The sequence below is a fragment of the Hyperoodon ampullatus genome (genome assembly GCF_949752795.1).
Source record: "Hyperoodon ampullatus genome assembly, chromosome: 9".
NCBI classification, from domain to species: domain Eukaryota; kingdom Metazoa; phylum Chordata; class Mammalia; order Artiodactyla; family Ziphiidae; genus Hyperoodon; species Hyperoodon ampullatus.
In genome coordinates, this window is record NC_136922.1 from 94,550,292 (window position 1) to 94,608,656 (window position 58,365).

Below are 58,365 nucleotides of genomic sequence, written 5' to 3' on the forward strand. Positions count from 1 at the left end.
GATTTCCTAAAGCATATATCCCCCTGGCAGAAATGTGATGGCATTGAGCCCTGCCAGTGACCAAGATTCTGTGCTTGTATAATGAGGGAAGGTAGGGTTGTGGCAGGGGTGGAATAGAGCCCTTGGAATGTAGCTACTTCAGTATTTCTTTCTGCACATTTCCTTCACCATTCTGTTAGCTCTTAAAGACCCTGAGTAAGCTTTTTGTCCTGTTACCAAGGCTGTTTCCCAGTCTCATTCCTTATAATTTTTTTATATGGATTTTCATAGACAAGTAGGCTGATAGATTTAAAAAATTATTTTAGCATTATTAATCTTTGGTCATATTCAGCAAGAATGAACTTGTTTTGGAAATTTCTTCTGCAGTGGGCATTGCATTTTTAAAATGTCGGGCTTGTCATGGCGATTATGGTGGGGGTGATATTGGTACCTGTTTGTAATGATAAACCTGTAGGACCATATGAAAGAATTAAGAGGGATGGCCTTTCAGTACCCTTATTTTTTGCATTTTCTGGGGGAAAGGAAAGCCTCTACTAATACTCAGTATGATTTTATAAGTTCTGTTAGAAAGAATGACTTGATATTACATTTGGAAGGGAGAATGCCTTAATTAGTTTTTCCCGCTGCCATCTTTGGCTGAGTATTTTTTCTTTCCTAATGTAATAAATGTATTTCTGAAAAGTTTGACATGTATCAAGTCCTATTAAATGTTTTCAAAGCATCCGTAATCATATAATGTTAAGACATGGTAGTGAATCTTTTCATAAAATAAACCCTATACTTTGTACTATATAAATATACAATGAATTAAATTGAGTGTATTAACAAGGTAACATGGAGTAATAAGAGTTTTTTCTTTTAAGGTTATTATAAAAGGGTTCTTATAGGTGAGCTTTAGGCTAAATTCTAAAGGAACAACAAAGGTAGGTGGGAGATGTTGGTGGATTTGGTGAGACTGTTGGAGGAGTGTGTAAAAATGATCAAATTTGTTCTTTACTATAATAGTTACGGTGAAGCAGTAGCTTTTATCTTGGTTCCATGTGAAGACATAGGGGTTTACTTGTCCATATGAAGACATGTGTTTACTGTACAGGACAGGTCTCTTCCTGCTCTGTTACTAGACTAGAAATTGTCTTTATATAGTTCCCACATTATTATGTGGAGTCCTAGCTTATGTTGTAAGAAATGGTAATAAGAAGGTGGAACATTTGAAGATTTGAGGGCACAGGGAGATGAGAAACTTTAAGCTTATACACCTCTCTTTCTAGCTCTGGCTTTCCTTTCACTGAAAGGGTATGGAATTTATTTCAGAGGGAATGTGCCTGCCCTGTCCCAAGCCAACAGTGACACGTGGCCCCTAACAAGTATGCCTGTGGGGAGGGCTTTGGTTGTCACATTGGAGAATGTGGGAGAGCTTTTCCTCTTCTGGCCCCATTTATAAACTAGGATGCTTCCATTTGCTTTGTGTGCTGTTGAGTTTTCTCTTCTCTGTTTTCTCTAAGCTAAGCTCTTAGCTGATTCTGTACAAAAGAAATACTAATTAGTTGTTTTTATAAATTGCTTGCCATTAATGCCTGATAAAATGCGGTAAAATAAGGATTCTGCATACCATTATATATGTCAAATATTACAAAGTTTAAGGTTCTTTTGAAATTACAATACTAAACTCAGTTCACTTTTGCTTAGCCTTCACAGTTGTTGATCACATAGCATGGTCATCCACTCACAGCTTAAAAAAATACAGGGAGCATCGGAGAGAATGGGTAAAGTAAAATTTTGATGTTTTTAAAATAGCACCTAAATCTATGAAAGTTGATTTGATTGATTGTTTGTATGGGAGGGAGAGGGTGGTTGGCGCTGGAAGGGAGGGGGTGGATATTGGGAAAATAGCATGCACCATGTAAAATGATGTCAGATACCGTCTAGGCTAAGATTTTTAAGTGTTGCTACTACAGTTCAAGTCTGTTTCAGAAAGGGCAGGACCATAAAATGGCAGTGTTGGGATTTACAGTGGGTTTATCTTTCCCTCCCTACAGATTGAAGGGGATTTTGAGAATAGCAATATTTGAGTAGTTTGGACAGAAGCCTTCTTTTTAGAGTGGGTTGTCCATATTCCCCGAGCGAAACTGCCTCAGTAGCACCTCGGGCTCTGTTAACGTGACTGAAAGACCTTAAGAGGAATAATATTTATTCCAGTTTTTATTGTATACCTATGACTCAGGTGTTCTCAAATATAGGTTATGATTCATGAAACTCATGAAGGGGTTGGACAACAGAGGTTAAGAGAGTTGTTACTCTGAAGGTACTTGCTTGGTAGAAAAAGCATTAATAGAAATTTTGATGCTTCCATTCAGATGAAGAACACTTTTCCTTTCAAAGTTCTAAATCAAGTTTTTAATCTCAAATCTCATCATTATAGTTATGTACAAAGCCTAATTAATTAGTATTACGGAGGTCATAGAGAAGAGAGCCTGCCATGTTTTTATGGATAGGGCATTTTGTTGTGAACTCAAATAACTTGGTCTTATCTCCGCCCCATTATTTTTAAACTTTTTTCTTTGTTTACACATTTAAAATCTGGATGCAGAAAAAATTAAATCAGATTTTACCCTAAAAATATTATTCTTGCCCCAGCTTTGCTATTCCCCTACATGAAGCCATTTGCCAAAGCCAGATACGACTTACTTATTGTTTCCCAAACCTTACTGCCTCTATAAGCTTTGTCAAAGGTATTACCGCCAGTTTGGAATGCTCTTCTTTCCCCTTTCCTTTGGTCTAAGTCCTGTCTTTCCTTCAAATAATGGCTTCTACTCATTGCATGAAGCCTTCTCTAACCTCTTCAGTCCTTGGTGGTCATTCTAGTCTTAGAATTCTTGAAGTACTACTATTTGGTAGTATTTCATCCATTACAAACATTCATCTGGCACTTGGATCATGCTTCCTTTTGTTATTACTTGTTACTGCATTTAAATATCCTGTTTCTCTAGGAAAACGAGGGGCTCCTTGAGGGTAGAGAGCTTGTCTTAAATGCCTCTTTGTAATCCCATTGCCTAGCACAGAGGATATGTTCAGTATTGGGCTTGATTCTATTATTTGGATCCAATATTAGTGTAACAGAGCAATTGTTCTTTTAACTTAGGTTATTTTTATAATGAATATATACCCAGAAAACCCAAAGATAAAGTACTTTGAATTAATAAAGTAATTCCTTGTATTATAAGGAGATTTGGTTCATTATTTGTTCCTTATTACTTATAGTTCCCCCCCTCCTTTGTTTTTTAGTGGGTGCTGTTTTACCTAGTTTCTTTTGAAAAACATGGTTTGGGCCAGATATATTGACAGTTTATATTACTAGTATTTTTATTTTAAAATTCTTTGTTGGTTTAGCCAGATGATACTTAAATGGCTTAAGCCCAAATAAAATACATTTATTAAATACTGTATGGTAATATAGGCAAATTATTTTTAAATGTTAACCTTAAAAGTCTCTCAAGTAAAATTTAAAGAATATCAATAAGCATATTCAGTTGCTAGTCCCTCTCAGGGTATTTCTGTATCTCAAATTATTAGGAATTTTATTACTTCATTGTTACAAAGATTACTGTACAGGCTGATATTTGATAGCTGTATTTATTGTGTTTGCTGCAGTTATCAAATGTTTGTAGAGCAACCATTCGTATGTAGTGAGGAGTTATTTAAAAATACTTTTTAGCATTTATAGAAACTGACACTTAAAGGTCCTCAGGGATAATTTTGCTTAATTCATATTTGGAATTGTTCTCATTTTATCTGATAGCAGTGTCTTCAAGACACATATGTCTTAATATTAGATTTATGTCATGATTTCAGAGGAAATGTTTGACTAGTAAAACTTCTGAGAACCTTGATTGTAGTCTAAGGCCTGGCTTGTCATATTCTTGAGCCATTAGTTTGACAAAGCACTGAAACAATACTGCTGTTGCATTACTGAAAAACTTAGAAACTTGTAGCAGGGAGACTTCTAGATATGTAAGGTTTTTTTTCTTCAAAAATTTATATTATCTTTAAATTTCTTAGCATAATTTGGGTACATGCGAGAAAGCAAAAAACCTCTAATATAGCATTGCCATTCTGGTGTGAGCTCATCAGAGTACCATTCTGACATGAGCTTAAGGCCCTCACCAAAGTCTTGATGAAATATACTTTATAAAAAAACATTTTTCAAAACCCCAGTTTGCCCAAGGACCACTTTACAGAGCTCCAGCCTTGGACTTTTACCTGTGATCAGTCATATTCTTCTCTAGGGTTACACTTGTTAAGTCAGTATTTTAAAATAAAACAAAACAAAAAACCCTGATTTTGTTCACTTTTGTTTTCATATACAAGAATCTTTACAGTCAACATGTACTTCTAGATGCTATATTGAAATTGCTGGCAGAGTCTATTCTATACAGACTGAACAATCTGGCCCCTTGTTTTATTTGTAAAGGTTCAATGTATCTATGCCTGCCTACTTCAGTCTGCAAGGGAGTGTCAGAAAGGCCCCGCATTCGCCGAGCCGTGAGTTATCACTAACTTTTCAGATGTGTTAATGAATGTGGAACAAAAGCAGTTGTGTTTAAAAGGAAAAAAGGACCATTAAAATAACCTTTATTATAGTGGCAGGCGTGAACACTAAATTAATTATTCCAAATTGTGGTGTCAAAAATAACCTACTTTAACTAGAGACTAGCCTCTAGAAAACCTATTGTTGAACTGCTCTGAAGCAATCATTTTAGCTATAAATTCCTATTCTTAAAATTTTATAAACCTGGTTATAAATTAATATGTTCTTTAAGTCTTTTTAACCAAGTTAAAACAATTTGAACAAAATCTTACCCCGCCTAAAAATGATAGTATTTAGTTTGAGTTAAGCTCTTCAAAATAAGACCATGTGAAAGGGGTAAAGTTTTAACCTTTTTTGTTATTCACATGTAAAAAACAAATTAATTTAGATAATTGAATCACTTCCTAGATGAAAGTTTTTAGTTCAGTGGTGTTTAAAATCTATTTTGGTACCAACAGTTCTCGCTTCAGTAATTCACCAGTAGGTTTTCATTCATCAATGATGATATCAGTTTAAGGCTAAAAATAAAACACTTTCATTTCCTAGGGCTTATCATTTTACTTAGAGGAAATGTCCTTAAGAGTCCCCCCCCGCAAAGAGATTCTAAGCAAAAAAATTGTAACTAACATCTATATTGTTAATATAGTTACCTTTCTTTTTCTTAGATTCTTTAAAGTTTTGAGTAGATAGGCATATTTGATTAGCACGTTGGATGCTTCTGTTGCTTAGGAGGTGTATTATGTTAAATGAAGACAGAATGAATTTAACTATACCCAGTTTGGCCATATATAGCACAGACTACATAAAACTTGGAGGTGTGGGACCTTTGGAGGCATTAAAGTTAACATTTCATTTAGGCAGTATGCCTTTGTTTGACTGGTGTGTAAGTCCTTCTTCCAGGTTTGTACGCTCTTAAACACGTTATTCTACCCTCTCTAACTCCTCCCAGCAGCAAAAGGGAGACACTTCAGCTGGAACAAAATAGTGGAAGAAATGGCGTCTGGGGTTCAGTGGGGATTCGCAGTGTGTATGCAATGTTTGCAAGATTACTTTTTATGTTTTTCAATTAATGTAAATAATTAAAATATAAATCAGTGCTTAGTGTCAAGTAGGGAACATTGTATACCAGTAGAAATTCTCCTAGTGGGTCTGCTGCAAGTCATTTAACCTCTTGGGGCCTCAGTTTCCTCATCTGCAGTATGAAGGAGTTGGACTCGATAATCTTTAAGGTCCATTCCTGCTCTACATGCTATGCTTTTCTGAAGTACTCTGTTTAACAGAATGCATTGCTTTCCCACTTTGACTATTTGAATTACATGTGCAGTACACATACTGCAACTGCATGTTGTCTAAAATAGTTTTTCTGTAGGATATTATATAAAAACTAACCCCTCTTGAGCTGATTTATAAATGTGTGTGTGTGTATAGCCACACATAAAAAGCTAGTGATGGTAGGGCTCTCAGAAAATAAATATTTTCCAGTTGTCTAACCTTGAATGTTATTAACTTTCCTCTATTACAGGAGATACTACTCGTCAAAGAATCAAATTCAGTGATGACAGAGTATGCAAGAGTCACCTTCTGAATTGTTGCCCCCATGATGTCCTGTCTGGAACTGTACGTGTTTATTAAATCTATTGTTTTGTTATTGGTATACTACGAAAACAAACTACTTGATAAAGTCTTAATTTTGTGTCACATTATCATGCAGTGATTTTTTTAAAAACACTTGTTAGCGCAGCAATTTGCATCCCTTATATTCAGGTTGATAATTTAGATCTGCAATAATTGGATTCCTCACAAAAATGATTGCTGTGTTTTACTTTACAATTTTTTCCATTCTTCAGAGCAAGCTTTTAAAAAGCATTTCTTATTTGGAACATAGAGGCAGTTATTATACAGCAGTTGCACTTTTAGTTTAGAAATAATATAAATGATTTCTCACTGTTGTGGCCTCTCCCATTGCGGAGCACAGGCTCTGGACGCGCAGGCTCAGTGGCCACGGCTCACGGGCCCAGCCGCTTCGCGGCACGTGGGATCTTCCCGGACCGGGGCACGAACCCATGTCCCCTGCATCGGCAGGCGGACTCAACCACTGCGCCACCAGGGAAGCCCTATAAATGCTTTTTTAAATTGTTTACTTCACTGTTGAGCAGAGTAGACTTTCATCCAAAACAGTATACATTTTTATTAAGGTTTGTGCACATTTGAATGTGGAAATCATTGTGGGGAAAATATACTGGTAAATACTTAAATTTACACAACTTAATTTGCGAGTAGTGTTGTCGGTTAAAATCCACTTATATTGCTTACTCCTAATGATGTAAAGCTCACTTAATTTAAGTTCTATATCTAGTGATGTTGGTTAATCTTAGAGCATCATTTTAATTTGGTAGATAAATCACATGATGATGGACCTATTTAAATGGGACAGAGGATTTGATTCCCTGGCTTTTGGATTTGATTGAAATAACTCACTTTCAAGAGCTTCCATTCACAAGGATAGCAGAGGAGGGCTGGTAGGGCCTAAACATTTAGCTGACTTTGTTATTTGTCTGAAATGAAGAAAAGATTTCAAACTTGCATTTGCAGAAGCAATGAGTTCCCTTAATTAAAGATGTCTAGCGGGCTTCCCTGGTGGCGCAGTGGTTGAGAGTCCGCCTGCCAATGCAGGGGACACGGGTTCGTGCCCCGGTCCGGGAAGATCCCACATGCCGCAGAGCGGCTGGGCCCGTGAGCCATGGGAACTGAGCCTGCGCGTCCAGAGCCTGTGCTCCGCAGCGGGAGAGGCCACAACAGTGAGAGGCCCGCATACCGCAAAAAGATGTCTAAATTAGTGGTTTCTTCTTCTTTTTTTTTTTTTGGCCGTACCACGTGGCATGCGGGATCTTAGTTCCCTGACCAGGCATGGAACCCGTGCACCCTGCAGTGGAAGCTCAGAGTCTTAAAGCGTGGTTTCTTCCTGATAGGAGGAGTTAAATACCCCAAATACATAAGTATCAAGGCATTTTTGATAGAAAACACCACTTTTTCCAATAGGAAAGACCATCGAAACTATATTATGTTAAAAGGAATAGAAGAGCTAACATTAAAAAAATATGGGGCTTGGGCTTCCCTAGTGGTGCAGTGGTTGAGAGTCCGCCTGCTGATGCAGGGGACGCGGGTTCATGCCCCGGTCCGGGAAGATCCCACATGCCGCGGAGCGGCTAGGCCTGTGAGCTGTGGCCGCTGAGCCTGCGCGTCCGGAGCCTGTGCTCCACAACGGGAGAGGCCACAACAGTGAGAGGCCCGCGTACCGCCCAAAAAAAAAAAAAAAAAAAAAAATATATATATATATATATATATATGTAATACCTAAAATTTTTAAAGTATAATATTAAAAGGGAAGACATCCAGTTTCTGAGCACTTGAATTAGGACTGTGACAGATAATTAACCCTCATATCTGCTCTTTAGAATTTCCATAATTAAAGTATTTTCTACTCTGCTATAATACAGTTGAAATCTATAATATTAGTAATTATCCGTAGTATTATTTGATTCTTCACATTTATTATTAAATTTAACATTTAATGATACTTAAGGCTAAATTATCACATCAAATGAATTTTGAGGATAAGATTAATTGATAAAATGTCAGAATTTAAATTTTTAATACTTTAAAACCAGCCATAGCAAGACTTTGACATATTATTATATTCTTCTGGTATGGCATTAATAATAATGAAAAAAATCTGACATCACAATTGTGCTTTTACATTTTATAATGTATACAATGCAGTCACATTCACTTATTTCTCAAAATAATTCTGTTGGGTATATGTTCCATAGTTAGCCTTAATGACAGTAAAGTGATTTATTCAGAATCATTTAGTTGTATTGATTTAAGGTAAAACTGGAACCAAACCCAAATTTTCTGAGCTGTAGTTTTATTCAACATGTTTTTTACTCTGTAGGTAATACTTAATCCTTCATCATGTTAAATAAAAAGGATTAGTGTTGGTCTTGGACTTTCCTTCTTAGAAAATTCTTGCTGGTGGATTTGTAAGAAGCACATTTTTTCAAATTTTAATATCTCTGAAATATGCATCTTAAAATTGATGATAGAAAAACACTATTTTAATTTGTAACATTTTTCTTATAGTACAGAATTTAATGATGAGGCTTAAAATCGATGGTGTCTTGGATCACATGAAAAACAGTTAAGGAAAGCCCTTGGAAAGGCACTTGCCAGGGAAACTCTGTATGAGAAATATCTCGTTTTTGTCAGCTTAATAGGCAAGAGATTGTCATATGTAAGGATGGGGTTAAGTGGTTGTGAACCTCTTAAGCAGAGTTTTAAGGGCTGGCTCTAGGACTTTGTAAAAGTCCAAGGTTGTCACAGAGTGATGTCCTTGAGAACTTGAAATCATCCACAGAGTGACTTTCTCATGACCCTTATTACTAAAAAGGGCTATTTATAACAGTTTATCCTATGTACAAATGGTTTGTAATTACAGAGCTCAGACTTCTTCAGCATCCAATCTCTGTAGAACACACGCTGTTCTGGCACAGAATCTAATAGTTCACACTTCTGTGTGTTGAAGATGCTTTTTTTTTTTGACCTTAGATCAAGGATGAAAAGAACTAAATTGGAACTGTTTTTATAATGCTTTTTCTTTGTTGTGTAACTGAAGGTTGCCCTTTAGTTTTCTAGACCTTGTTCCTCAGATCTGTCATTTCCATCAGAATATGACTCATCAATATTCTAGATTATTTAGCAGAATAATACACGGAAATATATTCTTTAGCTTATTATTATTATTATAAAAAGGTTGAACTTTATACCAAGCACTTGGAGATGAATAGTATCGTTTCTAAAAATATACTCATAACTGACAGTATGGAATATTTTTGGAATTCAGCTTTTTTAAAAAATAAATTTATTTATTTTTATTTATTTATGTTTGGCTACGTTGGGTCTTCATTGCTGCTTGCAGGCTTTCTCTAGTTGTGGTGAGTGGGGGCTTCTCTTCATTGTGGTGTGCAGGCTTCTCATTGTGGTGGCTTCTCTTGTTGCAGAGCATGGGCTGTAGGCGTGCAGGCTTCAATAGTTGTGGCTCATGGGCTCAGTAGTTGTGGCGCACGGGCTTAGTTGCTCCGTGGCATGTGGGATCTTCCCGGACCAGGGATAGAACCCTTGTCCCCTGCATTGGCAGGTGGATTCCCAACCACTGTGCCACTAGGGAAGTTCCTGGAATTCAGCTTGATGAAAATGCCCCTGTAACATTTTACCATTCTTTAGTCTAGTACTCTGGTATAACTTTTTTTAAAAAAATTTTATATTGGAGTATAGTTGATTTACAATGTTGTGTTAGTTTCAGGTATACAGCAAAATGATTCAGTTATATGTATATCCATTCTTTTCCCATGTAGGTTATTCTGCTATAACTGACTCTTAAGCTAACAAATTAATTAGAGGAGGTAAAATGTAGAACAGAGAATCAAAATAATTGTGTGTACATGTATCTTTAGATTATGGTTTTTATAAGAAGCATGAATATTTCTATAATTAGGAAGTTTTTGTATTTCAAAGGCATGGATTATTTTCCTGTTCATCTAGAATTTTTTGTTTTAGTCTCACTCTTCTCCTTTGGAACAATTAGTTTTCTCCCTCTTCTATTTACCACGCAGAAAGTAGACAGCATCCCCTTTCAGATTTAGACAAAACAAAAAACCTAAGTACAGGTGTCCTCCCCTCCCCCCCCAAAAAAATGAACCACATTATTTCTGGCACATATATTCCGTAAGGAAAGATAAGTATATTGAAGTGCTTAAAAAAAAATCTTTCCATCTAGTTCGTAGTGATCTAGGAAAAGGATATGTGATTGTAATAATTTACAGAAGGCATTAAATCTAAAGCAGAAACTTGAGATTAAGATCTGCAGAGATGGAAATGTATATTCTCATAATGCATCTATCCTAAATTCAGAAGTGGCCGCTACTAAATCTTTTTTTTTTTTTTTTTTTTTGCGGTACGCGGGCCTCTCACTGTTATGGCTTCTCCCGTTGCGGAGCACAGGCTCCAGACTCGCAGGCTCAGCGGCCATGGCTCACGGGCCTAGCCGCTCCGCAGCATGTGGGATCTTCCCGGACCGGGGCACGAACCTGTGACCCCTGCATCAGCAGGCGGACTCTCAACCACTGCGCCACCAGGGAAGCCCGCCACTACTAATTCTTATAGCCTTCATCATAGTATAATTTTAGTGTTGACAGGCCATCATGTCTTCTAGTGTAAGGCCATCATTTTTTTTTTAACATCTTTATTGGAGTGTAATTGCTTTACAATGGTGTGTTAGTTTCTGCTTTATAATAAAGTGAATCAGCTATACATATACATACATCCCCATATCTCCTCCCTCTTGTGTCTCCCTCCCACCCTCCCTGTCCCATCCCTCTAGGTGGTCACAAAGCACTGAGCCGATCTCCCTGTGCTATGCAGCTGCTTCCCACTAGCTATCTGTTTTACATTTGGTAGTATATTTAAGTCCATGCCACTCTCGCACTTCGTCCCAGCTTACCCTTCCCCCTCCCTGTGTTCTCAAGTCCATTCTCTGTGTCTGCGTCTTTATTCCTGTCCTACCCCTACGTTCTTCAGAACCATTTTTTTTTTTTTTTTTTTTAGATTTCATATGTATATGTGTTAGCATACAGTATTTATTTTTCTCTTTCTGACTTACTTTACTCTGTGACAGTCTCTGGGTCCATCCACGTTACTATGGCCATCATTTTTATTTTTATTTTTTGCGGTACACAGGCCTCTTACTGTTGTGGCCTCTCCCGTTGCGGAGCACAGGCTCCGGACACGCAGGCTCAGCGGCCATGGCTCACGGGCCTAGCCGCTTTGCGGCACGTGGGATCTTCCCAGACCAGGGCACAAACCTGTGTCCCCTGCATTGGCAGGCGGACTCTCAACCACTGCACCACCAGGGAAGCCCTGGCCATCATTTTATATAGATAGAAAAATTAAGGTTCAGAGAAATTGTCTTTGTCAGATGTCTCACAAAGAATCACAGTATATTATAGCACACAGGAATCTTAGGGTTATTTTAATCTGAATACTTCTTTAAATGTTTTTTGTTGTGTTGTTAGTTTTTTTAGATAACACAGTTACCTAAGACAGTGACTTTAAGATGCTTCTGAAATGTCCTTAGAGGTACCTCATTCACTGAGGACCTGGGGACAGGCCAGTCTTTGCTATTTTGATGGTAATTTTTACACATTTTAAATACAGGGATTTTTCCATGACATTTTGTTTTTATAAAGAGAGTCTGCACCTCTGAAATAGAATTTAAGAAAAGCTGATCTTGAGAAATACTTAGGGACAGGAATATAGTAAAATTTTATCTGCCTTTTGAAGTGATTGGATGGGAGGTTTTTTTTGTTTTGTTTTGTTTTTGCGGTACGCGGGCCTCTCACCACTGTGGCCTCTCCCGTTGCGGAGCACAGGCTCCGGACATGCAGGCTCAGCGGCCATGGCTCACGGGTCCAGCCACTCCGCGGCATGTGGGATCTTCCCGGACTGGGGCACGAACCCGTGTCCCCTGCATCGGCAGGCGGACTCTCAACCACGGCGTCACCAGGGAAGCCCTGGATGGGAGTATTTATTGGTTGTCAAAAATCCTAACTGAGTTGATTTTACGGTGTTCCCAGTAGGTTCTGGGTTTTATCCAAAATGAAGTTTTTATTAATTGAAACTCCTTTATTGCTTCTCTAACACTTTCTTTTAAGGCCTGGTTATAATCAATTCCTTGGATACCTACAAACCTGAACTTTAAAACTGCTGAAGTCTCTTTGATAGTACAAATTTAAAGGAGCCATGAAAGTTTAGAGAAGCAGAATAAGTGATAAGAACTAAACCTGCACAAAATTATCTCAGCCACTCAGTAGAATGTAAGTTTCATAGTAAGGGCAAGGACATTTTGTTCACTGCTATATCCCAGCATCTAGAACGGTGTCCCTCCATTGTGTTAAATAATCAATCACCCAGAAGTAGAAAGTGAAATAAATGTTCCAAAAACTAACTTTGAGTCAAAAATTAATGACTGTGGAAAAAGTGTTACCTTCTAACAGATAAGGAGCTGGAGAGTATCTTGATATTGAGTTGCTTATCAAAACATGACAGCAGTGGTTTCACATGCAGATGTGAAAAAATTAGTCTATAGACAGTTTAAACTCATAACCTCTTCTCCGGAAAGGGTTTGTTTTGGGATGCTTAGGCGTTTTTAAACAACTGTTTTTAACATTAGCCCAGGTGGTCTAGTGGTTAGGATTCGGCACTTTGACTGCTGTGGCCCAGGTTTAATTTAATCCCTGTTCAGGGAACTGAGATCCCACAAGCCGCCATGGCATGGCCAAAATAAAAAAAGAAAACAAAACATTGGCCCAGATGACTGGCTTGAATTTTTTTTTTAATTTCTATGACCGCCAATTTCTAGAGCTTCCAAATTTGCAAAACTGCCAGATAGCCGAGGTTTTTACCACATTTGGATTTTGAAGTGTCCTTATATTAATCAGATTTGCTGCTTATGTTTTATTCTCGGTTTCTTACAAAAATACGCATTCCTTTAACAAGCAGTAAACCAAAAATACATTTGGTGCTTAGGAAATCAGAGGCGTATTAAGAGCTTCCCAGTGAATAATTAGAGCTTTACTGTTAAACTTTAAAAACCCAGTCCTGTATATAATTTGGAGTATTGTTGGCAAATTGGCACATGAATACCCTGAGCTGTTCAACTTGGGGTACTTCTGTCCTTGGGAAATAACCTTTTTCTGTTATTGAGAATAATCTTGCAGTCATTAATTTCATATTCTTAAAATAAGTTAATATACTTCAGGCTTACGGAAATGATTTTTTTAAGGGGACCCAGAGACCATGTGTTCTAGAATCTTGTTCTAGTTTAGTCTGTCTCTAATTGAGGTTGGTCAGCATGTTTGTCTGTGACTTCGATTAATGGTTAAATACAAATGTACATACATGTAAATAAGATGAACTGTTGTGCTGATGTCCAGTCTTTGTAGATCAAATACAAGTTAATTTTACTCTAATTTTTATTCTGTAATATTGAATCAGTTTGAGGAGTCTTTTTAAACTTCATTTATAGAAAATTTCAACTATAAATAAAAGTAGAGTTGTTGTATAATGAACTTCATGTACCTGTATGCCAGCTTCAGTAAATATTTTACACACAGCTACCTTATTTCATTTATAATTACGTATGTCCTCCATCCTGCTGTTTCTTTTGGGGTTTTTTTTGTTTTTTGTTTTGTTTTGGCTGCGTTGGGTCTTTGTTGCTGAACGTGCGCTTTCTCTAGTTGTGGCGAGCGGGGGCTACTCTTTGTTGCGGTGTGCGGGCTTCTCATTGCGGTGGCTTCTCTTGTTGCAGAGCACAGGCTCTAGGCACGCGGGCTTCAGTAGTTGTGGCGCATGGGCTTAGTTGCACCGCGGCATGTGGGATCTTCCCGGACCAGGGCTTGAACCTGTCTCCCCTGCATTGGCAGGTGGATTCTTAACCACTGTGCCACCAAGGAAACCCCCTGTTGTTTTTTGAAGTGGATCTTAAATCTTGGACCTGTCATTTAGAATGACTCTTGAAACATTATAAAGTAGCAAAGACCAGTAACTTCTAAGCAAAGCACAATGAAGTCTGGCAGTCATTGTTCAAGCAGGTTGTTTTTCATAGCCTGATACTTTGTCAACATGTTTCACTGTCACATTTATTTCTCTCTTTTTTTTTTTTGGCCACGCCATGGCAGCTTGTGGGTTCTCCAACCAGGGATTGAACCTGGGCCCTCAGCAGTGAGAGTGCAGAGTCCTAATCACTGGACCGGCAGGGAATTCCCACACATTTGTTTTTTTGTACAATGATTCTCAATAAATGCTTATTACCTAAGAACCAGGAATCATCACTTAGTAGTCCCTGAACTCTCTAGATCTTTTTTGGAGATAGGCACAGTTTTATAAACTGCATTTTAACAAATCTGAAGAAACTAGTGTGTTCTTTGAGACTATTCATTGAGAAAGGTGGGATAGAGTTATAAATGCATCATTTGGAAGATGTAGACAATGAACACAGAGCAAACATATGGTAAAAACCCAAAACTTGAAACTTTTTTTTTTTTTTGGTGGTACGCGGGCCTGTCACTGTTGTGGCCTCTCCCGTTGCGGAGCACAGGCTTCGGACACGCAGGCTCAGCGGCCATGGCTCACGGGGCCTAGCCGCTCCACGGCATGTGGGATCTTCCCGGACCGGGGCATGAACCCGTGTCCCCTTCATTGGCAGGCGGACTCTCAACCACTGCACCACCAGGGAAGCCCACATATTTTTATTATACAGGTGATTAACCACAAACATCAAGCAAAGTCATGGATTGTCTTATCACTGGAAATATTTTTTTTAAATGTGATGCATTCTGTCTTGATGTGCAGGTGGCAAGATCAAATGACTTAGTATAATCCTTTCTGTTGGGTTGGCCAAAGAGTTTGTTTGGGTTTTTCTTTAAGATTGTTAGGGTTTTCCAGTAAGATCTTACAGAAAAACCTGAACGAATTTTTTGGCCAATGCAATAATTTGACGATAGTTACTCATGAAGGGAACTTTTAAAAGCATTTGGTGTTTTACTCTGACCTATATTGAATAAAACATCTTGAATATATATTACCGCATAGACGTTCTTGGTCTACAGGGTCAAAAAATATAAGCATATATGTTGATGTATTGGATAATGTAATTTGTAAAATATCCAAATTCAGGTAGGTTTTTATGTGTCCCCCCTTTTTGGTATTTATTATAACATCGTTTGCAGTAATGAAATTTAGGTAATAATGGAATTAAGCAGAGCAAGAAATAGAAAAGGGCAAATAAGAGGTATCAGATTAATGAGGGCTAAATGGAAAAAGTAAAAGTTAACAAAAAGATACCCTTCAAGAAGTGATTTATTTATTTTTTATCTCTCTGAGAGTGTTGCTAATTGCTGAGATCAACATTCATTCATTTATTAAATACTTATTGAGGACCTACTATGTGCCATGTGCAATGCTGGGGATACAGAAGTGGACAGGGGTTTCTGTTTTAGTGATGGGGGCTTACATTCTAATGTTCTTTCACAACCAAGTGTGAAAAGAAATAATGTGATTTCAGGCGTGATGTTAAGTGTTAATGACAAAAAGGCATGGTTAAGTCTGAGACAGTGGGTAAGGGGCTACACGGACAGAGTGAGTGGAGAAGAACTTTTTTTGACGAAATGACATTTGAAGAGATCTAAATGTGAAGAAAAGAAGCCAGTCCTTCCTGAGTGGAAATGAATTTATCATATGTTGCCTCCACACAGAAACTTTTGGTGGGTCCCTATTATTTATATGGTCACAAATCTAAAATCTTTAGTAGGTCTCTCTCTCCCTTGAATGAATAAATCAGTTTGGTCCTCTGTTTCGACCAGACTGATTTATTCACTGTTGTCTCACTACTTTCCTTGCCCAGCATGCTCATTTTTGCCTATCTCCATTTCTCTGCCTGGAATAACCTTTCTGTACAAACTTAAATCCTGCCTGGCTTACTACACACAATTCCTCTGAACCCCCGTGTAGCACCTGCCCTCCATACTACCGAGTGTGCACTTGTTTTGTCTTATTTATATATGTTCTTTGTCTCCTCAATTAGAATAGTCTTTGTGGGGCAAGGCCATTTGTTTTAATTTTATCTAGCTATCTTTGCATATCTAGGATTAGAAATGGATAAGAAGGTATTTCCTACTATATTCTTCAAATAAACATACATTAAGAAAAGGTAGAAGAGCTTTATTTTTCTTTATCCACTCAGGAAAAACTGAACTAGGAGAAAGAACATTCAAATGAGAATGGGCAGTTAAGAAGTTGGGAAGTAGCAGAAAAGCAGGAACTACTTTGTGCATGCGCAGTGTGCCCCATTCCTCTTCACCCACCACTCATGTTTGACTTGTTAGTTTTGAGTGACAGGATTGGAATTAGGAAAGAAAAACCTTAATTTTGTTTTAAGACAATAGTGGCATAACTGAAACTCATATCCAGGTTTTGTTATTTCAAGCCTTCTTCCATAGTGTACTAGGCTTTCTCTTGTTCTTAAGCTGGGTCTTTTTTTTAATATATATAAATTTTTTTCTGTTTGGCTGCGTTGGGTCTTTGTTGCTGCGAGCGGGGGCTACTCCTCCTTGCGGTGCGCGGGCTTCTCATTGTGGTGGCTTCTCTTGTTGCGGAGCACGGGCTCTAGGCATGCGGGCTTCAGTAGTTGTGGCTCGCGGGCTCTAGAGCGCAGGCTCAGTAGTTGTGGCGCACGGGCTTTGTTGCTCCGTGGCATGTGGGATCTTCCCGGACCAGGGCTCAAACCTGTGTCTCCTGCACTGGCAGGTGGATTCTTAACCACTGCACCACCAGGCAAACCTCTTGAGCTGGGTCTTGAAGCAGGGACTGACCATGGATGGAAGAGAGATTTTATAAATGTGAGGAGGAAGAAAGTGAAGATGTAAGAAGTGAAGGTCACAGTGTAGATGATTTGTTTTATTTTGAAAATAGCATTGGCATTGGAACAGTATATGGAATGGTTCAAATGCTAGGCTAGGGGTTTGTATTTCCTGTGCTCTCTGTCCTGCTGTCATGGTTTTGTTTCACTTTTTCTCCATCTGGTATATGTATATATTCCTTTTAGTGCTTTACCAATATTGCTGTCTATTCTTATATATTCCTTGCTGTCTGACAAGGATGTTAGTCCAACCAGTAGTGTGGTGTTAATGCTTCTGAAACAGATTTTATCATGTCATATTTCTTTCCAAGTAGTCGAGCATTCTTGCATTCTTCTCTTCGTCCAGAGTAAGTTCTGCATGTGTTGATTCACATTCAAAATCTTCCAAAATCTAGTCAGTCTGTAATTTGATCCATATAGCAGTTCTGAAGTACTTGAGAAAAGAGAAGTCCTGAGAAATTAAGTGAATTTCTCAGTTAAATGAATAATGAGAGGTAAAGGGATATTTTCTGAGTTGGTCAGTGCCTACTCTGTCTTACTTTGTTTATTATTTTGGCAATATAATCTTCGAGTATAAGAGAAGAAAGCATAAAACATGAATATTTCCCATTATTCATCATCCCCCCCTTCCCAGGACTAAACCCTATTAAGAATTCAGTGTACATCTTCCACTGTCCTTTCTGTACATTTACAAGTGTGTGTGCATGCATGTGTGTCTGTGTTCTAACAAATGGAATCTTTGAATTTTTCTCACCTGTCTTCGAGAAGCTTGCATATTAGTGGTCTACATTTTTTAAATGCCAATGTACTATTTCCCAACCTGGCCATTCCCTAAATTACTTACCCAGTGACTATTAATATGTTAATTGGTTTTGGTTTTGGTTTGCAGTATGGCAATGAAATCCTTGTATGTACATCTTTATTTACATTTGTTGCTGTTGCTTTAGTTTAATATCGTGTTTTTTCTTTTTTTTTTGCCGTACGTGGGCCTCTCATTGTTGTGGCCTCTCCCGTTGCGGAGCACAGGCTCCCGACGCGTGGGCTCAGCGGCCATGGCTCACGGGCCCAGCCGCTCCGCGGCATGTGGGATCTTCCCGGACCGGGGCATGAACCCGCGTCCCCTGCATCGGCAGGCGGACTCTCAACCACTGCGCCACCAGGGAAGCCCAATGTCTTGTTTTTTTCATTGAGAATATAAATTCCTTGATAGCACGAATTTATATTCTCATACCTTTTTGTAATTCCCTTTAGGATATAGCTCACAGAACTGAGCAAATGTACTAACATATAACAAAGCAAAAATATTTGCAGATACTTGGAGCTGTTACTGTGTCACGTTTCTATCACTGATATATTCATTAACATATTAACTGCCATTAGTTAAGTTAACCCTTTGATTTGCACTACCGTAATATTTTGTTGATTTTGATGTTCAATTTCCACGTGCTTCTGTTCCTTAAATTTTTTTCTCCAAAATTGAAGTGGCTTCATTGATTTTTCTGCTTGTAAGAATAACATATGCTCATTACATTTAATTCAACAACTGTCAAAAAATTCAAACAAAATCTTCAACCTCACAGCAATGTCTGTATCGGAAGTTACAAAAATGGCATTTTATTGTATGTCTTTCTTTGCCATCTTCTCTTTTCTCCACTTAGTATCAAGAACATTGTTTCTAGTGGCTATGTAATCTATTATATGGCTATTCCATAATTCATTTAATGAAACCCCTTTTGCTGGGCTCTTAAAATGTTTCTAATTTTAAGAATCAAAAACACCATTTGTTAAACTTCATTGTTCATTTATCTTTGTGTACTTACTTGTTTCCTCAAGTTCCTAGAAGTAGAATTCCTTAGTCAGATTGTCAAGTTTATTTAATGGTTAAGTCATGGGTTGTGCAAACCTGACCTTCTGTGTAGGAGGGAAAAATAAGAGAAATAAACCATTTTCCTCATGATGCTTAGGGTCCATTTGAGGAGATAACAGTCACCTTTGGAACTTCAAAAGAACAGTTAAAAAGTACTTAACAGAGTCAACTTTATTAAGTAGTAAAACATAATATAAAATGTTGGGAGGTTATAGAGAATTCTGTTATCAGAATTAAGTATAGTTATTTGGTCAAAACTTCATGGAGGAAATGGATTTAGGATGGAAAGGACAAAATGCAGAACTGAATTTATCCAATTAAAAATAAGCATTTTTCCAATCTAAGAATTTAGATGTCCATTAATTGAAATACCAAGAATAAATTTGCAGAAAGAATTTGAAGTAAATTAATTGTTAAATTAAAAAATTTAAAATTCTTCCTGTGGCTTTTATCATAAATAGTTACTTTTAAGTTAAAATAAATAACCAAACATTTTATTTTGTCCAGTTTGAAGCTCACCTATTTCAAAAGAGAAGCAGTAGCAGCAGGAAATATCTGTGCACTTAGTGTTCAAAGCACTATTGCACTATCAGTGGTGAAGTCAAGTTTGATTTGGCTTTTGAGAATTGGTCCATGCTTAGTCATGGTGTGGTTCTATCATGGTTCCCTCTGGTGGCTTTTTAATTAGATGACTAGGGTCACGGAGAGCATTAACATCGGCATACTTCCCCTTCACTCACTTTCACAGTGGCAGGTAATTGTTGAGTTTATTTTGGCTTGTTTTTTATTTTAAGTACTCTTCACGTGCATGACATGATGCCAGAATAAGTGGTTAGTAATGATGTTACAGACAGAGGAAAATAGATGACTAGTATCTAGCATTCTGAAAATTTGCCTTGCTACACTACTGTTCTGCTGGGTCCGTGAAGAAATAAGCACTGAGGCTATTGCGGGGGGCGGTGGGTGTGTCTTCATTATAACTAGGCTCTTCGAGCTCCTACAGCTTTGGCCCCCAAATCTACTTTGGTGAGCTAGACAAGACTAAAGCTGCAGAGGCTTATAGCCTAGCACAGTGAAAAGCCCAAGTAAGTTTTCCTCCTGGAGGAGAGGAGCACAGAGGAAAAGACAGAGAAGAAGAGCTCAAAACACCTTAGAGGGAAAGCAGTTCCAACACAGAAGATAGTCCAAGGAGAGGCTGAGAAGACCCTCCCCTCCAGAGCTCAGACCAGTTTTGTCCTGGGGTGCATCTTGACCAGCCTTGCTCGTTAAGTCCAGGGCCCCCTGTGCCAATGTTCTTCTCTGCTCTCTTTTCCTAGTTTGGTTCATTCAACAAATATTAAATATTTATTTAAGCATTCTTGCGTACCTGTATACAGGCCCAGGTACATAGTGGATAAAATAGAAAAAAATCCTTATCCTTTTGGAGCGCGTATTTTCCCTTCTGTAAATCCCCCCCCAAGGCATGTATTACCCCCAGCTCTACTTCTGTCATCAAAATTCCACCTCTGCTGCAGGGGTATAATCGGGTCTCTTTTGGTGTTCATTTTGTTCTTGACCCATGTAGTTGCTTTTCTTCTTTTGGTTGGTTGTGTGATGTAAATGTAAAGATAGACTGGGGAAAGCCTGGAGTTCCTTGCCAAAGGATAGTACGGGTGGACAACAGACATGTTTAGGTTAAACACAGTGAGGCAATTTATGTTTTTGAAAACAGATTGGAAATATAGTTACGGAGAGGATAAAAATAAGGGAGATTACTGAAGGAAAGGCAGTAGACGGCTGCTTTGAATATCTGCTGTGTGCAGAGCTTTTTTAGATGTTACGGGGGATGGATGTCAACTAAAAATATTAAAAGATAAGTTAGTACTGGAATAATTGGAACTAGCATAATAAAGTGGAAGGGGTGTTAGACTAGAAATTCTGCTAACCAGATTTCCTAATAAGTACCCTGAAGAAGTGAGCCTTTCTGGCCTTCAGTTCCTTTGTGGAATGGGAATAAAACTGGATCAGTGAGTGGTTCACAACACTGTACGTTAAAAACTTCCGGGGGAGGCTTTTACAATTCCGTTTTTGGAGGGTTGCGCTTGGGCCTGTTTTCAGAAGCTCCCACTGGTATTATTTAAAAGCTCCCCGGGTCCAGGTTGAGAACTGCTGCACAGGATCAAAGGCATTTCCAATTATGACGTCTTAACATTTTATGAAATAAGCATAGCATGAACAACTATAGCTGTGGAAATATATGCAAATAGGATTGTTGGAATGATTAATGTTAGGATATTATTATTAAGAAATCAACAGGCTGGTGTAACAAAGGGGGTAACACCATTCTTTTTGCCATTAACTTTCATTCCTGTCTTATTTTCCTGCATGTTTGTTTGTGGGTTTTTTTTTGCTGTACGCGGGCCTCTCACTGCCGCGGCCTCTCCTGTTGCGGAGCACAGGCTCCGGACACGCAGGCTCAGCGGCCATGGCTCACGGGTCCAGCTGCTCCGCGGCACGTGGGATCCTCCCGGACTAGGGCACGAACCCGTGTCCCCCGCATCGGCAGGTGGACTCTCAACCACTGCGCCACCAGGGAAGCCCTCCTGCATGTTTTTTTTATAAAGAGTGTTAAATGTTTTTCTACAGCTTTTTCTTAATAAATGTTGCCTAATAAGCAGCTTTGAATTTCCACACATCCATAGAAAGTTTCAGTTGCTGTTTCTTATCACTGGAAAACTCCTTAGTTTGTTAATCCAGGGACTAATGAATGAGAGTAAGCAGTGGGGCCTGGAAAATCTCAGCATCCTCAGCAGCACTGACACTTTAGACCATTAGTGTGATGAGGACTTTTATAATGGTGGTGAATATTCCTTATTATTTCCAAAAGGATAACTTTGAGGACATTGTCTATTTATATTTTCCCATTCATTCCTTTACATAATTAAGAACTGAGGTAATATAGTTTTATTGAGAAACTTTTTTTTAAAGAGAGTCATAAGATCTCAGAGTTGGAGGAAAGAATAAAAGTTATCTGATGGTTGAATTCTTTTTTTTTTTTTTTGCGGTACGCGGGCCTCTCACTGCCGCGGCCTGTCCTGTTGCGGAGCACAGGCTCCGGACGCGCAGGCTCAGCAGCCATGGCTCACGGGCCTAGCTGCTCCGCGGCATGTGGGATCTTCCTGGACCGGGGCACGAACCCGTGTCCCCTGCATCGGCAGGCGGACTCTCAACAACTGCGCCACCAGGGAAGCCCCCCTGATGGTTGAATTCTTTATTCACTACCCTAGAGAAATGGTTGTCTAAAGTGTATTTGAATCTCTCAGTTACCTGGCAACTCAACTAACTCTCAAGAAAGCTTACTCCATCTTTGGAAAGCTCTGATTATTAGAAAGTTATTTTCTTATATTGAGTGGACTAAGGCCTAACTCTCTGGAGTCCCTTGGGACCATAATACAGTCTGTTTCTGCTTCATGTTGAAAAGTTCTTCAGTTGACTTTTCACATCTTAATTCTTCTCCAGCTAATTACATCCGTTCTCTGGCTGTTTCGTATAGCTTTGTTTTGAGACACTTTATCTTGTTTATTCATATCACTTTTGAAATGTGTTAGCACACAACAATGTGTGTTTTGGAGGAGAGGGGTTTGCTTTTAAAACCAGCCTTCAATAGGAGATTTCTCAACTTTGCTCATACTGTATTCTATAAGTTAATTTTGTATCACATAAATTGATCTCAGTCGTGCCACACTGTAACCCTTACTTTTGACTAGTAAGTTTTTCAATTTGTCAGATTTTTTGCTCATAACCTAGTTATTTGTAAGTTTGACTTCTTAGATGTAACTGTAGGACTTCATATTTATTTCTTCATACTAAATTTTATCTGGTATATCAATATTTTTGAATCTTAATCCAGTGAATTCACCATCCTTTTTAGCTTGGGATATTGTACAGAATTGATAATCATATCCTTTGTTATACACAAGTCCAGGTGGTTGGCAACCATGTCAAATAGGCAAAGTTATTTTTAGGTAGTATATACAAAGCTAAGGCCCAGACCTATGTGCTGTAGATACTCGAGTCCTGTTCCCTGCTACTAGAAACTTCAAGCTCTGAGTAACGCTGGCATATATTTTCTTAAAGATCTGCTTTCTAAATCTTCTGTAAACCTCGAACACTCTTTTCTTGGCTTTTCCTAAGGTTAGTGTGCTTCCTCTCACTTTTTAGATCCATTTTAAATGTATCCTCTTCAGAAAGGGCTTCTCTGGCTACCTCATCCCAAGTAGCCTCTCATAGTAATGGGAGCATTACTATTTTATTAGATCACTTAACTTTGTTCAGCGACACAAGCATGGTTTATTATTTGCTTCCCCTCTTGTAGAATGTCAGCTCCATGAGGTTGGAGACTGTATCTTTTGTCACTTGGTGCTATGTCCCTAGCACCTGGCATAGTGCTTGGCACAAGTTAGGTACTCAGCTGCCGGTTGAAGGATGACTTTACTGCTGCAATGTTTTGTTGTAGTTTTACTTTGTGCATAATTTGTGTAAAAAAACAAAAGGAATATTTACTATACCTTTTTGAATTATTGTATTCACTTTCACCAACTTTCCAGAGATTCTGTGACATTCCAGTGATGGGATAGCATACCTCCAGTTGGAAAATCTCTGCTTTGCTCTGATCACCTTTAATCACATCTGTAATTATCTTTACATCTAGCCCGCCCATTTTTTCTGTTCAGTATGCTTCCAAAAGGATTTCATGAAAGATCTTAGCAGTTGCCCAGATACATGTAAAAGTGGACAGAATTTTAGAAATTTTTGTCTCAGATGTGAGAGAAGCCTCTAATTGGGTAAAATAATATCTAATTGGAATTTCAAGTAGAAGGATCCTAGTAGATTCCTTATTGAAATAAATATCTACTTGGTATTTATTTTATTTCTCTGACATACGCTTATCAGAGTGGGGCTAGATACTTATTCTTTGTGAAGTTATATTGGGTTTTAATAAATTATCTCTTTACTAGTTCACCTGGAGTCTTGTCTGGAATCCATATCAAGATTACCAGTCTATTGTTTGAGGACTCCATCTTTATTTGAAAATTAGAATGTTATTCAAAGAATATCGGTAGACAGAATTCATGCGGGTTTTTTCATGCAGGCACCAAGTTTTATACCTGTCTGTGAAATTTTGTAATTTGAAAGTCCATAAATAAACATCTGTATGACTTAATCATTATTCTGAAGAGAATTGTGGTTGTTAATGAATTTTTGAAAAAATACATTTTCTGTTTTAATAATATGTGTCTTTTTTCTCCCCCCACCCAGAGAATGGATCTTGGAGAATGTCTGAAAGTCCATGACCTGGCTTTAAGAGCAGATTATGAAATTGCATCCAAAGAACAAGATTTTTTCTTTGAACTCGATGTATGTCATTTTGCTTCAACAAGTTAGATTATATTTTGCAGTAAAATATTTTGAATATGGGTTCATATCTCCTAGTGGGAAAAGGCTCTTAGCAAATTATCTTTTTTGTGATTATATATATGAAGGGTAGTACTAAATTAAGTAAGATTATGTACTTTCTTGACTAACAATATTTTTAAAAAATAGGTGAAACTGGGTATTTTAAGAAAATGTGTGAAAGTTGTGCGTGTCATATATTCTTTTGAAAATTAAGCATATTCTTCCCAATTAAGGTAGTTGTGATTAAGGAAATACCATCTTAAGCAAATGTAAACAACTAATTTCTAGTGTATATAAAGCCCTTTAATTACTGAATTTTTACATTCGTATTTATTTTTGTATTTGTAAATATATATGTAGAGAGAGGGAGGATATTAAGGACAATGTTTTTTTATGTAAAACTAATAGAAGAAATATTAGAGGAAATAGAAGGTACAATTTAGGTATCTAAAGGGCTCAAACTCTTGACTTTATTTTTTTTTTATACAAACAGAATAATTGGGAGTTTTTTTTTTTTTTATAGAAAACGTACCAATCAGCATTACATAAAACATACTGATGACCATAAACCTTATATGTTTTATCAATGAGGTAGTAGATGTTTCATTTGGTTTGGGAGATAAAGTAGTAAATAGGCCCCCTGATCTACTTTTTTGAACTTCCAAGAATTTCTGCTAACGGAAATGAAGTCATCTATGTAAACATAATTTAATATGGGGCTGGAGCAGTCAGGGAAACACCTTAAAGTGATTGTGTTATGATTTAATATACACTGGGCATATAAAATACAGCAGAAATTCACCACCATGTAGATGTAGGGGTATGGTGTTTTCAGTCTTCTATTATGGTATGGTAATAAATTGTTTTTACATATCAAGTATCTACAGATTAAATTTCTAGAAATAGAATAACTGAGTCAAAGGCCAGTTTTGCCTGGTTTCCTCCATGAGAATTATCAATTTATACTCCCACCAGTATGTATGAAATTATCTATTTCCCATAGGCCACATAGTGTGCCGTCAAGATTTCTATGTAGCTTTGATAGACGAAATGTGAAATATAGTGTAATCTTAATTTGCATTTCTCTTATGAATGAGTTTGAAAAAATTTTATAGATTTAAGATGTTTTTATTTCCTTTTCATTGAACTGTCAGTGTACATTTTGCAGGGGGTGGGTGCTATTTGCTAATCTTGGATGTTAGTATTTTTCTAATTGATTTGCACTGACTCTTTACAGATAATGAAAGTTAGTCCCTTTTCTCAGATAATACATTGCAATTTTTTCCTATTTCTTTTTTGGTAGTTGTGAGTCTTGCAAAATGTTTGTATAGTTGTCCAATTTATTAATCTTTTAAAAATCTATTCGATTAATTCAGAAGGCCTTCCCTATCCTGATGTGATGAGAATTCTCTCTCATGATTTCTTCTGGAATTTTTATGGCTTTGTTTTATATATTTAAATCTGTGATCCAACTTAAATTATTCTGTTATAAGGAATTGAGGTATAGATCTCCCTTTTTCCAGATAGCTACTTAGTTGACCCAACACTATTTATGGATTAATTCATCTTTTTTTAAAGATAAAATTTAAACTAAAAGAATTAAATAGCTGTTTCTTTCTCATCACAGATAAAAGGTTTTATTTTGCATTTTCATGAAATTCATGGGTTAATCAACCATTTTTAGAATTTGATATGTGTTGAATAATTTTTAAACATTTGTGTTTTGAATTAGCTGTATTTCTCTACAGTAAGATATGAAAGTCTAAATCGGTTGGTTTGAGAATAAATCTTTAAAGTTACTTTTAAATGAATTATTATTTAATTATAGATATATTAATATATGCCTGATAAGTGTCTTTTATATAAATATTGACCTGGATTTTTGCAGTGTAGACACTGCTAAAATTCTCAGTGGTTTATTCTTTGAGAAGAGGGCAAGTTTTCCTGATTGTAACATTTTCATTGTGAAAAATTTGAAAAGCACATGAAAACATTATTAAAAATTATCCGTATATTCAGAAATAATTACTGTTAACATTTAATGTATGCTCTTCCATTTTTTCTCTGCTACTTTATTTTACAAAAATGGGATTTTGCTGCATTTAACGTTTTGTAACTTTTTATTTACAAATAAATCATGACCATTTTCTTATATCCTTAAGGTGTTCTACTAACACCTTTTTTAAATGGCTGAGGATTAAATTTTCCAAGTGTTACCTGGATATTTAGGGTATTTACAACTTTTCACCATTAAAAATAACACTGTGAAGAACATCTTTGAATATTAATTCCTCCATATACCTTTGATTACTTTCTTAAAATAGATTTCTAGAAGTAAAATTACTAAGTCAGGGGTCATTTTTAAAGCTTTTGATAACCATGGTGCCTTTTTATAAAGGCTGTGCTAGTTTGTGCTTCCTTCAGCAGAGCATGAGAGTGGCAGTTTCCTTATAGCCTTACCTTTCCTGGGAATTATTTATGTCTATTCTTTGTCAATTTGATAGATGATGAATAGTGTGTTCAATTTGTAACTGAACCCAGTTTTGTTATTTTTTTATTCCCATGGTAGCATTTTAAATAATAAAGTGTAATTTGTGAGTAAAGATACTTATGAATAAGGTTGATTTTTCTTGCAGTAATTGTCTTTTAATTAAACTTTGTAGGCTATGGATCATCTGCAGTCATTCATTGCAGATTGTGATCGAAGAACAGAAGTGGCTAAGAAAAGATTAGCAGAAACTCAGGAAGAGATCAGTGCTGAAGTTGCAGCAAAGGTAAGATTTTCAATCATTTCATTAATACAAAGTATAGTTTTACCTCACTACTTTTAACTTTTTATTTTGAAATAATTACATTCATAGGAGATTGCAAAGACATATATAGGGAAATTTTACATACTCTTCCTTTAGCCTCCCCTAGGTTAACATCTTACGCAACTACAGTACAGTATCATAAGCCAATAAATTGGTATTGGGCCAATCCTTATATTTAATTCAGATTTCACCAGACAGGCATATGTGTGTATAGCTCTATGCAGTTTCATCACGTGTTACTTGGGTAACTACCACCATAATTAAGTTACTTAACTGTGTAGCATCACCACATACTCCCTTGTGTTACCCCTTTAGAGCCACACCCATTCCCCACTAGCCCCTGGCCACCACTAAACTATTTTCCATCTCTATAATTATGTAATATCATTGAATATTATGTAAGTGGAATCATGCAGTATGTATCCTTTTGAGATTGGCTTTTTTCACTCAACACAACTTCCTTACTATTCATACAAGTTGTTCATCAGTAGTTCATTCCTTTTTATTTTTGAGTATTCCATGGTATGTATATACCACAGGTTAATCATTCACATGTTGAAGGACATTTGGGAAGGACATTTCGGTTATTGGCTAATACCAATAAAGCTGCAGTAAATCTTTACGTACAGATTTTTGTATGGACATACATTTTCATTTCTCTGGGATAAATGCCCAAGGATACAGTTATTGGATCATTTAGTAAATATATTTTTAGTTTTGAAAGCAAGTGCCAAACTTTTTTCTAGAGTGGCTGTACCATTTTACATTCCTGCCAGCAGTGTGTTAGTGATCCAGTTTCTCCACATCCATGCCAGCATTTGATGGTGTCGCTATGTTTCTTTTTCTTTTTTGGCCGTGCGGTGTGGCATGTGGGATTTTAGTTCCCCGACCAGGGATCAAACCCATGCCCCCTGCATTGGGAGTGTGGAGTCTTAACCACTGGACTGCCAGGAAAGTGCCACTGTGTTTCATTTTAATCATTCTGAAAGGTGTGTGGTGATATCTCACTGCAGTTTCAGTTTGCATTTCCCTAATGACGCTGAACATTTTTTTCACGTGCTTATTTGCCAACTGTATAACCTCTTTTGTATAACCTCTTCAGTGAAATGTTTGTGTATGTCTTATGCCCATTTTCCAAATGGATGGCTCATTTTTTTAATGTTGAGTTTTGAGTATTCTTCAGATGTTCTACTCTACTCACTACCTTTTAAAAATGTTTTGTTGAATACTTATATGCAAAAAGTAAATAGAAAAAAGTACAGTGAACCCCAATGGATTCAAAGCCATCAGTCTTGTGCTATTGTTTCATTATTTTAAAAGCAAATTCTAGACATCATATCATTTCACCTCTTAAACATAACCACAAAATTACATCCATAAAGGTAACAATTTAAAAAAATTATCCAATATCCAGAATGTGTTCATTTTTCCTGTGTAGAGTTGGTTTGTTGAATCAGAATTCAAAGTCCACATATTGACCTTTGTTGGTTTGACTTACTACTTTATAGTATTTTGTACCATTCAGTATAGTCTGGCACATTTTATGAAAACGCAGAATGGAGACAAAGTTACTCAGTAGAGTTTAGGTGACATGTAGTGCTCATATATGTGTGTACAACGGGAAATGGATTCCTTTGTTTGAGGAGAGGGTTATTTTTAACCAACTTTTTCTGGAAAGTTCCCTTAAGATGGGGACTGTAAAGATGGGCATCCATCTTTACAAGGAATCTCATTTCTCATGGTTGAAAGAGATCCACAGGTGTTGGCTAGACCCCAGCTGTATTGATTTATACAGTATTGTATTGGTTATCTATCACCACAAAAATGCTGTTTAACAGACTACCTCAAAACTTAAAACATTAAATATTAATGTAGCCCATGAGTCTATAATCAGTGACTTAGGCTGAACTTGACTGGGCAGTCATTCCTGTCTCAGCTGGGCTCACTCACATGTCTTCCAGTCGGCTGGAGGCTGCTGAACTATGGCCTAGAAGGCTAGCCTGGCCATGTTCCCATGGTGGTGGCAGAGGTGCAAAAGTATCAAGCCCAGTCATACAAGCACTTTTTAAGCCTTCCCTTATGTCATATCTGCTACCGTCCTGTTAACCAAAGCCAGTTACATGGCCAGGTTCAGAGTCAGCGTATGATGGTACTCAGTTACGTAGCAAAGGGCACAGATGCAGGAAGGGTGAAGGGTTTTGGTCATTAATGCAGTCATTCTGTGGCAGGTATTTACAGAAAATATCGTTTTGTTAAAAGTGGTAGGATAATGATAACAGAGTTGAGGATTTCTTTGAGGGACAAATATATTGGATTGAGGTAAATTTAAGAAGTAAAGATTACTGGCACACTACTTTGTTGGGACTGGATGTCCATTTCAAATCAAAACCTTCTTTGCAGGACTTGCCTGGTGGTCCAGTGGTTAAGAATCCTTCTTCCAATGCAGGGGACATGGGTTTGATCCCTGGTGAGGGAACTAATATCCCACGTGCCATGGGGCAACTAAGCCCACGTGCTGCAATGACTGAGCCCGCACGCCACAACTAAGACCCAGTGCAGCCAAAGGCGAAAACAAAAACTTCTTTACTAATATTATTGGCCACACAGGCTGAGTACTTATTTTGTAGCCAAAGTAAAGACTGTGTTTATGTTATCATGTGCTGTTAAAACAATTAAGAATGAACTAGATTCCCACGATGATGGTGGTGGTGTGGAGGAGGCATATCAAAATGCAAGGCAAGAATTAATCGTAATGGAAAGACATGGACTAAGAGAGAAGGGTGCCATGCTTGTATACTGAATATCAGTAATGTGCTGCATGCATGTACAGGCACATTTTCTCGTTTCTCACAACTTTGTGAGATTATCCGTACTTCTCAGATGAGGAAGTAGATTCAGGTTACGTAATATGGCCAAAATTGCATGGCTGTTAATTGGTCTGGCAGTTGGACTCTAAAGCCGTATCTTTGCTTTAAAGAATATCCTCCAGTTCATTTCTTTTACTCCTGTTTGAGCGTATGCTATTTCTTGGGCATTGGAAATACAAAAATGGTATACAGGTATCTTTAAAGTGGTGTGATAGATATAAAAGTAATGGTCATAGAAGATTCAAAGATGGCACAAAGGAGGGTATTGCCCACTCTGCTTAAGTGTCTTAAGTGAGGGTAGGGTGTGGTGATTGATTGTTCACCAGTGCTTCACATAATAGACTCTTGAGTTGAATCTTACTGAATAGACAGACATACGCTAGGCAGGTAAGGGAGGTAATGGACGACATCGCAGGAAGAGGGAGGAGTACGTGCAAAGTCACAGGAAGAAAACAACAGGGTAAGTTTGGGAAACTAAATATAAGTGTAGATTTGTTGTGAAGTTGGAGAACAGAAAGAGATAGTTTGGAAAGGTACAGAGAGCCAAATTGTGTACGAAAGTGTATTTTATACTTGGAATGCACTGCCAAAGCAGAGGTTGAGAAGTAATAGATACATTGAGATCAGTTGTATCCCTGAATTCACTGAAGTAAAGGCAGGCAGGCTCAAAACATCTTGATGTCCTACCAGTTCATTTATGATATGCTCAGAAAGCATTAGTTATACTCATATTGCCTTAGATAACTTATGTCTTTTTATGCAATATTTTGAACTTTGGTACATTCTGCTTTTTATTCATGATCTTTTTTGATTCTCTCCAGGCAGAACGTGTTCATGAGTTAAATGAAGAAATCGGTAAATTGTTGGCTAAGGTGGAACAGCTAGGAGCTGAAGGGAATGTGGAAGAATCCCAGAAAGTAATGGATGAAGTAGAGAAAGCACGGGCAAAGAAAAGAGAAGCAGAGGTAACTAAATTCTTTATGCTAGTTTATAGAGCCTTAGTATCTGTACTTCCTAAAGAACATATATTTGACTAGAAATTATTGAAAAATTATTACTATTAAAGGAAATTTAAACCAGTTTAAAAATATTTAACTAGTTTGTGTCATACTAATGGGTTGTATATCAAAATTAGTGGTTGCTTTGGAATTTAGAGTCATTGATCTGTTGAAATTTTTAACTAGTAAATGAAATTAACTAAACTAGCTAGTCATACACAACAGTCTCACACACAGTCCACACACATGCAGTCTTTATATACATGGTCACTATGATACCCTACCCCCTACTCCATGGCCCATGCAACTATAGTATTCTCCCTTCTTACTTAGTACAGTCTGCTAACACACTGGGAGCCTCCTCTCATTCTTCCTCCACAGCACAGTTCAAAATCTGATATTCTGCAGACAAAGTTCTATTTTGTTGGCCCCCCTGATATTTTTTAGAAAATGGAATGCCTTTGGATGAAAGTGTACTCTCCCCTGTACCACAGTCTCCGTTGTTCCTAACTGTATCACACCTGGGTTTAATTTTTTCTTATTATCTAGCATTTTAAGGCAGAAGCTTAGATAATTGGTTTATTTTTTAATTTTATTGAAGTATAGTTTATTTACAATGTTGTGTTAATTTCTGCTCTGTAGCAAAGTGACTCAGTTATACATATGTATTCTTTTCCATTCTGTTTTATCACAGGATATTGAATACAGTTCCCTGTGCTCTACAGTAGGACCTTGTTGTTTATGCATCCTATATATACTAGTTTGCACCTGCTAATCCCAAGCTCCCAATCCTCCCTCCCCACACCCCTTAGATCATTGATTTTAGACCATTTAATGCTGTAAGTTTTCTTCTAAGCACGATGGTAGCTTAGAAGGTATGAAACAGATTTTTATATGTTGTGTTTTTATTTTCATTCATTTCTAAATATTTGCTAATATTGCTTTGTGATTTCTTTTTTGACTTGTGGGTTTTGAAGGCATGTGTTTAGTTTTTACATATTTGGATTTGTTTTTTGTTTGTTTTTTTCAGATTTTTTCTGTTAATGATTTTAATTCAATTCTGTTGTGGTCAGAGAACATGAGTGTGATTTCAGTTTTCTTAAATATGTCAATACTTGTTTTGTGGCCCTGCATATGGTCTGTCTTGGTGAACATTCCATCTGTACTTGAGAAGAATGATATTCTGCCTTGTTAAATGGAGTGTTCTATAAATGTCAATTGAGTCAAGATAGTTAATAGATTTTTTCAAGTCTTCTGTATCCTATTGAGTTTTCTGCCTGTGAGAGGAGTGTTGAAGTCTCTATAAGTTGTGGATTTGTTTATTTATGCTTTCCATTTTGTCAGTTTTTGTTTTATTTTGAAGCTCTTTTATTAGGCTAATAGACATTTAGGAGTGTTGTGTCTTTTGATTAATTTAACCCTTTATTATTTTGACATGTCCTTCTCTGTCCCTGTTAATGTCCCTTGTTTTGAAATCTCCTTTATCTTAACGTTAATAAAAGACTCTCCAGCTTTCTTCATAAGTTGAAGTTGTGTACTGTAAACCCTAGAGAAACCACTGGAGGGGAGAAAAGAGTTATAACTAACAGTAGCAATAAAATGGAATCCTAAAAAATACTTAATCCAAAAGAAAGGCAGGAGAAAAGGAACAAACAACAGATTGGACATATAGAAAATAAATAGTGGGATGGTAGACTTAAACCTAGTGTACCAATAATTACATTAAATGTAAATGGTCTCAACAGTCCAATTAAAAAGAGATTGTGAGACTAGATTTAAAACAAGACAAAACAACAACAAAAAAACCCCACAAGACTTAGCTATATACTAGCTACAAGAAACCCACTCTAAATACAAAGACACAGATTAAAGGTTCTAGGCTGGGAAAAGATATACCAAGTAGCCATTCTAGATAGTTTTAATGTCTTAATGTTAGGATTTCTTTAAATGTAATTAATATCAATCCAGAAAATAAATACTATGAATTTTAAAATGCACAAAGTATTTTATAGCTAGTTTATTTCCCCAGAAGACTCTTGGGTAATGAAGCCAGCAATCATTATTACTTTCCTTCCATATATTGGAGTTTTCATAAAACTTCATATATATACACTTGGTGATTCACTAGTATTACCCAGTAGCTCAATATTGTTAGCCTGTTATGTATTATCAGTTGATTTTTACTTAGGACAGTGCATTAAAATGTTTACTTTCCTATTATAGATTGTGTTCAACTGTACGTAATAGGAAACTTAACTTACAATGACTGAACCAAAGAAGGGTTTTGTTTTTCTCATTTAATAAATACTTGAGGTTAGGAAGCCTGGGGCTGGTACAGTAGCTCCATGATGCCATCTAGCATACAGGCTACTTCTAGCTTTAAGTTCAGCCATCCTTACTATGTGGATTCATCTTTATGCTTATCAGTTTGTGGTAGCACTATGGCCACTAAGCCTAAAGCCTTTCCTCTGTGCGTAAGTAGAAAGAGGAGGAATAACAAGGCACAAAGGTTGAGTTGACTCGTCTTGTGTGTTGTGTTTTCAGTTTTCCTTTTTAAAATTTTTTTATTTTGAAATATCTTAAGAAAAGTTAAAACATCGTGTGAAGAATTCCCCTATCCTTCACCCAGACTCTTCAACATTTTACCACATTTGCTTTATCATTTTCTTTCTACATGAGTGTGTGTGTGTGTGTTTGTGTGTGTATTTTAACTGTTTGACAATAAGTTATAAATATGCTGCCTCTTTATCCCTAGATACTTCAATGTGTATTTCTTAAAAACAAGGATATTTTATTATATAACCACAGTACAATTATCTGAATTAAGAAGTAACATTGATACAGTACTATTAATTAATCTGAAGACTTTGTTCAGTTTTTGCCAGCTGTCCCAATAATGTTTTCAGAAAAGAAAAATTTTTTTGTTTAAGATCCAGTCCAGGATCACGTATTGCATTTAGTTATGTTTCTCTAGTCTAATATAATCTGGTACCTCAGTCTTTGTCTTACATGATCTTGACAGTTTTGAAAAGTATAGGCTAGTTATTCTGTAAAATGTCCTTCACTTTGGATTTGTCTAATATTTCTTTCTCATTAGATTTTTGAGAGGAATACCACTGAAATAATGTTACAGTCTTATCAAAAGGCATGTGTTAGTGGTTTGTTCATTTCTGGTGATGTTACCTATTTTTCCACTGTGAAGTTACTGTGTTTCCCTTTTGTAATTAATAGTGTCTTGGTATTGACATTGTAAGTATTCTGTTTTTCATTGCGTCTTGATCCACAGGTTATAGCAGCTGTTGATGATTTTCATCTGAATCTGTTGACTCCTTTTTAAAGAATTTTCCTGTAGATTCTGTCAAGCAGTGTCCACTTATATCTCCTTAGCAAAAGCTACATGGAAGCTTGGAAATGTAATGTTTTTAGCTGGCCATGCTGCTGCCTCAAACAAAAATCAGAATTCTGTTAATAAGGGAAAAGAGTAGAGTGGATATGCAAATCCACTAATATTTATTATTTCATTAATGAACTTAATAAAATGATTTGAGTACAAGACATCTTAATCTCCGTAAGACACCTTTCATCTTTGTCTTTAGAGCTACTCTGTTTGATGGGAAGTCTTATCATTTGTATGCCCTCTCTGCATTTACATAGGGGGGAAAATGATATGTGGGCAAGAAGGCAGTGGAAGGAAGCTGTAATAGTAAGGAAGACATGCATTCCTTTTCCCCAAGCATGGGCGACGCTTCTTCCTTGATCCTTCACTGATGTATACTTTTGGGGTTGCTACATCTCATTTTTAACGAAAATTACAGAAAACAGAACATTGAGAAAACCTTTTAAGAAAGTTGTATCATGTTACTGTTATGGTATTTCTTGACAAAAGAGGCTCTGATCTTTCATTTCCAGTGGAGAAGTCCCCAGGACAGAGGATCGGGGTAATGGGGAATCTATAATATTCGTGACAAAATAGTCATGCTTTTGTGTGTTCATTAGAAACATTTTTGGTATAAACATAGTGTATTTTGTGTAATTGTATGATTTTAATGCGGTTTATATGAACATTGTTTCTGTCACTTTTGTTTAGGAAGTTTATCGGAATTCTATGCCAGCTTCCAGTTTCCAGCAGCAGAAACTTCGAGTCTGTGAAGTTTGCTCTGCCTATTTAGGTCTTCATGATAATGACAGACGACTGGCTGATCATTTTGGGGGTAAACTGCACCTGGGATTTATTGAAATAAGAGAGAAGCTTGAAGAATTAAAGGTACATTGGTAAATTAATACCCCTCACTTTATCCAATATAGTCACTCATTCTTTTGATCTGTGTAAGTTGTCTTTTTGTGTAGTATTCTTGACTGATTCTAGACTATTCTTAACTGTGATTCTGTTAACAATTCATACTGAATAGTGTAGGATTGTAAATGGAAATGTAGCTTGTTTAATGGATGATATCTGAGAAACAGACTTTTAAAATCTTCTTATTCTGGGAGGAGGTACTATTTTGTCTTGGATAAGATGTTGAATTAGGGAGGAACCTTGCAAACTGGGTTCTAAAATAATGCCTAAAATTTCCAGTGATACTTTCTTTTTTTAATAAAACGAATAGTAATTTAATATGATATTTACTTTAAAGGAAGATTGAAAAAATGATCCAATATTTATTTGAAATATTTTGCAGTTCACTAAATAGCAAACTTGTAGGACCTCTAGTTTTATGCTTTTGCCCCCATTTCAGAAAGGACTTAGAAACCTATTTTTTTTAAAAAAGGACAGTCACTGTTGCTTAAATATATAGGCTGTTGTGAGAAAGGCAACACAGCTCTTACTCGTCTGCTGAGTTCTGAAAAGATAAGCAAACCAAAAAAAAGGATATTTCTAAAGAGGTGAACATAAGCAGAGTCAATGGAAAGGATCAGTTTACTTTTCGACAATCTGATGTGGCTAGTTTTTTGTAAAAAATGGTGGCACTGTAACGTTTTGTCATGAATTGAGGACTGTCTCAAAGATGGGAAACACTGGGAAGTGACTTTTTGTGTAGTTATCACTGAAATTAACCCAGGATCCATAGTTTGACATTTAAAATAATGTGGAATCAGAATCACCTAGACACGTCTCTATATTTGTAGTTAACTGTGAGCTCGTCCCAGTATTTGGAGTAGCTAGGATGACCTTGGGTAAAGTTTTTGAAATTACAAAAAGAGTTTACTATAGCAAATGATTGTTTGGCTTGAAGTTAAAACTCAAAAATGGTACCTAATTGGGAACCTTTGCAAATATAGACCTAGCAACAGAACTGTTCAGCATTTCACTGGTACTTTTTAAAAGCAGCAGCCTCAGGATTGTAACTAGAAATCAACAGAAGACATTACTATATTGGAAATCTTTAAAGAGTTTAGAATTTAGAAGACGTTAAGAGGAGAAAAATCTCGTGAAAGTGACTTTGAAATATTAAGAAGTCATGGAGAAACATGAAATTTTATATGGAAGGGGGGAAAGCGTTTGGAAACCAGACTTGTAAGTCTTAATCACTTAATGATTATACCTGGCAAAACTTCAAAATGAATTCTTATTGGTAAAGTTTAGGATAATGCTCACTAAGAATGGGCCCAGTAAATAATGCTTCTCATTTAGTATTATTTGAACTGTCATTGTTTTTTAAGAGAGTTGTAGCTGAGAAGCAGGAGAAAAGAAACCAGGAACGCCTGAAAAGAAGAGAAGAAAGGGAGAGAGAAGAAAGGGAGAAGCTGAGGAGGTATGGAGTAATTAATTTAGTAGTCCAAGTATCTGAAGTTGAACATCCCTGGTTCTAAAAAGAGATGTGATTATGCAAGGTTGTAGATGTTAATAAATCTGGACATGAGAAATTTCTGTTTACTCTTAAAAATATTACCGTGTGAAATAATGTTTATTCAAGTATGTTAACTTATGGCTGTTTAAGTTAAGGAGATTTCCTTCAAAATGTATGGAAGAGGGAATAAAGATTGCTTCACATCTGTATGTTTAGTAAGATTTATAACAAGGCCCTTTCCTAGCCCTCTGATTTTCATAATGGGCTAGCTTTGTACCAGGCTGGCATGGAACTATTTTATGATATATACTTGTGGATAGAAGGTTTGGGTATTTTTTTGTCTGCTTCTTTCATTGATTATTTTACATTGTACTTTGATTCTGTATTTCTTCAATTTAGGAGCTATAAACTGTTAAAAATTTTTATTCATTTATTAATAGCTAAACAATTCTTTTTATATTGACATATTAGTTGATAAATTCATATTCTTCATATTTAGAATGTTTACATGTTCTGGGTCACTTTTACCCATTGGCAGCAAGTTGTGTGGCATCATGTTTATAAATTCAGCAATTTTCAGATGGAGGAGTATGCCACAAAACATTTACCTGTAGTTCTAACTTAATAGTGTTCCCTTAATTGTATTACGTATCTCTGAAATTTAAATACCTTCTCTTCAGCAGATGTCCCTAAATTAATTAAAATCTTTGATAATACAGGACTAGGTTATGTCAGCTTCTTCCAGGCTTTGATCGTGTTACACTCAGTCTATTTCAAGACATTTAAACTGACTTCATTTGTGTTACATGGCTTGTAACAGGTAATCTTTTTGCCCTGTAATGACAAAACAAAACAAAGCTACATATGGACATGTTCCTATTTAGAGGAACTGCTGTCATTCTTCCGTTGATATATATGTTCTTCATTTACTGGTAAATTTTACCTCAGAGCTTAGTCTCTGTTCTCTTTTGCGTATACTAAGTTTCTGTGGGAATATTGCCCAGTATTGTAATATTTAAGACAATATGAATGGTATTTGAAATCTCAGTTTAAGTTAAAATTCAACAGAATATAGTGCCACTAGTATAAACTATTCAACTGAGGTGATAGTCAAATGAGAAAAAAAATTCTTTGCAGGACTACATTTTCACATATGTAAAGATAATGAGAAAGTACATCACATCTTACTCCTTTAATGACAAATGGCAAATTGCCTTTAACATTGGTTATAAAATGTTAACACTGTTTCAGAAATGTTAAAAAAAATTTTTTTTTTAACTATCTGTGAACTTGAGGACCTAAGTATGGAAGATGAGGAAAATACTAGTAAGTACAAAATGACACACAAAATGGGATTCCAACTATGGTATTTAAAAGGATAATGATAAAAATTACTGTCACTTGATGCTTATTATGTGTCAGCCACTGCACTAAGAATTTACCTATATTCATCGGATACTTGAAAGCCCCCTGTGAAATTTTTATTACTATCCCTCTTTTGCAAATGACAGACTAAGCTGAGGGAAGATACATAATCTGCCCAGGCCACACAGATAGTGAGTGATGGAAACAGTTAAGATTTACTTACATCAGGCTAAATCCGAAGTCATGCTGCAACCATGGTATATATTCTCCACCAAAACCCCCCGTGACTTCCCAGTAACCGTAATATTAGCTATTACTGTCTGTTGAGCTTTAATTGTGTGCTAGGAAATATGAAGAGTACTTTATATGAGTATTGTATGTCATATTAAGAAACATTGTATGATTGAATTCAGTGTTCTAGGGATTATAGTATGAGGTGATAATTTACAAAGTATTGTCTCACAGATTAGGAATTTTATTCTGTTCCCTGAGGGAAAGAAGAAATGACAGAGATACAAATAACAAAGAATTTTTTCCAGGTTGGGAGGTGGTTTTTGGAGATTTAGTGAGTTGTGTTGTTTTAGTCTTCTAGGAGCATATTCTTTTTTTTAGAGCCAGGTAGCCTGGTTAAGGGGTATGCCAAAGTGGGGAAGTCTGTAAAGTTTGTGGTGCCTTTTGGAAAAATTTGTGTACATACATACAAGCCTTATATTTATAAAATTAATATAAAAATTAGAAGTGAGGATGTAATTTTAACAGTACATTGTACCTTTTCTTCCTTTTTTATAGTTACCTTTCTAAAAATAGATTTTTTTTTTTAGGTCTCGATCACATAGCAAGAATCCTAAAAGGTAGGTATTATACAAGATAAGTTGTGAAGCTGTGTTTTCCAAAGGTAGTTTTTTATAGATTAAATATCTTTCTTAAAATGAATGAGAATTAATTAGTACTCTTAATTCTTTCGTAGCTCACATTTGAGCAGTGTCATTTGAGAAGTTGGTCAGAAGATACTCATGAGCTACAATTTAGTTTTATCAGAGTAAAATCACAAAGTGCCCTGGAGTTATAGAGAAAGCTAAAAATATTTCAGGCTATTTTATTAAAATCTTCTTTAGAAGCTCAGAGTAAACATGTGACGGGATTTATTTTTAAAAATCAATTTGGGTGGTATATCTAAGAAACACCTTGAGAGGTTGTACCTGTTCAAAATATAAATAAATAGTTGGATACATTTTGAATGAGGGAATCCATGGTGAGTTAATTAAGGGGGAAATGAAAATGTTTAGTTTGCACCCAATCTAGACTTTGAGTTTATTACTTCTCCCCTTGTACAGTGATCCCAAAAAGCTTTAAAGGGGCATTTTTAAAATGCCCCTTTAACTAGGAAGAGGATAAGATAACACTTTGTTTTGACCTTTGGCACTAATATTTGTGGGCTTTTTGAAGCTTCTTTTTTTAATACAGTTTTTACTAGTTTCTGACGATTTTTCTCTTTCTAAGGTGAGGAAACACGGTGCACTTCATCCTTCTTAGTTCTTCACTTGCTGTTCTCTCATTCCTGTCCTGAGCCTTTCTTTCTTTTTTTTAAAATTATTTTATTTTTGGCTGGCTTGGGTCTTCCTTGCTGCATGCGGGCTGCTCTTCGTTGTGGTGTGCGGGCTTCTCATCGCGGTGGCTTCTCTTTGTTGCCAAGCGTGGGCTCTAGGCGTGTGGGCTTCAGTAGTTGTGGCTCTTGGACACAGGCTCAGTGGCTGTGGCGCAGGGCTTAGTTGTTCGGCAGCATGTGGGATCTTCCCAGACCAGGGCTCGAACCCGTGTCCCCTGCATTGGCAGGCGGATTCTTAACCACTGCATCACCAGGGAAGTCCCCTGACCCTTTCTCCTGAGTCCATGCCTACGCAGAATGCCCTTTCTCATTTTTTTCAAATCCTACCATTCCTTATTCAAATCACATCTTCTTTTTTGAAACCTTCTGAGTATTCTTGACTGAAGAGTAACTGTTTCCCAAGAACTTTTTCCCTATAAACTAGAGCATTTGTTACGAAAGAAAAACCTTGTTTCTATTAGATGTCCCTTAACTACTTTTTAGCATCTTTCAGTGTTAAAACACTAAAAAAACTAAGGCATTAAACAGGACCAGTTGTGTCAGCTAATTTATATTGTTGTTGAGTTTTTCAATCCAGGATGAGAAGTAGAAATATTAAATGATGATACTGTTCTTTTTTTACCGGTTGGTTAATGCAAGCTTCTCCCTTCGTTGAAGAGAGATTTAAACTCTTTGTACATAAAACATCTTTAGATATTCAGGCCAGAAATTTAATTTCTACTACTCTAGTCCAAGCCACTTCTTACCTCACTATTTACAACAGCCTCTTAAGCAATTTCTTAATTTCTGTTTCTGTTGTCCACTTTCCTTCGCCTCAGTCTGTTTTTTACATATCGGCCAGAATGAATTGTTTAAAAAGTGAAATAGAGCCTATCAGCCCTGTCTTCAAACCCTCTAAAGGTAATTCTATTTCATTCCTAGGAGAGGTTGAAATCCTCACCATGGCTTTATAGAGTGATCAGTGTGCCCTAGGGTAGTTACAGTTTATTTCTTGTCTCAGCATATTTATTAATAGCTCCCCCTTTCCCTCTGTATAATTTAATGTGGAGACCATCCTGGTTTGAATGACAAAGTACTTGGTCATCCTGCTTGTTAGACTCTTAATATTACTCTGCCTTGCTAATTTCATTGCAGCCAAAAGGGTTTCTTCTATTCTTTTGACATGTTGAACTTTCTCTCACTTCAGGGCCTTTGCACCCATGTTCCCCCTACCTGAAGCAGTCTTCTCTGAGCTGGCTGATTAGCTGATTTCCTTACTTCATTTCATCTCTGCTTAAATGGGATTTTATAAGAAAAGCCTTTCCTGCCTATTTGGTACAAAAGATGACCACCTCGTTTCGTTCTGCATTTTTACCCTTCTTAATATATCATTTCTTTATTCCTTGACCTATCTTTATTTACTGCCTGCGTATCTGTGTAGGCCTCTTTCCGGAGTATAAGCTCCCTGAGGTTAAGGACTTTATTTGCTGCTCAGTCTCCCCAGTACCTAGAGCAGTGCAGTAGACACCCAGTAAATGGTTTTACTAGACGATTATTGTCTAATCTAGTAAAATGAAATTACGCGTTGGGAGAAATAATTTGTTATAATAGCTCAAAGTGAGTGATAAAAGAAAATATCATTTGATAAAAACTTGTATGGAATGAATTTTATCTTTTCCCTCTGTTTCTTTTCAGAAATATTTAATTGTGAAAGTACTCTATTCAGCTGTGGTTGATACTAGGTCCACAATATGTCCTTTCTTTGAATATAATGTTGATATAAGCTGAATAGTTTTAAACGTTAACAAGATAATCATTTGAAAATAAACTCAATTTGTAAATTACATCATCTGAATAATGTGCTTTTGAACTTACTCTTCTCATAATTTGATTAAATACCTCATTCTTTAAAGTGACTTAATTTTTAAAAGAGCTTTACTGAGGTTTAATTTACACACCATACCATAAGTTTACCCATTTAAGTGTGCTTGGTTAATGATTTTCAGTAAATTTGTACAGCTGTCACAATCCAGTTTAGAATGTTTCCATCACTTTTAAAGTGGCTGTTAACAAAATTCATACCTTTCTTCCCCGTTGTTTTCCCTCAAATGTTTTACGTCCTCTATATATGCCATCCCCATCCTGGCCGCAGACACAATACACAAGTTAGTTTTGTGACCCAGTGGAGGCTACAGAAGTGTTTTTCCTTCTCTGTACACCTACAAAAAAAAAGTAAATACTTTTTTTTTTTTTGCAGTTAAAGTTCTCTAAAATGATTTATGCATGTTAATTTTTTTCTCCCAAATAAATTATGTAATACTTGAATAGAGAACTGTCTTAACTGTTTTGATTACACTGACAAGGCGCATTGTGGGCATTTAAACTTATTTCAGTGGTCATATAACCTTTCCAATTCAGCAAGTTAGTAACTTTATCCTAAACAATATTCTTTCTCATGTGTCTCCTCCTTTCTGTCCATGTTCATCAGGTACATACTTTGTTTCTAAAGTGTACTAAAAATCTTAGAAGTTTAAATGAAATTGTCCGTAAAGCATCTAGATAATACAATCCCTGGCATGTAGTAGTGTTACAGATGGTTTCCTTCATAAAAAATATTCCTGATGTAAATTTATACAACACTGACTGACCTCTGAGAACTAATGTTTAATTTTTATTTCAAAATTCTAGTATGTACTTATTAATATACCAGCAATTCATTTTAGCATAGATTTAGCTGATTTGAAATACTATTGGCATTAAGTAAGGCTACTGAGGGATAGTTTCTCTTTAAAGAGAAACTTTTAGTAAAAGCCTTTTAGTAAATGAGAAATGTAGTGCCAACAAAGCTAAAAACTAAATATCTTTTGTAGATCCAGGTCCAGAGAGCATCGCAGACATAGGTCTCGCTCCATGTCACGGGAACGGAAAAGGAGAACTCGATCCAAATCCCGGGAGAAACGCCATCGCCACAGGTCCCGCTCCAGCAGCCGTAGTCGCAGCCGCAGCCACCAGAGAAGTGGGCACAGTTCTAGAGACAGGAGCAGAGAGCGATCCAGGAGGAGGTACTGAGGTCCATAGGAGGATATGGAACTACCTTTACGGTTTAGACTTGGAATACTAGTGGTTTGAACTTGGCATCTGCTAATTTGTACACATTTGTGTGTGAGTGTATAACATTTTTTTCCTGATTATATGGGTAGTTCAGAAAGAATATACTTATGAGCAAGAGTAAGAAATTGGAACCAATATGTGCAGAGGTTATTGCTTTTCTCTGCTTAGTGTGTCTTGGGAAAAAGTACTTTATGGGCAAATAATTTTAGGTACCAATACTGTTAGAGCTTTTCCAGTATGTATTGGTGAATTAGGGACTCTGAGAAGTCCTTTCATTAAGAGTTGTCTGACTTACTGTTTTCTAAACTTCTTTGAGCTGGTGTACTTTTTCAGAGCAGACACATTCAGTATATTCTTGTTTATTCTGCACTATAGATATGCATTGTTATATACAGTTGGGCAGGGCAGGTTCAGAATTTTAAAGGAAGTTAGACGTCATTGGCATGAAAATTCAAAACGTGCAAGGAGAGCAGACCCAGGGTGAGGTATGTTTTAAGGACTTGAATATCTAATCAGGACAAAGGATTAGAATGTGGTGGAGCCTTAAGCACTCATGGTCTGTATAGACCAAGCTCCCCGAACTTCTCAGGTCCCATTATGGCCCTTAAGCCAGGTCATTTCTATGGAACAGAAACATTTTTTGAGTGCCTAGTATCTGTTAATCTTAAGTTTTCTATGGATTACTCCACATAAAGTCCGTGATAAATTTTTAACAGCTTTCTGCAGATTTTTTTTTTCCCCCTCAGCTAGCCACTCCCCGAAACTGCTCACAAACTGCGCTGGATATAATAGGCTCTTTTATTTATTCCGTATATTCTTGCCTTGTTCCAAGTAGGTTCCCTCCCCCACCCCCAGCTTTACTGAGGCATAATTGACAAAGTAAGTTGTAAGACACGTGAAGTGCGCATTGTGGTCATTTGCTCTCCACATACCTTGTGAAAGGACTCCTTCCGTCTAGTTAGTTAACACCTCCGTCACCTCACATATATTTTTATTGTTTTTGGTGAGAACATTTAATCTTAGAAAACCATGTAGTTCTTCAGGTGACTTTAAATCAGTAATAATTGTATACTTTCTACTGTATTAAAAAAATAAGTATAATGTAGTTGAGCAGCTTTATTCAAGTGAGTTAGGACACAGGACTAATAACATCTTTGACAATAATGAGCACTAACAAAGTGCTAAACTGGATATCAGAGTAAATAATACAGGAGCTTAGATGAGGGAAGTACCAGAGTAATAAAAAATGGCTTCATGGAATAGCCTAAAACCTAGAGTGGGTATAATCCGATTGGTAAAACCAGGTAGGAAAAATATTCTGGGTATTATAGGCAAATGCAGAGAATGAGCAGGGAATTTATGAGGGCAGAGCTCCGCATGGTGTGATTCTAGGCCACTTATCTCATTCTTAAAACTAGGCACACAGTACAGTGTCCAGAAAAATACATTTAAAACAATTCTTCAGGAATCTTACCTGCACTGTAAATTTTAAGAATCATTTTGCTGGCTGGTAGGTCTAGATAATTTCTCTTGTCAACTTGGCTACCTGTCATTTTTTTCTGATGTCTCTGAACTCTTAAATGTCGTTTTTGGTGGTAGGGATGGAGAGATGGGCATGAAGTCTCCTCTTCTGGGACCTAGTCCCTAATGTTTCCTCTGTTAATGAAGATACATAGGAAATTTCTCCACCATACCACCTGACACCCCTCATCTAGTATTTTCAGCATGTTGTTAATAAAGAGGGTTATTTTTGTAAAATTCTTTCTGTTCCCAAGAGCACTTCTAATCTTGATACTCAAATTACTTTTTCAAAGCAATATTTTGTTTTTTTGCCAAAAATTAGCAGACAATTACTACAGTCTACAGTTACTGTATAAAAGAGAATATCAAGTTATTGCTACATAGTGGTTGAGTTTAAATTTCAAGGTAAGCCCCAGTTAAAGGTCTTTTATAACTTGCCGTTCTCCTGCTCCAGCTGTGAGATACTGGTCTCCAATATAAGTAGATTCTGCTTGTGGCCTTTCCGGGTAACAGTTACCCTTGGTAAATGAGGACCGTTTGCATTTTTCTGCTGCCTGCTGTGTTCAGACACATACAGTGCAGACTTCAGAGTCAGACTACTTGGATGAAAGTGGCGTTGGCCAAATTATCTAATTACCCCTCCTGTCTTTCCTTATCTACTTAGTAGAAGGGTGCTTGCTTCATCAGGATTATTGGTAGTTTGAGTGAAATACTGAGTGAAAACTGCTTCTGTAATAAGGACACTGTAATCTCTGGCAAAATACTAATTGATACTTAACAGTTTGTTATTATTTCTCTGGGACTTACCGGCAATGTGTGTCCTTATTCTTAGGCATCATCTCAATCGTCTCTCTTCATATTCCATTCCTACAAAGACATGGATAGGAATGTGCACTGTATGATTTAACACATTATTTTTAAATTAAGCTTATTAAAACCTTAATTAAGTAGAATGCCAGAAATTGACATTTAATCTTTCAACCTTTTCGGTTTAATCCTTTTTAACTGTATTTCTAAAACTGGGTAGTAGGGTAGTACATTTTCCCCTGCCTTAGAAGTTGAAAGTATTACTTAATCAGACCTCAGATCCTAATTCTGAACGTGGGTTAAGTGAGAGAATTATGTAAAAGTACCGTGTCACCTGTGAAGAACCAAATAAATGTAATATGTTACTGATTTATTCTAGATGTTGAAGGTGTCAAAGATTCCATATTAATTCTGATCCCCTAATGTCCTTTGGGTTTCCTTTTGATTGAATCTCTGGTATGAGCTTATTACCTTTCTTCTTGACTTGGGTATGGGAATGGAAAGGTGGTATTAAACCGTTACAGTTAATCAAGATTTATTACAGTGTGATCATCTTTCTCTGTCTTCTGATTTTTTTCTGTCGGTTGAATGAGCTAACTCAGCAGGAATAAAGCAGAGTTTTAAAATAATAAATGGTTGCTTAAAGCCATATCATTGAGTAGTTCTCTTACCTGAGTGTTGGCAAACTGTTGCCTGCAGGCCAAATGTGGCTCCACAGCCTGTTTTTATACAGCCAGGGAGCTATGGATGATGGTTTTTATATTGTTAAGGGGTTGACAAAAAGAAAAGGAAGAGTATACCACACTCACATGACCTGCAACATCTAAAATATTTATCCCTCTGGGCAGACAGCAAAGAGAAAAGGGTTCCTGACCCCCTGTCCTAAGCCACTGATTTCCATCTGATTGGGAATCTACATTCTATTATATATTCTTAAAATATTGGATAACATCTTTAAGGTATTGTCTATATATTATTTTTATATTAAATATGTTTGCTATGAACTGGAGAAGCTTTAGGGTTGCCTCTAAGGTAATGAGAATGTCCTGTAAATCATTTTGGCTCATGTTTTTTGACCCTTAGCTATTTGTCTTCACCCATCTCTTTGTTTTAGTACCCTTATCAAATACAGTAGTGCTCTTTTCTTGGATGCATTCTGTATATCTTCAGCTAATCAGTACCTTAATATTTATCCGATTCTTTCATTTGGATTTTGGGTTTCCCAACACATTTTGCTCCTCAAATTAATATTTTTCAGATCCTCAAAAGAGAGATTCAGAGAACAAGACTTAGCATCACGTGACAGAGACAGGAATTCAAGAGACAGATCACCTCGTGACAGAGATCGAAAAGATAAGAAGCGGTCCTATGAGAGCGCTAATGGCAGATCAGAAGACAGGAGGAGCTCTGAAGAGCGCGAAGCAGGGGAGATATAATTAGCTGTGTACATATCCTCAATCCTTAAGCTTCCTCTGGAGTTACATACTATTGTTTAGTTTACAGCTGTTCAGGGTGACACAGTGAGCAGTTCCAGACACCGATCCAGCTAGGCTAGGTGTATAGCATCTAACTTGATCTGAACTTGTTTTCTTTGATGAAGCCTAAAACTACATCCATAGTTTCTGGTGAACTTGTAATACACTTCTGAAAGTACAGTTTTATATAATAAGATGCTGATGTCTTTATTCTTTCTAGTAGGAGTGATAGTGAATGAATTGTGTTACTTGCCTTGGGATTTTTTGAACATTTGTAAAATGCTGTCTTCCTTTCTCGTCCAAAAAACAGCAACTTTGGGAATTTCTTTTTAATCCTTTTTCCTTTGACTCTGTATCCCCTGATACCTCTACCCTCTGATTGTAAGAGAAAGGGGTGCAGGGAAGCAATATAACTTCTGTTCTAAGGTTCTATTCCCATTATTAATTACTAGCTGATTACAGTTCAGAACATTTATACTGGAATGAGTGCTGGAGAAGTTTAAAATACTGGGAGTTTTGTTTGTCTAACGGTGCCTATTTTAGAGTGGGAAGTTGAACAGCTGTTGCATTACATGCTTTGCTTTTTTATTGAAATTTTGAAATCAAACATGTCTTGATTTTTCTGTTCTATTGAATAGCTACGTTCAGGATGTTTTGAGATGGGGGGTGGGGGCAGGGACTCTTTCATAAGCACTTCTTGTTTTATTTTGTGTGTGTGGAGTATAAAGATTACACCCTTATTGTAAAAAATAATAAAATGAAAATCACCACCACCATCATTAAACTGTAACTTGTCTAGTAAATTGTCCCTAGAACTACTTGCTGTGGCCATTTCTATTCTGTTACTAATAGTGCCTTACTGTGCAAGGCACCAAAGGAAATAAATATATACTTACACATTCAAGATGAATTGTTGCTCCACCTGGGCCCTTGCTGGCTATATTCCAGCTACTTCAGGACTGTCTGTAACAACCGCTGTAGAGAAGGACCAGACCTGCAGAAGAAATTGAGTTTGTTTTGTTTTTTTTTCTTCACATTGAGCAAATTGAAATAAAAACATGGTGTAACCAGTGTAATGAGACTAACGATTTCTGCATTGAAAAGCTATATACCCACTCGTGTTTAAACAGTAGTTAAAACTTGCGATTCTGGAAAAACAAGAATATAATGAAATAAGGGTCTGTGAGTGAGTATAGTTAAATTTCTATCTTTAGTTCCGTATGTTTAACAAATTTGTTGTGACAGGAATGTAAGCCTCAGAAACTGAAACTAATCATTTTAAGTGACATCAGATTTACATCTAAAGGGGACAGACCTCAAGTTCCCAGTTTACCAAGTTGTGCCTCATTAAATGAGGTTTTCCTGCCATATTTGGTTCCACACATTCAGTTCATACAAAGTTTTATCTGAGACCCAGCTGCATCAGTACCCATTTATTTTTGGTTGCTCAGAAATTGTTTGTTATCTACTTTGTTCCTAGTGGTCTGTGCTGTTCTCTTCAATCCTTAAAAGCACTTTAGACTTAGTACCTTAGGGTGTGGAGTGAGGTCCAAAAGGTTAAGCTGGCAGGTGCAAGGAAGGCTGTCTGGAACCTGACCCGTCATGGTGAGATATATGTGGAGTTAAACACCACATATCTAAGTGGCCACCAACAAACGGGTCAGCAATAGCCCGTGAAGGACATCGTCATCATCCAGGGGCTGGGCCCCATGGCGGATCACCTCACCTGGGTGTTCCTGGACTGAATAACCCCATTTTAAAAGATCCTTTTAGAACAATTCTGTGGCTTAGATACTGCTGGTGTTTGTTTTTAATTTATTTTATTTATTTATTTGGCTACACTGGGTCTTCGTTGCATTGCACAGGCTTCTCATTGCAGTGGCTTCTCTTGTTGCAGAGCACAGGCTCTAGGCATGGAGGCTTCAGTAGTTGTGGCTCGTGGGCTCTAGAGCTCAGGAGTTGTGGCGCACGGGCTTACTTGCTCTGCAGCATGTGGGATATTCCTGGAGCAGGGCTCCAACCCGTGTCCCCTGCACTGGCAGGTGGATTCTTAACCACTGCACCACTAGGGAAGTCCCACTGCTAGTATTTGGACTTCACAGTAAATGTACATTTTTGATAGGCATCCTTGAGCTGGGGTAACCATTCTGAGTTAGAATAACCCTTAAGTCTCTCTCATACACCATTTGGTATTTTTTTGTTATCTTTAGAGAAAGTTTAGTCACATTTACAAGAACATTTGATCCTCGGGGGATGTTATGCTAAGTATTTTCCTTCAATAAGACCCTCATTTTAGGGACTTATGGTGGCGCAGTGGATAACAATTGGCCTGCCAATGCAGGGGACACAGGTTTGATTCCTGGTCCGGGAAGATCCCACGTGCCGAGGAGCAGCTAAGCCCGTGTGCCACAACTACTGAGCCTGTGCGCCACAACTACTGAGCCCACCTGCCACAACTACTGAAGCCCACACGCTTAGAGCCTGTGCACCGCAACAAGAGAAGCCACCACAAGGAGAACCCTGTGCAGTGCAACGAACAGTAGCCCCCGCTCGCCAAAACTAGAGGAAGGCTGCACGCAGCAACAAAGACCCAACACAGCCAAAAATTTAAAAAACAACAACAACAAAAAGATTTAATTTTATTTAAGACCCTCATTTTACTGTCAGCAAGCATTTTCCCCAAAGCTGCATTGCTGAGCTGTATCAACAGTATCAACTCAAAAGAAAAAACCCTCCATTTGTAAGGAGACTTGTTTTTTCCCAGTAAGACTTTCTTACCTTTCTGATAAAAAGTTAAACCTTAGTTTTAGGGTTGATTTATCAAGTTCCTGGTATTTTTACCCTCCAAGTTCCATTTTAAGAGCCTACTTTCATATACAATTTCATAACAGCTTTCAACATCAGCCCTTTGAGCCAGAGCCCAGCATGCATTACAGTTCTGTCATTCAAGGTAGTAATTTGTCATTCATTGTGGCAAATGTAATTTGTTATTCAGTATGGTACCTTTTCAAAAGGGTAGTGTTAGGTAACAGCCCATGATTGTAAGTTTTTATAAACAAATGTTGGAGATAGTCTAAAATCGTAAGTACTTACAGGGTTTAACATTAAAGATCCAAGTAAATATTACATAACTTAATAAAAGTATGCACATTTAAGGTAGATACTCAACTAAGAACAGGTACAGCTATGCAGATTGTTAAGCCATTGAAACATACCCCTCAGTTGGTAATTAGCTGCTGCCCTGAGCTTCCTGCATGCCTCCCCCACCCCCAAACCATCCTCGCATCTCTTAGGTTTAGGTCTGGTGCAGCTGAGAATCTTCAGAACCTTGATCCAGCACAATATGCTCTACTGATATTTTGGGGGAAATTTTCTTGTCTTTTTCCTATCTGGAAAAAAGCTGTTTACATCCATTATTCATTATACCTTGACTACTGGTATTCAGATTTTCCCAGGGTATAAATAATGCAATAAATACTAAGTTGTTCTTTCTTTTCATTGCCTGTTGCAATTTGAAAAGAAAAAAATCTCACCTTCAGCAGAGTTGGGAAAGGCAGGAGAGGGCTGAGAACAGGGGTTTGATGGCAGAGGCAGACTGAGGGGGCTAGGCATGGGACTACCAGTAGAGTGGTGCTGGGGCCACAAGGGCTCTGTGAGGTACTGGGGGCAGCAGATGTTTCAGAACTGTGAGGTGTACCTACATGTTCTCCAGGTACCAGCAGAAACCAGGATGTCAGAGGTTTTGGGTCTACAAGCAAACCTAGGGTCAGACCAAACTACATGCCAGCATGGCAGGGTTCCGGCTGAAAGCAAGGCATTCAGACGCACAGAACTGGGCTCTCAATCAAGGATCCAGCAAGGTGAGGCCATATAGGAAGTGCCAGCACCAGAATCTGCAGATAATGCTTTGGGAGAGGCTCCTTTACCTGGATACTGTTGGGTGCTTGTAACAGAAGATCCAACTCAAACAGCCTTACACAAGGAAGGGTCTGTTGGCTCACATGATTTGAGTTCCATGTGACAGCTTCATTCTCAGGTTAGCACAGAGCCAGATACCCAGATGAAGAGAAACTTACCAAACCAGGTTCATCTTGCCTGACATTCAGGGAACTGAAACGCTGAGATTCCAAGGTTTGAGGCAAAGAGAGGATGTCTTCGCAAGTTAGCCGAGGTAGGAGATGGGAGAACCGATCTCAAGCCTGCCTCCCCGAAGGCAAGGGACTCTCAGGGTAGTGATGGGATGATGAATAAAGAAGCAGGGTGGCATGCTCTTGGATTGGAAAAATTAATATTGTTAAAATGGCCATACTACCCAAAGCATTCTGCAGACTTAATGCTATCCCTATCAAATTACCCATAACATCTTTCACAGAACTAGAACAAATAATCCTAAAACTCATATGGAACCATTAAAAGACCAAGAATTGCCAAAGAAATCCTGAAGAAAAAAAAGCAGGAGGCATAACCCTCCCAGACTTTAGACACTACTACAAAGCTACAGTAATCAAAACAGTGTGGTATTGGCACAAGAGCAGACATGGATCAATGGAACAGAATAGAGCCCAGAAATAAACCCAAACACCTACGGTCAATTAATCTTCATCAAGGGAGGCAAGCAAGAATATACAGTGGGAAAAAGTCTCCTCAACAAGTGGTGTTAGGAAAACTGGACAGCCACATGTAAATCAATGAGGTTAGAACACACCCTCTCACCATTACACAAAAATAAACTCAAAATGGCTTAATGGGGCCTCCCTGGTGGCGCAGTGGTTGAGAGTCCGCCTGCCGATGCAGGGGATGCGGGTTCGTGCCCCGGTCTGGGAGGATCCCATATGCCGCGGAGCGGCTGGGCCCGTGAGCCATGGCTGCTGAGCCTGCGCATCCGGAGCCTGTGCTCCGCAGCGGGGGAGGCCACGGCAGTGAGAGGCCCGCATACCACAAAAAAAAAAAAAAAAAAAAAAAAAAAAAAAAATGGCTTAATGATTTAAGACACGATACCATAAAACTCCTAGAAGAGAACATAGGCAAAATATTCTCGGACATAAACCCTACCAAAATTTTTTTTAGGTATCCCAAGGCAATAGCAATAAACCCAAAAATAAACAAATGGGACCTAGTGAAACTTACAAGCTCTTGCACAGCAAAGGAAACCATAAGCAAAACGAAAAGACAACCTACAGAATGAGAGAAAATACTTGCAAACAATGTGACCGACAAGGGTTTAATTTCCAAATTATACAAACAAGTCATACAACTCAACAGCAAACCACCCAATCGAAAAATGGGCAGAAGACCTAAATAGACATTTATCCAAAGGAGACATATGGATGGCCAACAGGCACATGAAAAGATTCTCAACATTGCTAATCATTAGAGAAATGCAAATCAAAACTATAATGAGGTATCACCTCACACCAGTCAAAATGGCCGTCATTAAAAAGTCTACAAATAAATGCTGCAGTAAAGTGTGGAGAAAAGAATAGCCTCCTACACTGTTGTGGGAATGTAAGCTGTTGCAGCCACTGTGGAAAACAGTACGGAGGTTCCTTAGAAAACTAAAAATAAAATTACCATATGATCCAGCAATCCCACTCCTGGGCATATATCCAGACAAAACTATAATTCAAAAACTACATGCACCTCTATGTTCATAGCAGCACTATTCACAATAGCCAAAACATGGAAACAACCTAAGTGTCCATGAATGGATAAAGAAGATGTGGTATGTACATACAATGGAATATTACCCAGCCATAAAAAAGAATAAAATAATGCGATTTGCAGCAACATGGATGCAACTAGAGATTATCATACTAAGAGAAGTCACAGACAAATACCATATGTGTGGAATCTAAAATATGACACAAATGAACCTATTTATAAAACAGAAGCACGGACATAGAACACACTTCTGGTTGCCAGGGGGAGTGGGTTGGGGGAGGGATGGAGCAGGAGGTTGGGGTGAGGAGATGTGAGCTTTCTGTTTGGTTTTTCTTTTTGGTTGCACTGCATAGCTTTTGGTATCTTGGTTCCCCAAGCAGGGATCGAACCCAGGTCCCCTGCAGTGGAAGCACCATGTCCCAACCACTGGACCTCCAGGGAATTCCCCGTAAGCTTTTATATAGAGAATGAATAAACAACAAGGTCCTACTCTATAGCACAGAGGACTATATTCAATATTGGATGATAAACCATAATGGAAAACAATATAAAAAAAGTATATGTGTATAACTTCATCACTCTGCTGTCCCGCAGTAATTAACACAACATTGTAAAATCAACTATACTTCAATAAAAAAAAAAGGGGGGGCGGTGTGTGGCGTGTGGGGAAAGGTGATTGGGAGAAGGTGCGGGAATCATTCTGCTCAGGCGTAACTAAGCTATAAGCCTCTGTACTTCGGAAAGTCACCGAGCAGGCACCCACGCATGCTCAGCTGCAGGGTGGGTGGTCCTAACCAGCCTTAACAGGCTCAGCTGCACTAGATGCAGTTGAGAGTCCAAGTTCCTGGGAAATAACTCAGGCACACATCTTATTGTTCAGGCTACAGGCCTCTTAGAAGACATGCAAGGGCTAAAACAACCTTGATCAGTGAAGGCAGGTGAAGTGGATTTGATTAATCCTCAGGCACCGTTTCAGTCCCCCAAATCTTATGATCATTCCTCCATCTTTTTTTATAACCTAAAAAAAAATAAAGCATTAAAATTTTTTTAAGTTTTATTTTTATTGGCCGCATTGAGTGTGTGGGATCTTAGTTCCCCAAACAGGGATCGAACCCTCTCCCCCTGCAGTGAAATCGCATTTTCTTAACCACTGGTAACCCGGCAACTCCCTCATTCCTTAATCTTGAGGGAAGAATGGCAATGCCCGCCCTGGATATTTCCTGCTGATAAGGCGTGTAGACCTAACAAGGACTTGAGTAATGAAACTGTTTAGTGCTCATTTGAAAATATTCTCTTGTTCCTGATCAAGTTAACATTTTGATCCCAATAAGCAAATGGCACCTATGTGCCAGCTCTCACAGCATTCATAGGCCCGAGGTTGGTAATCAAAACCAAACAGATGTACCTTCGCAGGGGTGGGGAGCACACAGAATGCCAGACATACTGATAAACTTCCCACATCAAGCCAGGGATCTGTGACTTACCTTTACCTATTAGAGTGTCTCGATCATTGCCAGTTCGGCTGAAACACTTAGATATTAAATAGGGAAGGGACATGGGCTGGGAAAAGTAACTACGATTGCTACAATGTCTTGACCAAGTGGACTCTTGAAGGGGGAAGACACCCAGGATGGTTTTATCTGAGGACACGAGGAGAGGAACAAATTTCAGCTAAGTCAAAAAACAGAGGACGGGAAATTCTGTTGATTAGCCTAAGCTGATGTTACAACTGAGGGCTTTTTATCCTAAGTATCACTGAAGGTAGGGGTGGTTGAAAAATTGATGACAGGCATAACCAAGGGGGTCAGCATGATCAAATACAGAGAAAGGTTTTGGGTGACATATGCAACAGGTAGAGAGATTACCTGCTTTTGCCGAAGTCTGAGAAAGCCTAATCGTTGAATTGTCCTTCCAAGCCTGGGAGGTCAGAAACACAGAGGAGACAAAAGAAATCATTCTGGTAAACTAACACGTTATTTAAGTAACTTGCCTTCTGAAGAATTTTACTTAACCAAAGCCAACACTGCAGCAGTCTTGTTCACCTTATTTTCTTACTCACAACTTAAGATCTGCTAGGGGTTCACTTGCTCACTCGGAGAACTCAGTGTCAGGAGTGTGGAAGCAGCTGAGGTTTGGATGATGATCTGGGGTGCGGTTTCCCTTCTGCAGCACAGTCTCTATTTCCCGCCACGTTCCTCAGAAGGTCCAGGCCATTGAGGATTGAGCTGGCCTTCTGGATGTTTATCCTTTCAAGATTTCAGCCTAGAGGTTCATCGTCTTCTCCTTTAAGAGCTCCCTAGAGGGGTTTTGCTACAAGTCCAAAGTTGGGGATACAAGTGCAGGACAACCCAGCCATTCCCTGGACTCCTGTAATTGTCTCCTGGTAGTAGGAACTGCAACCCTGACTGCAGCTTCCCTTCCATCAGGGAGCAAGGCTCTCTGTCCCTGTGAGAGTTCAAAACCCAAATGTGAAATAGAGGGCTGAGAAGTCTATGCCTCTTTCTTGGACACCTTATAGCCTCGTTCGACCACCAAGTTCATAGCCAAAACTGTAGTTTGGTCAGAGATGTCCTGTGTCTTACTAGCAATCAAAGATCATCCATATACTGGAGCACGGCTTCCTCGTTTACTTGAAGTTCCCTCAAATCTTTTGTCAGGATTGCTCCAAATATTGTGGGCAAAGTATTAAAACACCTTCTGCAGTGTCCCTTTGGGAATGGCTGCAGGCTATTCTTTTGGGGGTTGGAGCAACAAAGCCTGCAACGCGCAAGCCTGCTTTGGTGGTACTTTCATGTCCATTTGTCCAAGTGCAAAGATAACCCTGGTATTTAGTAAGTCTCGTATAGAAAGCAGCTTCAGGAAATTCCCTGGTGGTCCACAGGTTAGATATGTGGCTCTTTCACTGCGAAGGGCCAGGGTTCAATCCCTGATTGGGGAACTAAGATCCTACAAATCATGCGACCAAAACAACAACATAGAAAGCTGTTCCAGATGAGGCTTCCCCATCTGACAGTCTAGCAGCTGGAGACCAGGCTTTTGCAAGTTTTCTCCAGACACCTCAGTTACAAACACAGTCTCAAAAGAAAGTTTAGAAAGCTGGATATGTAAACCAGAGGAAGTGGGGGACTTCCCTGGTGGCACAGTGGTTAAGAATCCACCTGCCAATACAGGGGACATGGGTTCGATCCCTGGTCCGGGAAGATCCGACGTGTTGCAGAGCAACTAAGCCCCTGCCTGCGCCACAACTACTGAGCCTGCGCTCCAGGGCCTGCGTGCTGCAACTACTGAGCCCCTGTGCTGCAACTACTGAAGACCACGTGCCTAGAGTCCATGCTCCACAGCAAGAGAAACCACCGAAACGAGAAGCCCACACACCGCAACGAAGAGTAGCCCCGGCTCACCACATCTAGAGAAAGCCCGCGCACAGCAATGAAGACCCAATGCAGCCAAATATAATAATAAAACAGTAAGTGACCCCCGTATGGATCAGAAAGTACAAAAGTTGATTTCTTACTGTCCTAGTCATGTGGGGTTTTGTATGCGAGATATTGATGGACTTACCAGGATTTAGGGGAGCCCCTGGGTCCCTATCATTCTGTTAACTCAGCCACCTGATGTGTCACTTGTTTACCTTCTTCCAGAGTCTTCCTTAGGATGGCACAGTCTCTTTTCCAGGGTCCCTCCTGTTTGCAATATGCACAGCGGTGGAAACCCCACTATTGATCGCCCAGTTCGAGTAGAAGCTCGGGGCTTCCGACCTTCTGGCAAGACCCTCAACTTGGTAGGCTCTTCCCTGTGTAAGGCAGCCGCCAGCAGAGTGGCCTGTTGTTTCATTCTCTTGTTCCCTCTTCTCCTGAGCCTGGTCCCTGCCATTAGAAACTGAAGGCAATCTCAACAGGTTGAGACTAGGCATTCCAAGAGCACCTTCTGTTTCTTCTGTATATTGGCGGGGCGGGGGGGCCGGGGGGAACCTGACCCATGAAACTCATACTAACCATATTTAAATTCTCTGGGGCCTCAGAGTCTGTATCTGTATAATGCCTCTAAGCTTTAGAGACCCACACTAGAAATTCTGAAAGAGGCTCATTTGGGTTCCCTTTTACCTCCTGTACTTTATTAAAGCTTCTTTGGGCATCCCTCTTTGAAATCCCGCAAGAATAAAATCTCAATAATACTCGAGGTTTGGCCTGTCCCCAACATTCACATCCCACTTAGGATCCCCTGTTGATATAGCCACGCTCCCAGCATCCCCCACTGCCTGCCAGGGGTGTCTACATGAAGCACATCTGCCTCCTCCCGAGCTTTATCCAGCACCATTCTATGTTCTTCTGAAGTGAGAACGGTATTTAATAAATTCTGAACATCTGCCCAGGTCAGGTTTGCAGTTAAAAAAAAAAACAATTGATGAGAAAAGGTATTTCCATTCTCTTTGGGTCATCTCTGTAAGTTGGCATAGTGTTCTTACAATTAAAGAAATCTGAAGTTGAAAGTGGGAGTGCACCCAGATCAACCCCATCGGCTGCCCAGTCTCCACATTCACACCCCCAGTGGGGACTTGCCTTGATGGATATTGCCCCACCTGAGTTTGGGTAGCTCCCTGGCCAAATCCAGCAGCAGGTATGAGGAGGGGGAGATCACTATTTCTCGACCCTCAGAGACCAGTGGGGCCCAAGCCGGAGCCTGTGGCTCAGACAGTGGACACGAAAGAGCAACAGACCCCATGACATAGGGGTCAAGGGCAAATCATACTCCTTTTAAATTGGATTAAGCAAAACAGGTTTCCTTGCCTTCCCTTCCTGTTGGACCATAACCTTACATCTTCTCTGCCTAGGTTTATTCTGATACAATCATTGTATGTAAAGGTACTTCATCCCATGTCTTTTCTCATTTACAAAATGAATCTAGTTGCAGAATTATATTGTAAATTCAGGATCCACTTACAGGCCATTTTGCTCAGGAGACTAAAGGATATTATGGCCATGCAGTGTTACCAAAAATACCATCACTTGCCTTTCCATGGATTCATAACTGAAAGTCTCCCAATTTTGGAAAATACAGCCTAAAGGGCTGCAAAGGGCAACTGAATTAACCTTTCCCATTTTGAAGGGGCTTTGCTTCCAGGTGGTCACAATAATGAACTTTTCTCTGGGTCCTTGCTACCAGCACCAAGCTCGATCCCCAGCAGTCAATGCTTAACAATGGAAACAATCAGACACAGATGGATACAAAGAAGACCAACACAAGACCAACAACAAAAACCCCGGGCCTGTAAGGCAGGTAGAGTACCTCAGCACCTGTAACCTTTTATATTGTCTGCCAGAATCCTTCCAGGTGGGCAGGCCCCCAGTCCAGGATCTGGTCAGGATTATCGGACAAGTTAAGCACAGTTGGATATCTTTAAGGCAGTTACTCACCCACAAGACATCTTCTAAACCCAAAACCGTCTGCTGCAAAATGAAACGTCGGTGGCACCTGGCAGGGGAAATTTGGGGACGGTCGTGGAACAAATGGACCAGGCAGCTGCTTAGACCTGTTCACATGCTCTCTGTACCGTCAATGGGCCAATGAGCCCCAAGCAAAAGGTCCATCTGGACTTCCCCTCCTGCCTGGCTCGCCAAAGTTGACCGAACCAGGGTGATCCCGCCCGTCGCACAGCAAGGCAAACGCTGAGACGCCAAACGCTGAGACGCCAAGGTTTGGAGCAAAGTGTGGGTTTATTCCAGCCCAGAGGGGAGAGGGGAGAGAGAGAGGGGAAAGAGGCGGGGGGGGGGGGGAGAGAGAGAGAGAGAGAGAGAGGAGAGGGGGGGGGAGAGCGAGAGAGGGAGAGAGGGGAGAGAGAGAGAGGCGAGATAGAGAGAGGGGAGAGGGAGAGGGGAGAGAGAGGGGAGAGAGGGGAGAGAGAGAGGGGAGAGAGAGAGAGAGAGGGGAGAGAGAGAGGGGAGAGAGAGGGGAG

At 38.3% G+C, this 58,365-nt stretch overlaps 1 protein-coding gene across 1 annotated transcript; it reads left to right on the forward strand.

The window, feature by feature from the left end:
* The first annotated feature begins 6,125 nt into the window (after nucleotides 1-6,125).
* On the forward strand, nucleotides 6,126-46,805 carry LOC307058296 (putative RNA-binding protein Luc7-like 2). The gene is made up of 9 exons (XM_079711763.1): nucleotides 6,126-6,202; nucleotides 24,283-24,381; nucleotides 27,084-27,194; nucleotides 30,922-31,065; nucleotides 35,186-35,362; nucleotides 36,760-36,851; nucleotides 39,074-39,103; nucleotides 42,708-42,899; nucleotides 46,535-46,805. The coding sequence occupies exons 2-9, from the start codon at nucleotides 24,286-24,288 to the stop codon at nucleotides 46,710-46,712; spliced, it is 1,020 nt and encodes a 339-aa protein (XP_079567889.1). The 5' UTR covers nucleotides 6,126-6,202; nucleotides 24,283-24,285; the 3' UTR covers nucleotides 46,713-46,805.
* The last annotated feature ends 11,560 nt before the right edge of the window (nucleotides 46,806-58,365 follow it).

Excerpts from the sequence above, each read along its gene's own strand:
- LOC307058296 (XM_079711763.1), top strand. The coding sequence starts at position 24,286 with ATGGATCTTGGAGAATGTCTGAAAGTCCATGACCTGGCTTTAAGAGCA. Across the intron at positions 35,363-36,759 it reads AGAAGCTTGAAGAATTAAAG|AGAGTTGTAGCTGAGAAGCA; the intron begins GTACATTGGTAA and ends TTGTTTTTTAAG. Across the intron at positions 39,104-42,707 it reads CATAGCAAGAATCCTAAAAG|ATCCAGGTCCAGAGAGCATC; the intron begins GTAGGTATTATA and ends TATCTTTTGTAG.